This window comes from Lepus europaeus, chromosome 18, assembly GCF_033115175.1.
Source record: "Lepus europaeus isolate LE1 chromosome 18, mLepTim1.pri, whole genome shotgun sequence".
NCBI classification, from domain to species: Eukaryota; Metazoa; Chordata; class Mammalia; order Lagomorpha; family Leporidae; genus Lepus; species Lepus europaeus.
Window position 1 is genome coordinate 38,184,751 of NC_084844.1, and position 70,001 is coordinate 38,254,751.

The 70,001-nt window shown below is 50.0% G+C and overlaps 1 protein-coding gene across 2 annotated transcripts; it reads right to left on the reverse strand.

Moving 5' to 3' along the window:
* Nucleotides 1–12,654: 12,654 nt before the first annotated feature.
* Nucleotides 12,655–49,605, reverse strand: HEATR6 (HEAT repeat containing 6). 2 transcript variants are annotated; one of them, XM_062175316.1, is made up of 20 exons: nucleotides 49,396–49,605; nucleotides 48,135–48,242; nucleotides 45,549–45,689; nucleotides 44,760–44,875; nucleotides 42,795–42,909; nucleotides 40,268–40,369; nucleotides 39,266–39,403; nucleotides 34,620–34,918; nucleotides 33,366–33,543; nucleotides 27,172–27,378; nucleotides 26,142–26,241; nucleotides 23,530–23,885; nucleotides 22,629–22,751; nucleotides 22,214–22,300; nucleotides 19,575–19,709; nucleotides 18,450–18,572; nucleotides 17,647–17,771; nucleotides 16,353–16,449; nucleotides 15,333–15,537; nucleotides 12,655–13,601 (listed from the first exon to the last, which is right to left on the reverse strand). In XM_062175316.1, the coding sequence occupies exons 1-20, from the start codon at nucleotides 49,600–49,602 to the stop codon at nucleotides 13,030–13,032; spliced, it is 3,534 nt and encodes a 1,177-aa protein (XP_062031300.1). In that variant the 5' UTR covers nucleotides 49,603–49,605; the 3' UTR covers nucleotides 12,655–13,029. The 2 variants fall into 2 exon arrangements, with proteins under 2 accessions (XP_062031300.1, XP_062031299.1); XM_062175315.1 differs by lacking the exons at nucleotides 45,549–45,689; nucleotides 48,135–48,242 and having other exon boundaries at nucleotides 49,396–49,602.
* Between the last annotated feature and the right edge of the window lie 20,396 nt (nucleotides 49,606–70,001).

A 70,001-nucleotide genomic window follows, 5' to 3' on the forward strand; every position in this document is an offset into this window, starting at 1 on the left:
TCACTGTTGATCGAGCCCCTAGGTGCTGGCCCTTGTGGTGGGTACTGGGGGTATGGAGTAAATCCCTGGTGTGTACTGGGAAAGGCCGTTACTCTTGCATGAGAAGGTGTGCTGGGGGTGACATGGGGGGACAGACTGGCGGTGACGGAGCTGTCTCATGCTCAGGTGTCACTTGAGCTGCAAGGGGGCAGGACAACTAAGGAAGGCTTCCTGGAGGAGGTGGCTCCTGAGCTGTCAAGTAGGCTAGAAAACACTCTGCTCCCTCCATACACGCACACTCACATGCATGTCCACTCACATTTGCGTGCAAGCGCGTACCCTGGGGAAACGGACAGAAGACACTCCTGGGCACAGCCAGCTGCTCATGGCTGGTGATCAAGATCCAGAGAAAGCTAAAGGCTTAACTCCCACCCAGGCCTTTGCAATCTGCTTCCCAGAGTTCAGAATCGCGTCCTCAGGCGCCAGGGGGCGCCCCACGGGCACGCTCAGTGAATCTGCCCTGAGGACCACTTCCAGGGGGAACAGACACCACCCTCGCTGGTCCCGACGTTTATCACTCAGCCACGTCTGTGATGCCAGGATCAAAGGCCCGCAAGCGCCTCTCGGGAGTCCTGGGCCTGACCTGGGGAGGCAGTGGGCGCCTGGCAGGTAGGATGGGTTCACAAAGGCCCCGGAGCAAGAACCAGACAGGGTACCTGAGAGGAGGTAGTCCTGAACCTCTTCCTAAGTCTGCGCTCCTGTGATCACCCCAGTGCCAGCGGCATGAAACGCACACCTGCTCGCCACGCGGCCCATCCCGTGCCTCTAACAGTCCTCCCTTGCCTCTCCCGCGCTCCGCCCACTGAGACAGCCCTGGGTGCTAAGACATGTTCTCCGTGCACGGGACATGTGGTTGGAAGCTCACTTCACTCGTCTCCGTGTCTCTCCCAGGGCCGTTAGCATAACTGTGCTCCAATCATCCAATGAACGGAAATCGACTTTCTGGGCACTGCTCTCCTTCCACTGCCTCCGAGGCAGAAGACGCCAGAGCTGGCCAGACTTGGCCTGGGCCACGGCCTCTCCTGCTGGGCTGCCCGACATAGAGCTTGCGGGGTGGGCCTCGGAGCACAGCCTGAGCCCGCAGCAGGGGTGCCCACCTGGGGGTGCACTTGCCCCTCACCCCGGGGACCCATGGCCGAGTTTGGAGATTATTCTAGGCATCACGGCCAGGTGGAGAGGTCACTACCGGCAGATGGCCATCACACAGAGGGTGAGTCACCCTCACAAGGTGTCATCTGGGCTCCATGTCCCAGTGCTGAGGATGAGAAGCCCCGAGCTAGAGGGAGGCGCCCCGCTCTGAGTGGCTTGTCTGCTCCACCTGCCTCCACACAGCCCGCCCCTGCGCGCTGTCACCCGAGGCCTGGTGCCACCTCCCTCGAGTCTCTGTTCGAGTCCCCTCCCTGAGAGCCCAGCTCCCAATCTTCCTCGCTGCGTTTGTCCACCGCGCTGCCCACGTGGCGCCCTGACCGCTCACTGCGCTGCTTCCTCCTGCCCCCCGGTGAGAGGGCCACAGGGCAGGGATGGGCTTGTCCTGTTCACTGGCATTTTTCATTGCCAAGTACTCAAAGAATACTTACTGGATCAGTGACTAAGCCAAGAAGCTGCCCCAGTAGCTCCTCTTACCTTCATTTTCTGCCAAACTGATGAAGCCACCATTTAGCCGACTCCCAAGGGTCAGAATCCCAGCTCGATCACTCGCTCGCTCTCTCAGCTTTGCTGAGATACAACTCACATACAATTCATCCACTGAACGTCTACAGTTCAGGGGTGAGCATCTGGCATGGCAGTTAGGTCACCCTTTGGGACACTGGCATCCCAGATCAGAGTGTGCCTGGTTCGAATCTTTACTGCTCCACTTCTGCTCCCGGCTTCCTGCTAACGCACACCCTGGGAGGCAGCCAATGACAGCTCAAGGACCCGGGTCCTTGGTACCCATATGGGAGACCCGGATGGAGTTCTGGAAGCCTGGCTTTGGCCTGGCCCAGCCCTGGCTGTTGTAGGCATTTAGGGAGTGAACCAGTTGGATGGAAAATCTCTCTCCATCTGTCTCTCTGATTTTCCAATAAAATGAAAATAAATAAAAAGTAGAGTATACAATTCCATGGCTGTTGGTGTAGTCACACAATTACATAATCACCACAATTTTGGAGTATTTTCATCACCCCAAGAAAGAAACCCTCCACCCCACCCCAGCCATCTCCCCATCCCCGGCAACCTCCAGCGCACTCTGAGCCTATACTTTACCTACCCTGGCCGTTCCATGGACACGGAACTTACCGTGTTGGTGACTGACGGACTTAACGTGAGGTTTTCAAGCTCACCCATGTTGCCTGTATTAGAATTCACTTAATTTTAGAGCCAGACACCACTCCACTGACCAGACAGGCAACTTTTGGGTTGTTTCTAGCCTTCGCTGTTCTGAAAGACGCGGCTATGAGCATCCATGGGCGTGTTTCTGCGTGAACACATGTTCACCTGTCGCGGACACGTGCCTGGGCCATGTGGAACTCAGAGAGGGACCCCCAGGTTCACAGGAAGCACATTTTATGAAAGGATCATGATGGACTGCACCCGAACCAACGTGCCTTTGACTCCGATTTGTCGGCGGTAGGGGGGGGGGGGTGGCCGGGGGGGGGTCTCTGACGCACCCTGTGGCGCCGACTGCCAGGCTGCTTCCTCTCGCTGCCTCCCTGGCTCCACCTCCGGCAAGGCCCGGGCTGTGCTTCCCTTCTTGAATCCACGCAGGCCTCCAGACCCAAGGACACTGCCTCTGCAGGGCTCCCCTGCAGCGGGTCACCTCGCCCACACAGGAGTCACAGAGGAGTCCCCACCTCCAGTGCCCAGCCTGTACCCCAGCCCAGGGGAACCTGGGCAAGGGGCTGTTCTAAGCTCTCCAGGTGGCCCCACTGCACAGCAGGTGTGATGCCCCTGAGCCCCCAGCCTCTAGTTGCACCTGCGCCTGCACCTGCCACCAAGTGCTTTCTCTAAAGCGCTTCCAAGTGTGGAGCCTGCACTCTTCTCACCACTCCTCCACGGCCCTCTGGGGCCTCCACAGTAAAACCCAAGCTCCCAGGATGCACGTGGGCTTCTGGGACCTCTGTCCACTGGGGTCTTCCCCTCCCTGCCTCAAGTCGCACAGGCCAGCCACAGTGAGCCACATACCCCATCCACGCTCCTGGGTGTGCCTTCTGGTCCACACCTCCATTCCCTCTTCCTGAAGTGCCTTTTCCTAACTTTTCATCCTCCTCCAGGAAGTCTTCCCTGACTGCTCTGTGTGGGCTGGGTGGGACCCTCCTCCATAGCCCTGAGCCAGCATTCTCTTGACCCTCCTCAGCAAGCAGGCTCGCTGGCCTCTAGTCTGGGGCTCCCTGTGGCCAGGGCTGCTGTGTTATTCACCTCTGGATTCCCAGCCCATAGCTGCCGGATGCCTAGGGAAGAGGGGGAAGAATGAAGGCGTGAAGCTGTGCAGGTGCGGGGGTGAACAGATGCCCTGGCCTGCGGGGGGATGGGGAGCAGGGACCAGGCGGCGACCCATGGCCCAGCCGCACTCATCTGATCCCGGCAATCACCCCGGCCAGGCAGCAGGCCCTGCTCGCCGCCCGGGACGTGGACCTGCGAGGGCCTCAGCCTCACGCGTTTGCCTGCTGTAGCTGCGGGCCCAGGTGCCAGCAGGTGTTGGCAGTAAAGTGAGGGCAGGGTGGGCCGGTGCTTCTTAAAGCTGAAGGCAAAGTGTCCCAGCCCAGGGACAAATCAAATAAACTCCCGTTCAAAGGGCCCGAGTGGAGTGGAACGTCCCTTGTCCCTTCTCTGGCCATAAATCTCCAGGCTCGGGGAGGTAATTGCCCTTGTCTTGGAAAAGCTATAAAGAGCGCGGCCTATAAACCAGCCAGGAGGCGGGCGTGTGTGTGCCAAGGACGCCCTGTCTTGTGCCCACCCGGCCTGCTTCTCCCATCCCCCAGTGAGGGCTGAGCTGTCCCCCGCCGGGCTGCTGCAGGCCACAGGCCTCAGCTGTTCTCACGGTGCCCCGTGCAGAACCCACCCTTACCTCCTGGGCGGAGGGGAGCACTGGGAAGGGAGTGCCTGCTGCTCCTCTCTCAGCCTCTGGGCTTCTTCAGAGGTGAAGGGGCAGGGTGGGGGACCCCAGAGGCTGCTTGAGGCTCTAATGAAACAGCTCGCTCTCCCTGGCAGCGAAGCCACGGCGGGCTGTCTCATGTCCTGGCTTAGCAGGAAAACTGTTTGGGATGAGCGGCGTCAACTACGGCACAAAAATACCAAACGCGAAAGCAACCGCTGTCTCCCGGGAGCTCCTCTGGGTGCAGCTCCTGCACCCGTGGGGGCAGAGGCTTGCAGGGAGCAGCCCCTGAGCAAAGTGGCTCCAAGGCTTGAATTCAGTTCCTGCCCATCCCTGAGGCCGTGTGCGGGAGGGCGGTCCGCTTTCCCTCTGTAGGTCTCAGCTGTGGTCTGTAAAATGGGGATATGTAGTGGTCTCTCTGGCCCTGGGCCAGGTGGGAGACGGACAGGGAGCTGGGAACACAGGGAGTCCTCACCCCGGTGCGCAGTAGGACGGGGCCGACGCCCACACCGACGGCTAGCCTGTGTTCCTGTGGATCAGCGCCCTGCTCTCAGCCAGGGCCTAGCACCAACCCTCTCTGTCCCTGTTGCCCAGGTGCTCGGGGAGGCTTCCTGGTGGCGCCTGGAATGTGTGGAGGAGACCAGGCCAGGCTGGGAACACAGAGCCTGTGCCACTGAGCCAGGCCCGTGCTGGGGCGGGGTGGGGGCTGGCCCAGGGCAGAGGTGGGGAGGGGCAGCCGGGAGGGGTTGGGGGGACATGCAAAGGGGCTGGCAAGCCTTGGAGGAGCCAGGAAAGAGTCCTAAGGGGGCCAGCAGCAAGTAGGGGCTGGTGGAGAGGGTGAAGGAGGTGAGCGGGGAGACCCCACTCCTGCCAGGGGCCACAGTGCGGAGGGCCTGGGCCTGGGGCTCGGCCATCAGAGGGAACTGATGGGCCGTGGGGCCAAGGACCATCAAAGCCAGATGGAAAGGCCGTCCCGTGCGCAGCCCCTGGGGCCCAGGCTCACTCCAGGGGGGCCTAGGGACCACTGTCCATGCGAGCTGGGGGTCGGGAGGTAGAGATCCCTGCCAGGCCCTCCTCCCGGCCCACCCTCCTCCGAATCAGGGCCAGGGGCCAGGCCAAAGAAGCAAGTTCTTCAGCCTTCTAGAAAAAGAATCCTTTACAGACACTTGTTAAATGGAAGAAGCCTCTTTTCTTTCTGTTATAAGCTCTGTTTGCTTCCGGCAATATCTTTCACACGTCAGGTTCACGGAGACTTGAGCAGCCCACCCCGTGCTGTCTGCAGACAGCAACCATGAGTATAAAACCTGCTGGCCTGTGTGCACACTGCACCCGGGGCTGGCATGCAGGGGGAGGAGGGAGTCTGTGTGCACACTGCTCCCGGGGCTGGCACGCAGGGGAAGGAGCGAGTCTGTGTGCACACTGCTCCCAGGGCCAGCACATGGGGAAGGAGCGAGTCTGTGTGCACACTGCTCCCAGGGCCAGCACATGGGGAACCAGGGAGTCTGCATGCACACTGCTCCCGGGGCTGGCACTCAGGGGAAGGAGCAAGTCTGTGTGCACACTGCTCCCAGGGCCAGCACATGGGGAAGGAGCGAGTCTGTGTGCACACTGCTCCCGGGGCCAGCACATGGGGAACCAGGGAGTCTGCATGCACACTGCTCCCAGGGCCAGCACATGGGGAAGGAACGAGTCTGTGTGCACACTGCTCCCGGGGCTGGCACTCAGGGGAAGGAGCGAGTCTGTGTGCACACTGCTCCTGGGGCTGGCACTCAGGGGAAGGAGCGAGTCTGTGTGCACACTGCTCCCGGGGCCACACAGACCGAGGCTGGACCCGGGGAACCAGGGAGTCTGCGTGGACACTGCCCCCGGGGCTGGCACGCAGGGGAAGGAGCGAGTCTGTGTGCACACTGCTCCCAGAACCGGCACGCAGGGGAAGGAGTGAGGCTGCCTTTGATACCGCGATTCGGCAGTTTGTCTTTAACAACCACAAAGGGTCCTGGGACGGTGCTGGGGTCTATGTGGCTATGAGTGAGCACTTAGTCAGCAGACCAGGAAGACACCAGGAGGCCAGCAATGGCAGTGCCAAGGTGAAGGGGCCAGCGAGACACACAGAGCCCCTGGTCGCGCCAAGCCTCAGCTTTCCCAGCTGTCAAATGGGACAATCCCTATTGTGGAGCACAGAGTGCCCCCAGCTGTGGCTGCCATGATCTAGTCCGGTCTTCACCGTGATGATGGGGTGGGGAGGGAGTTAGAAGCCATGGGTTTTGCAGGCAAATCTACATGTCTCAAGCTCTGGTTCTGTCGTTTCCTAGCTGTATGATCCTGGGCAAAGCACTCCACCCCTCTGAGCCTTTCTCCACCTGTAAAATGGCAACAACAGGGACAGGCACTGCATAGCAGCGAGGTCGGTATTGGGTACCCAGTTTGAATCCCAGCTCCTCTGCTTCCAACCCAGCTTCCTGCGAACGGGCATCCTCCCAGGCAGCAGGCGGTGGCCTACGCTTGGGTCCCTGCCGCCCCCTCGGGAGACCCAGACCGAGTTCCAGCTCTCGGCCCAGGCCTGGCCCTGCCCGACCTGTTCCAGGCACTTGTGGAGTGAACCAGCAGACAAAAGCTCTGTTTCAATCTCTCTCCTTCTCTTCCTCTACCTTTCAAATAAAATGATTTTTAAAAAAAAAAAATGGGAATAAGGAGGCATTTACAGCATTGGTGAGAAGGGGAAATGAAATGACATGGGTGGGGAGCCAAGAGCTCGGCTCAGGTCCTCAGCACCTGTTGGTGCTTAGCAGGGGGCGCTGCTTGCAAGGGTCACGGCTGGGTCCAGCCTCGGTCTGTGCGGCCTCGGGGGCTGGGCTCTCCCCAGCAGCGCCCTGTTAACCACCAGCCGCTTGCCAGGGGTGGATGGGCCCGAACGACTCCCAGGAGAGCTCCAGTCCCTTCTGAGCAGCCACTCCCACTCTCTCGCGGCCTCTGTATGCCAAGCACTCTGTACGCAAGGCGCCTAACGAACAGAAACAGCACCTGTGTCCCAACCTCCCAGGGCCGCTTCCCTCACCTCGGGTTGGGACAGGAGCTGGGGCTGTGCAGGGTTGCTGTGCTCCCAGTCTCCTGGAGCTTGGCTCGGCCACAAGGGGCTCCATTCTGCCCTTCTGGGAGCGCTGGCGACGCAGCACTGGGTGGCTGACACCCGGCTGCCCCTGGGGACGGGGCTCAGGCCTCCCACTGTTGTCCAAGGCCGCTTCGAGGCCGTGGCCCCAAAAGGCAGGGGCTCATCACTCGTCGGCTGACTTTGAAAATCTCACTCAGAGGAATGAGGACTTGGTCACGGCCAGCCCCACGCTTTATCCTGCCCCAGAAAACGGGCTGAAGGCTCATGTGTGAAAGCGTTATTTCCCGCCCGGTCTGGCCACCCAGCCGTCGCTGATCCAGGGTGTATTTTCAGCGGAGACGCACGCCCTGAATCCCGAATGCTGCTTCCCACCCAGAACATCATCATAAAAGTTCTGCAGAGCAGCTCCCAATCCAGGCTCCTCCAATTTTCCTCCGCTCTCTTTCCAGCCCTGAACCTAGTAGACATGACAACCAGAACATTCTAAGCCCTGCCAGCCAGACAGCAGCCGGGAGCGTGAGCCGGGCGGGCGGCAGTGCAGCTCGGGGCTGGGCCTGGAGGCTCCGGCAGCGGCAGGACCAGCGCTTGGACCACGCCATCTCTGTGGGGGTTCTTGCAGAGGCTGACCCTGGGGAAGCAGCCGCCGAGCTGGGAGGTGACCCCAGGAAACCCTGGCAGAGGGCAGCAATGAGACAGGGAAGGGAAAGCTGACGGTGAGCGGCGCCTTTTCAAGCCAGCACCGCCGTGGGCCACGGAGCGGAGCGTGATGCTAACTGGGACCCTCGCCTTGGACTCTGCCACCGGCTCCCCTCTCCACCTCACAGCCCTCGGGCTCCTGAGATGCTCTGCACTGGTGCCTCATCTAGTCCCTCCCCCAGCTCGCTGACTGGCGTCCTGGCTCCTCCCCCTCCAGGCACTGGGACCCCACAGCTGTCCCCTCAGGCTCCTGGCCCGCAGCCATCCACCTGTTCCAGACACTGCTCCACAGTTCACTCCTGAGCCAGGCTCATCTCCCACGTGAGGGCAGTGAGGACAACACAATGCAGCAGCGGGGAGGGTTCGAGGCTAAGAGACGCAAGAAGAGCGAGCTAACTGTTCGCCGAGGAAGCAGACACAAAGGCCCAGAATCAGCCCCAGGGACTCCCAGTGAGCGGAGGACCGGGTGGCAGGGTCACAGGAGGGCTGCGTGCCTGGGGAGCTCCTGTGACCTCCATTGGGTGTCCTAGGTGACAGCTGTGGTCAGTAAGAAGACCTGGTGCCGACTGCACAAAACACTTCCCCCTCTTCAACAGGAAGTGCGTGTTTGGAAGCCAGCACGCAGCTCTTAGCAGCAGTCGGCAGGCCGTCCTTTCCAGCCCTGTCTGGTTGGTCACCTGGCTACGGAGCTTTCTGTTGCAAAGTTAAAGTTGGGGACCACGATGACAAGAGCAGTGAGAGCAGGTGGCGGGGCAGAGATGGAGCGAGGAGGCATGGGAAAGCCGGGGGTGGGGGTTGCTCACCCAGTCAGTGGTGCCAGGATGGTTGGCCAAGGCCTTCGGAAGTCAGCACGCCCCATCTCCGAGAGACCCCCAGCCACAGGGGACTGGTTAGACCACCAGAGTCCCTGGTATTAAGGGAAGGCAGCAAAATATACCCCGCTCAACAGCAGGGTGGCCTCATTCCCCAGGGCGCACGGGGCCGCGTGCACACAGCCACGCGCGGCGTGGGAAGTCTGGTGCAACACACGGAAGCCTTCATGCGGCCCTGTCAGGGCGGCGAGGCAGCCGACGCGGCCGACTTTGCTTCCACGCTGTGGGAAAACAACTGCTTATGTATACGGTTAGTCTCCAGTGGCTGTAATAGCGGCAGGATTCAGACTCTTCGGGAACACAGCCGGGCGGAGCAGCGCCGCCACGCAAGCCCAGGCGACCCTGGAAGCCCCCTGTCCCCGCCGTCCCAGCTCGGCGGGCAGCGCTCGCTCAGGATCCGCTTCCACGTCCGCGGCCTGCCCCTGGCGGCCCCTGGCGCCCTGTTGGAGCTCGCCGGCTCGCAGGAGCACAGGTGGCGGCCGGCACGCTCTGCGTGTTTCCCGCAGGTGCTGGGGTTGGGGGCCGCAGGAGCCGGCAGCTGTCGCTCACTTGCTCATCGCCGAGCCGCGGGGCCCAGAGTGTGCCGTAATGACAATCACCGGGGCAGACTTCACAACGCCCCAGAAGAGCACGGGCACAGCCCAGGCCCCCGCACTCGGAATCTGTGGGCACAGGGCAGGACCTGCTCGGCAGGACGTGTTCACGTGCCTCCCCGGGGACTTCAGCCTCAGCCCACCTGAGAGCCGACCTTTCTAACGCCAGGCACCTGCTACCCGGCCTCAGAAACGGCGCCCGAGATCCAGGACCTTGCGTTCTCTGTCTCCCTCTGCTGGCCATTCCCCCACATTGCTATACTTTACCGGTACAATTTAGTTAACCAGGAACTGCTTCTTGGGCTTTGTTTACCAAAAGAATCAGAAAGAACCAAAACAAAAGTTGGCAATTTTAAGTAATAAGAGTACCTACATATTCTGTTCTTGACTGTGATAGGGTGAGTATAAGAGTTTAAAATGCTTTAGGATAGTACAACTAGGAATTTTTGCTGTTCTTGGCAACTAAAAAGCAGCTGATAAATGTTATTACCATTATAATTAAGTCTAACCACTCAAAAATATATTTAATTCTACCTTACCTGGCACACTGTTGGCTATGGGTGGCCAATGGTGAAAAGACACGGGCAGGCTTCCAAATGTTCATGGACAATTCAACTAATTCCCTTTTTCTGGGACCTTTGTGAAGCTCTCGTACCTTCCTGGTGCCTCCCCGTGTCACCCCAATCCCAGGAAACCACCGATTTCCTGAGTCCTGCAGTGTCGACCTTCCCACGACACGTCAGTGGAATCACACGGTACGCCCCCTCTGAGAGTCATCTGTCTCACTCCACGATTTCCTTCCTTCGGCTTGTCTTCAGTTTATCGTGCTCTTATTTTTCCTAGTTGGAGGGTGAAGTTGACTTGAGATTTCCCACGTTCCTAAATAAGCATCAGCTGCTCTAAATCTCCATCTAGGCCTTGCTTTACCCGCAACTATACATTTTGGTATCTTCATTTTTGTTCAGTTTAAAATATTTTCAGCGCTGGTGCTGTGGTGTAGCAGATAAAGCTGCTGTCTGCAGCACTGGCATCCCATACGGGAGCCACTTCGAATTCCAGCCGCTCCACTTCTGATCCAGCTCCCTGCTAATGCGTCTGGGAAAGCAGTAGAAGTGGCCCAAGTGCTTGGGCCCCCACACCGATGTGGGAGACCTGGAGGAAGCTCCTGGCTTTGGCTGGCCCAGCCCTGGCTATTGTGGCCATCTGGGGAGTGAACCAGTGGATGGAAGCTCTCTCTCTCCCTCCCGAACTCTGCCTTTCAAATAAGTTAATTACAAATATCTTCAAATTTCTCATGTTTTCATTTCTTTTGAAATTTCTTTGACCCATCGATCACCGAGAAGTACGTTAATTTCCATGTATTTAGCGAATTTCCGGTTATGAGTCTCCGGTTTAACTCCACTGGGACCAGAGACCACCCTTTCTGTGGCCTCAGCTCCTCTGCATTTGCTGCAGTTGTGACCCAGCATCTACGCGTCTGTTCTCCCGATCACGGGGAGCGGACACGCGGGGCTCCAGCTCTGGCTGCTGACTCGGCCCCTCTCGGTCCGGTCCTGGCGGGCTCTGCTCCCTGTGTTTTGAAGCCCTGCTGCTGGGGACGGGTATTCACAGGCGCCCTGTGTGCTTTGCAAATCGCCTCTGTTATCACTGCGGAGGGTCCCTGTCTAGCCCTGGCAAGTTTCTTTGCCGTGAAGTCTCTTGTCTGATAGTACTACAGCCACTGCAGCTTTCCTGGCGTTAGCACCTGCAGGGTTCCACCTGCTCCGTCGTCCCAGCAGGACACCTGCTCCCCGGGAACTAGGGAAGTGGGTAGGCGCTGACAGGCTGCTTCTCCTGGTTGCGCTCAGGAAAGGTTAAGCCGACGCGCGCTGCCTCACAGCCCTGCCGGTCACCTACGCAGAGGACCCCTCCTCCGGAATGTTCCTTTCATAGCAAAAGCAAGCTCAGAACGCGGCGTTCTGAATCGGGCTCCTGAGTTAGCCTGGCTGTGGCTTCTGAGGGCCCCAGCCCAGGGCTGTGCTGCCCCCTGCTGTTCGGCCACGGTGCTTCTGTGTGTGAGAAGCAGCGGCCCATCCGGAGGAACGCCTGGAGCCATTCCTACTGCAACTTGTCCAAGTGCCCAAACCCTGGCTCCTTGCCTTTAGACGAACACCAACATTTCTTCTGGGGCCAGGAGACCCTTCTAGAAGCTGGAGGCTGAAACAGAAATGAGTGAGATCTTTTTCTAGCAAGGGCTAAGAGCGGATCATCCAGTGAAGCCAGTAGAGGCCATTTCACCAACATTAACAGAAACCTAGCAGGGAAAGCTCGAAGCACCAGAGCTCAAAGGACTGTGGCTCCTATGAAAATCCAAGTTCAGCAGCTGCAACCAAGAATGTGGTCAAGAGACGGCGGCTCTGAGATTCGAGAGGAGTCAGGGACCTACCTGTCAGGCCAGGCCAGGTCCAGCTGGCCGCCTGGGCCCTCTCCCAAGTCCCGTTCAGAATCACCTCCGAGAGCAGGTGCACAGCATGGCCTGCGTGTGTGTTTCCGTGGCGCCGCAGGCCCTCTGGAGACTGGGATTCCACTGTGGGACCCGAGGATACGGCTCCTCTGAGCACTCTTCCCCAGTCGCTGCGCAGCGACCGACAACGGAGGACGAGGAGCAACTTAGGGGCAAAGGAGAAAAGCTGGCGACACACAGTTGAACACCCTTAAATACGTGTTTTACACCAAAAATTCATCACCCCAATATTCTCTGCGTCTTCTCGTTCACTCCGCAAGTGTAAGTGTGAATATTTTAATTCCTTCTTTATATCCCTAAATTCCCAACTGAATTCAATCTCAAACAGTCAGTGATCAAGAGACAAAGGTGAATTTTAAATGTAAATGATTCAGTGAGGAATTACTTTCATAATTACCTGGTGTTGTCAAAACGTAACTTAAAAACCTCTTTCTTTGTAACCATCCAATTTAGACAAAGACTCCTTCTTTCAAGGCACAAAGTTAAAAGGTGGCAGACCAGCCATGAACCTGGTGTATGGGACCGCGCCTTGCTCAAGGGCTCTAGAAAATGTCGGTGGAAGCGGAGGCTGTGCCCAGGACTTGTGGGGGGGCGTGGCGGGGGCCTCACGCCAGCCCCTGGGGAGCGCAGGGCAGCAGCCGCTCACCAGCAAAGAGCAATGGGTCAGTATCTCAGTGGCTGGGGCAGCTGCGCCCGCGCACACGGGCTGACCATCCGCTCCACACGCAGCTTCCTGTGAGCGCAGCTGAACTCAACACACAAGATGTGGAACATTTTCGCATTAGTTTATTATAAAAGAAAAACAAGTCCTGAAGACATAAGAAACAACACTCTAATTCCTAAGTCCTCTTTTTTTTTTTTCTGAGACTAAGCAGCCCCGACAAGCTCCCAGCCTACTAGGCTCCCAGCCCATCCCGACGCCTCGGCTGCTGCCGGCCCCACACGGAGGTCCTGACGGCCCCGACTGTGGTCAATGTGTTCTCTGGAGTGGATGAGCCCTCTGCAAAAAATTTAAATAGGTTCCAGCTCCTTCTAAATAAACAGGATGGGGACTGTTTCTGCCCCTAAGATCAAATCCCACAAATCTGCACTCAAGCTTGGGTCTTCGATCACCACACTGATGTCAGGAAAACTCGGGGGGCTATTCACTGCTGTGCTGACTCGAGGAGGGCCTCGTGGCATCCGGCTGCGTCCAGATAAATGCTCAGGGTATCTTCTAAGAAGCCCGCGACCGCTCTTGTGGCTGTGTCTCCGGCCGCAGCCTGGACGCGGCCTATGTGCTGCAGGGCCGTTCTGATCATCTCGCCTCTTTCCTGCGGGCTGTGGGCCGCCCCGGGGTCCTCTCCCTGTGCACCCGATCTTAGAAACCGGAGGACGTAGGATTGGATCATATCTCCGTTCAGTTCCAGGGTGTCCCTGATGCGGGGCAGGTCCGAGGCCCTGGCCAAGCTCAAGAGGTGGATGAGCGCCTGGCAGATTTGGGTCCGTAGGCTGGCACAGTACTTGAACTCCAGGAAGTCTGTGGTGTCCTCGCTCCTCTGTAAGGCAGTGACCAGCGCGCCCCAGATGCGGGCGTACTGCTCCTCGGACCCGTAGCGCTCTCTCTTGCTCGGGGTGGAGAGGGCGGCGGCTGACCTGATGCGCACTTTGAAGTTCTTGCATGACGTCACCACTGATGTCAGCGCGTTGTAGGCTTGAGAGGTCCATGGGGCGGTGCCTAGGAACAATCCACAGTGGTGAACACAGAGGAAGGCTCAGAGAGGGGCGAGGGGGGCAGGGGAGGCCTCGCTAGCGCCCATGGCAGCCGTCTTGAGTGTAACTTCACTCACAACAATCCTGTCAGCTCAGGCCGCCGAGTGACGGCTCCTAGGTTAAGTGGCTGAGGAGCAACCTCCAAACTTGCCTCTTTCTGGAGCAGCCTACCGTGTGCTGGGGCCCTGCTACCCCACACGGGAGCTGGACACCTCCAAGAACAGGGACTCAGCGGCGGCCCCTCCCCTTTCAGATGGGCATTGCTGAGCAGTGTGCAGCCTGCACAACTGTGTGTGGCAGACCCGTGCAGGCTATCAAAATATCTGCTCAGCCAGACTCACCCCCGGACATAGCTCTGCCCACAATGGGCCTTGTACTTTACTGCAGTGAAAATGGAACTTTTCGATTCAAGAATAAGATACCCAGATTCCCATCTTTTCTCCATTCCCGCAGGCACGGGAACTCAGCCCGCTGTTTTCTTAGCCCAGCTACCAGGGCCCGCCCCGTTCCTTACTCCTCGGGATGGGCGACAGAGCGCAAGGTGGCTTCTCCAACTCTCCCAGGCTCCTTCCTGCCCGGGGGCTACTGCCAATTACCCAGGGCCGCCGCGCAAGGTCCTGGTCTCACATTCTGCTCCTTTCACCTTTGTGGTACCGAGAGCTGCCTCCTCGGAGGACAAGGAGGCCGCGATGCTACTTGGCCACCAGCTCTCAGCTGCCTGCCCTGCCCCACCCCGACACTGGGCGCTGAGCCAGAGTCTCCTAACTTCACACATGTCCAGATGGTCTGCTCCGCTCCAGATTCACAACCTTAGGCTTGCAATCTTGTCGAGACACAGACCAGGCAGGCGCTGGCACGCACGGTGGCTGGCACGGGGTGGGGGCTCTGGTCCATACCACCACACAACTGGCATGGCAGAGGCTCTCCTCACAGCAGCGGGGGCCCACTCGGCACTGCCCTCCGGCCCTCCGCCCACGCCAGGTCTGCCCTTTCTTTATTTGTGACTGTCGCACAGGTCTGCTAGAGGTACAAGATGAAAGCAGGGAGACTCCCCACTTATCATTCCACCCAGAAACGGCTAATGTCCTTTCTGCCCGTTCCCTCCCCTGCCTCAGTTTGTGTAACATAAGAACGATCTTCCCACATTATCTAAAAGCCTTTGTAATGATAGTTTTATTTACTTATTTTTAAATGTCTATGTATTTCATTTTACTGCACAGCGACAGACAGAAAGACCTTCCACCTGCTAGTTCACTGCCCCACTTCCACAGCAGCCAGGGCCGGGCCAGGATGACGCAGGAGCCTGGCGCTCAGAACTCACCCGAGGCTCTCAGGAGAGTGGCAGAGAGCGAAGCACGGGAGCTACCAGCTGCCGCCTCCCAGGATGTGCGTGAGCAGGGGTGAGACGGAGGTCAGCAGTGTGGCGAGGACTCGGACCAAACACTGCAGTGTGCGATGCAGGGGTCCCACGTGGTGGCTTAACCCCTGCGCCAGACACCCACCCCTGTAAATGTAACTTCACACGGCGACGAGATATCCCGCTAAACTTAGCGTGCGATGAGTTCTCCCACCTCCCCTAGACCTGGGTTCCCGGTCCGTTTTCTTCCCTGCCTGACACTGACACAAACATCTGTGCCAACAATGTGCATGTTGACCAAAGAGGGCTTCCACCAGGCAGGCCAGGGAGATTCCTTACCTAGCGGGAGGGCAGGGTTTTTAAATACATTCCCCAGTGCGTAACAAGCATTCCAGCGGACCTTCATGGCAGCCTCCGTCAGAACAGTAGAAATCAGGGCCTGGAGAGATTCCTCGATGATTTCAGCAAATCTGGGTTTTTCTATATGAGAGGGTTGTAGAAAATGGAGCAGGTTTCCAAGGGCCCGGACTGCGCTGCTTTTCACCTGGAAGAAACATAAACGTCTCGGAATCTACGTTCCAAAGAGATGTTCAGAAAGCATAACGTCAGCTTTAGAAAACCGTCTCAGACTTCGTAAAGCAAGAGCGCTAAGGAACCTGCAGCTGTAAACACGCAGCTCTTTGGAGCGCCGCAAGGTCTACGCCGTCAGACAGCTGGGTTCTACAGAGCTCCTCTCCAGGATGGCTTTCTTGTGTTTTGTAAGATCTGTTTGTTTATTTGGAAGGCAGAGTGACAGAGAGAGAGGAAGAGACACAGAGATCTTCCATCCACTGGCTCAGTCTGTGAATGGCTGCAACAGCCAGGGCTGGGCCAGGCACTCCACCTGCTCTCCTGCACGGGTGGCAGGGGCCTAAGTACTTAGGCCATCGTCCGCTGCTCGCCGGGTACACTAGCAAGGGAGCTGGATCAGAAGCCGAGTAACTGGGACTCGAGCTGGCACCCGGTATGAGACACGGGCATCTTGAGTGGAGGCTTAACCCGCTGTACCCAATGCCTGGCCTGGGTCATCCAAGACAGCGGCTGCTCATTATTTGGACTTGCCAATTCTACTTAAGAGACTGTTTCAGAAAAAAAACCCAAACTACTAGTAAAACAAGTATAAGTATTTCACATAACATTATATTTTCCACGAGCTAGGCGATGCTGTACGCTGAGCATCCCGTCACTCCGCTGTGAGCAGGGGCTCAAGGGGTAGACAGTCTGAAGAATCCCACAGCACGCCGTGTACGCAGCTGTTTCCCCCACGGGCTACGCACGGAGGTATCTACCGAGAACGACCGGCGTTCGTCGTGAGTCTACCTTGTCTTTGTCCTTGGATGCGTCTATGGCCGCCCGTAGCATTTTCAAGAGCAGAAGACCCGAGAACTCCTCCTGGAAACTTGGGTCTGGCGCTTCCCTGTTCCAGCCAAAGCAGGCAAGGTAAGTAAGAGGCAAAATCCACTCAAATACATAGATGTGTGAAAATACACGTGTATAATAAAACTACATTCATTTAGCATAACTATAAACACTTCAGCAGAACTTCAACAAACCTGTTCACGTTATACTGAGAACACAGAGTACGTATCTTTTGACTCAGTAGTTCCACGTCTAAGAGCACATTCAAAAAGAGTATCTCAAAGTGGGGATTTCACACACGGAAGTGCTCACTGTACAGATGACAAGCCTAACGCCTAAAGGTTCAGTGACATGGGAACGTTAAATGATAAATCCTTATTATTACACAGTCCTCATGGTGGGATTATGACAAAAGCCAGAGACTGCGTACCCACATTTCTTATTCACGTCACTTACACGGAGTCAAGTGACAACGAGGACAGCTGTGTGTGAGGATATTACCTCTGGGGAGGGGAACTGAGAGTCAGGGGAAGATCAGACAGGCCTCACACGGAGACCTCTGCACTAGCTCCATCTGTTTCTAACCCGTGGATAAAATGCTTTACAAATACGCAACCATATTTCAAAAGGAGAGCAACCATTACTAAGGTTTTAGATTTCAACTTTTGTAGTTTCTATAACATGGATCTATTCCTTATATCAGCCCTGATATAGTATTTTTCTACATATGTCTTTTTTTTTTTTTTTTTTTTTTTTGACAGGTAGAGTGGACAGTGAGAGAGAGACAGAGAGAAAGGTCTTCCTTTGCCATTGGTTCACCCTCCAATGGCCGCTGCGGCAAGCGCATTGTGGCCAGTGCACTGCACTGATCTGAAGGCAGGAGCCAGGTGCTTCTGCTGGTCTCCCATGTGGGTGCAGGGCCCAAGAACTTGGGCCATCCTCCATTGCACTCCCCGGCCATAGCAGAGAGCTGGCCTGGAAAAGGGGCAACCGAGACAGAATCCGGCGCCCCGACCGGGATTAGAACCTGGTGTGCCGGCGCCGCTAGGCGGAGGATTAGCCTGTTGAGCCACAGCGCTGGCCTCTACATATATCTCTTAACATATACTCCCACTAGATATTAACAGTAGTTTATTAATCTTATTACTTGAAGGCCTATAAACCAAAACAAAGCCACCAGACTGCCTGCATCACAGACTGCTTCTTAGGACATCAGCCCCAGAAGCCCCGAGGAGTAACAGGCTGAGTCACCTACATGTTGACAATCAGAGTGTCGGTCAGGTTGCCCAGGGACCAGGCTGCTTTGGCTCGGACATTCAGAGACTTGTCTTGAAGGGACATCAGGATTGCGTTTGCTGTGTCTGCAACAAATATGACATCCTACAAGACAGACAAAACCAAATACCACAGGTACTGTAGGAGTGCACCCTACTACTTTGAAATTCAAATTCCTTTTCAAGATACTTCTAAGCCTTGGCCACAAACTTCAATTTGGAAATAAAAATTCATTGACTCAGTCAATACACTACTCTTCTCACACATTCCAATTTGGACCCTCAATAAAATCCCAGGGGAGCTCTCCCATGATACTGGCGTGTGCCACGGACACTGCAGAAGCCTGTGGATTCCGCTCCTGGCCTGGGCCACTCAGCTATGGATTTTGTGCCGGGGTCGATTTCCACCTCAGGAAACCATGTTCTGATGGGGACATGCGTTTCCTGAACACATCCTGTTCGCTATGCACCTTTGAGAGAGAAATGTCCCAAGAGTGAGGGAGAGCCCCTCTTCCTTCTTACTACCAACCGCCAGCTCCCCCCGTCCTGCTCTCCATGGCAACGCTTCATGTCACGGGGACTCAAGCACACAGGGACGGGCGCAAGCCTGCGCTGTGCACCTGGGCAGCGAGCTGTGAGCCGACTTTAGGGGCGACGAAGACAAGCAGATTATAAAGCAGTTCATTCGCTTTCCTGTCCCCGCTCAGAGGGGCTCTACGTTCACAGAAACAGCGGTGCCACAGGCGAGAAGGGGCCCGGCAGAGGTCACGGCGCGTGGTCTGACCTGTCGGAGGCAGGGAAACAGCACGTAGACGCCCAGGGCCCGCGAGGTGGCGGCTTTCACCAAGCGGTTCCTGCTGTCATTCAGCCCGAGCAGCACGGTGACACACAGCATCTGCCTGTCGCTCTGCAACGAGAGGGTGAGCCAGGGCCGTGGGCGGAGGAAATCGCAAGCCGAGGGCTTCCACCTGTCACTGAAACCGCTGTGGCAGCCTCAACGCGGGGGCTGACGGCACCGTGGCTTTGGGCCTATCCTGGAGAAGAGCAGATCGACCCAGGCTCAGCGACTGCCTGAGCGTCCGTGCGGTGCAAGGCGCGGCGTCTCATCACATTCGGTCTCCACAACCGCGCGAAATAACTCACTCTTCTACTCCACCCAGGCTGCCCTCTTTACAGAAGCTACGTCACACAAAGAAGGGCAGATGCCAAGGCCACTGAGGACTGAAGGAAAGCAGCAACGTGAACTTGGCTGTGGACTGAGCGCTTGTGTCCTCCAAGATCCCATGATGCTGGGGGGGACAGTGAGGTCACGGGGGCAGAGCCCTCAGGAATGAATTAGTGCCTTGAGAGAAGAGGCCCCAGAGAGCTGCCCTGCCCCTTCCATAGGTGGGGACACAGCAGAAGGTGCCATCCCTGAACCAGAAAGCCCCTCGCCGCACACCCAAGTTGCTGGTGCCCTGATCCTGGACTTCCAGGCTCTAGGACAAGAAACAAAAATTCTGTTGTTCAGAAACCACCCAACCCAGACAGGCTAAGACAAACACCCCCTGCACCGCGCACCAAACCCAGGTATTGTCACACGCGTTATGTTATTCCCACCTGATGCCCACCTGACAGAGGACAGTGTGAGGTTTACAAGACAGTCAGGGAGCTAGAGGAGCTAGTCAGGAGTGAGAGCTGGGGTCTGGACCCAGGTCTTGTTCACTGTGGGTACTGCCTTCCACGCCTCTCACACACTCACGTCTCCCACCATCTTCCACGGTGCAGGCAGCGTCTGCTTACATCTGCCCCACCCCACCCCACCCCCACTCAAGCAGAAGCAGTGCCTTTCCTGAGAGATGCTGTCCCAAATGAAACAGAATCAGACTCAGGTGCACCAGTTCGGGTGGGAAAAGGCCCTCCAGGTTACCGGCAGACAACTGAAGGCCTCGGGCAAGATGGAAGACAGGGCGTCGCAGGCGCTCGCCTGGAGAGTGGGGTGCTCCGAGTTCTGCAGGGCTCTGGGTAAGGGGCCATTCAGCATCATGGTCCAGAACATCACCACCTGGAACACAGGCACAGTTACCACTGCAGCCAGCGTGCAGCCAGGCCTCCCACGAAGGACCACAGTAATGGGCTACTTCCCCTTCCAGCAGCGACTTTCTCGAAATGCTTCCCACAGTTATTCCTCCATGGTGATAAAAGGACTTCAGAAAGAACCAGCTGAATCCTCTGCCTCGATTAGGAGGCTACAGTCTAATGAAGTGACACTCAACAGTGATAACAGTGAGGATGATGACCGTGACAGTAACAGCAGTAGTGGCGAGTTTTTCAGAGAGCTTGTCGCACACCAGGCATTATTCTAGTGCTTGACAACTCACATCAACTCAGGCAGAGTCAGAGAGTTCACGTCTGCTGGTTTATTCCCAAGTGCCTGTGATGGTTGCGACTGGGTCAGGTAGCAAGTAGGAGCCAGGAACTCAATCCAATCCTCCCAAGTGGGTGGCGGGAATCCAGCTACCTTAGCCATCACCCACTACCTCCCAAGGTCTGTATTGGCAGGGGGCCGGAAGAGGGAGCCAGAGCTGGGACTTCAACCCAAGCACTCGCTATGGGACGCAGGTGTTCGAACTGGTGGCTTCACCACTAGGCCAAATGCCCACCCCATCACCAACACATGTCAGTCCCCAGCAGGGCTAAACGAAGTCTTGATCATTATTCCCATTTTCACACAAGGAAACTGAGCCATGGAGGGACAACCTGAGTAGCGCTCGCTAACCGGCCCTAGGGGTCAAGGTTGCTCAGCAACTGCTATTCAGCTGGGGCTCTTCTACCCTGGTCCCACAGGGGCGTAAGCACCATGGTCTCGGAACAGCCAGGGGCTGTGTGCCTGAGTCCAAGCAGCACAGGATCCAGAGCAGAGCCGGGGGTGGGTCCTTCAGCTGCCGCTTCCCGCCTTGTGACCTTGGTTCCTAAGCACAGTTTCCTTCTCAAGAAAAAAAGGGAAGAACCGGCCTACACTGCAGAGTCTGTGTGATAATAAGACTGTGTGACAATACGTGTGTGACGTTCCAAGCACAAGGACGGACACACGGCAGACACTCAAATTGGGCAGGAGGTTCTGTTCTAAGCACGTAGAAGAATTATCTCATTCCAAAGTCCCTAAGGCACACTCCTGAACAGTGTCCTTCCCATGCTTTTTAAAAAGTAGGGGATTTCACTTTCATTTGTGAATCTGTCTGTGGTTTTGTATCTCCAGTTTGTCTTGCAAGTACTTAGTGCTAGGTTTGCTTTGTGTGTATGGTTTTTTTGAAGGCAGAGAGACAGCGAGGCCAAGGCCAAAGCTGGGAGCCGGCAACTCAATCCAGATGTCCCACATGGCTGGCAAGAAGCAAAGTATTTGAAAGGCAGAGTTAAGAGAGAGGGAGAGGCAGTTACAGATAGAGCAATCTTCCAACCACTGCTTTACTCCCCAAATGGCCACAAAGGCCAGGGCTGGGCCAGGCTGAAGCCAGGAGCCAGGAGCTTCTTCCAGGTCTTCCATGTGGGTGCAGGGACCCAAGCCCATGGGCCATCTTCCACTGCTTTCCCAGGTGACTTAGAAGGGAGCTGGATTGAAAATGGAGCAGCCAGGACTCGAACCGGTGCCCATATGGAAGGCTGGCACTGCAGGTGGCAGCTTAATCCACTACGCCACAGCACCAGCCCCAGGGTTAGACATTTTTAATCCACTGCAAGGATGATAGAAATTATGGAGGGGGAAAAGAAAAGACGATGTGAGAGAGACAGCAGAGGGAACACATCCGCAACACTGAGTTGCCTTGGCTCCTGGCACTAAGCAGAAGCGTTTCCTGGTGGGAATGCGTGCCCCTCATTCAAGGAAGCAGCACTTGGGATCACAGGAGGCGGGAACTTCACAGGACAGGGAGCCAAGGGAATGAACAACACTGAGCCAGCATCTCTACATTCATTCAAGTTCCCAACAGCCTTGTGAGTTAAGGATTATTGTCCCTCTTTAAATTCAGGAACGTGTTCACAACCACACATCCGTTAGGGGAGGCTTCCTCCACTGGACCCCACGCCTCCTGATTCAAAATCTCCGGCTCTTCCCACCAGGTGGCCTGAGCAAACAAACCCAGTTCTGGGCTGAAGAAATACTGGATTTACCACTGCTGCGCATGATCCTACCACATACTAAAATGCGAATAAAACGTATTCATATTGGTTTCATGTCATCTTAGATTATAAGCCATTATTTTTGGCATTGGAAGAAACCATCTACTGCATTTTATCACTGAGCCTCAAAACTGCAACAGAAGCACCTGGGAAAGCAGTGGAAGATGGCAGAAGTGCCAAGTGCTTGGGGCCTGCCACCTACGTGGGAGACCTGGAGGAGGCTCCTGGCTCCTGGCTCCTGTCTGCGGCCTGGCCCATCACTGGCTGTTGGGGCCACCTGGTGAGTGAACCAGTAGATGGAAGCTCTCTCTCTGTCTCCCCACTTCTCTCCTTCAAAATAAATAAATAAATCTTCAACTAGAAAAAGAAAACTATGAACTAAACATTACTTACCAAGAAGACGGGGACCCTCTGGTCAGGTTCTGTCATAGAATCTGGCTTATACTGTTGGATTAAACCTGTACCCAGTTCTTCCAGAAGCTGCCAAAATAAAACAAGTAATTATCAAAACCGATCATTAAAACAACAGAGATTATTTCTGCTTGCAGTTCACCTCAAATCAGGAGGAAAAATACCTTCCAACTGCTTGCTTTCTTTTCTCAGAACTTTTAAAACAGAGACATTCTTTCAAGAAGTAAAATCAACAGCTACCAAATCAATTCTTTGGGTTTATATGTAAAGCTGAAACTAGAGGAATGCATGTCTTCCTTACCTGGAACCCCTTTGGCAGTCTCAGAATCCATGGCTGTGCCACAAAGCGAACGCTATAAAGTAAAGAGAAAAAGCACATGGCTCTAACAGAAATTACCTTTGCTCCGTGAAGCTGAATAGACGGATCTGCTTCTGCCATGCACTTGCAAATCACCTCTCCAAGCTCCATCAAGTAGACCTGAGCCACTGAAAAGTAGCCCCTTGCCAGATGAGCCAGCACCTGCAGAGAGAGCGGAGAACCAGCCGGAGACCCGAATGCGAGGCTGCGGTATCCAGACAAGGGTTTCACTGTCTCGGAACTCACTCACACGTAACCAGGGGCTGCACACCGCTCTGCAGGACCTGAAGAACCACAACCTCTATTGCATGTGTGTCGTGGAATTTTGGTGTTTCACGGCTGATGACTACTTTCCATTACTATGATCAGAAAATAGCTGGGTAAGGGGGGTGTTAAATTTCATAGCTGGAGAGGCTAAAAGACTGGACAGTGCGCCCAGATAGTCACTAGCACACTCCAGGACCGGGCCTTCACCTTAGGCCCTACCTGAGGAGAGAGAAAAGTAAACACTTCCCCCTAGGGTGGTTCTCTTCCTTTGAAGCAGTGATTACTTTGTTTCTTTAGGCAGATACAAGACCATGGGGAAGTTTAGAGAGAATTAATCATTTAATATTAAGTTGCAGGAATCATAGATGGTACAGTTTCTTTCAGAATTGGCATACAGTCCAATCATACACATCTGTCATGTAGTATCTGAGGTGATGAAAACAGCTTGCAACAAAGGAACAGAAAGAAATGAATCTGGCATTTTGCAATCAAGGATTCCTTCCACTCCAAGCTCCCCCACACCAAAAAAATCAATCACCCTGAAAATACAACTCCCACCACCACCACTGCCGCATGGCTTCGTTTTATACCACTGCCACATGCCTGGCCCTCAGAACTACCTCACAAGGAGGAATGATCGCTTCCATTTCAGAAAGGAAGAAGTGACCCCTACCTGTAAGGCCTCCAGTCGCATGGGGGACGGTTCATACATGCTCCCTGCGGCAGAGCCGGCACTGCTACCCATACAGGAATCCTCCCTGGGCAGTACAATGGTGGAAATGCAAAGTCGGATGAGCCAGCAGGGCTCTGAAGACCCCTGAGGGGAGCTAATCGATGCATCTTCCAGCGAGGGTCCTGTGGGGGCTTTCTTCCACCAGTCAGGAGGGCTGAAGTGAGGCGTGGCTGAATTGCTATTGCTAAGTCCAGAAGAACAGGGCTGTTGCAGAAGGAGCTGGACTTCAGGCAAAGGTGCATGAGTGGACACTATGGCTCCCAAGAGTGTGAGACTTGACACACGAACGTTCACATCTATTGAAGGAAACAGGAAAAGCCTATCACCATGGGAATGGTTACCCTAAAGATCTAACAAGAGTCCTTGTAGTCCATCAAGAACTTCAATTCGATCCTTGTTTAAGCTGAAACTAATTAACCCTCTAGACTTAATTTCCAGTTATAGGAAATACAGGGGATAGCACTGTAAATTGAAAACACAAGATATTCTTTAAAAAACTGACTTGGTTTCTTCCAAAAATCAGTAACCTAGAAAAAGTTGAGGGGACGACTGTGGACTTAAAAAGACAAATGACATAATTACTAAGAACAATGAACATTGAGCCCAGTAATTTAAAGGAAAGTGATTATATCTGTGTGTGTGTGTGGGGGGGGGGGTGTCCAGCTGTTCTAACACCATTGTTGAGAAGAATCTCTCTGCTCCTTTGTCAAGCATCAGTTGATAATTTTACTGTGGGCCTATTTCTGGGCTCTCTATTCTGTTGCACTGGTCATTGTGTCTACTCTTTTGCCAATGTCACACTTCCTAGTTTCACAGTAGATGTCAGTCTTTCAACTTTGTTCTTCTCTATCAATATGGTATTGGCCATTCTGGGCCTTTTGTCTCTCCATATCAACTTTAGAATCCGTTTGTTGTTATCTATGAAATAACTTACTGAGATTCTGATCGGGAGTGCTTTGAATCTGCAGAACAAATTAGGAAGACCTGACAATGAGTCTTCCTAGTTGTGAACATGGAATATCTCTCCACTTTTTTTATTTCATTCATCAGAGTTTTATAGCTTTCTTCATATAAATATTCAATGTAATTTGTTAGGCTTTCACCTTAGTATTTCAGGGTCTGAACAGTGTAAGTTCCTGGAGGACAAGGTCGTACACTTGAAAGAGAACTCTGACACAATGCAGTCCTCTCAAAGGATAGCTGATGCAACACAGTGAGCAGAAGACAGGCTCTGGAGCCGTGGGCTGTTTTCATCTTATTCCTGCCACTGATGTAATGAGAGACTTCGAGGCAAGTTTTATCTTTCTGGGTACCACTTTACACACTGGTGTAAGGAGCAGGTTGGACTTAGTTTACATATAATTATCTCATTTGAGCCTCATCAAAATCTTATGAAGTAGGTCCAACTCTCCCCGTCAGAAGGAAACTGGGGTTCAGAGAAGCCATGACTATGAGATGACAAAGTGGGCGTGGGCTGAGACCCCTGGATTGACTCCAGCCCCAGTGTACTTCCTGCAGCATCACGGAAGAGAATCTACACTTCATTCGTGTTCTACAGCTCTGAATGGAAACAGCTCATCAGAATACAGCCTGATCTGAAGCTTGCAAACAAAACAAACACAAACATTCTAAAGGCAAATGTTTACAGCACATACGTGGCAGTAAGTCAAGAAATAACAAGGAATAAGACCCTGTGGTTGGTGTGGACTTGAAGTTTGGGGATTTCATTTCAACTTTAGAGGAGATAATATTAAAGATTTTAGGCTTGGGGCTCATGTTGTGGTGTAGTGGGCAAAGCCGCTGCCTGTGACACTGGCATCCCATATGGGTGCCAGTTCGAGTCCCGGCTGCTCCAGTTCTGATATGGCTCCCTGCTAATGGTCTGGGAAAGGCAGTGGAAGATGGCCCAAAGGTTTGGAACCCTGCTACCCACATGGGAGATCCAGATGAAGCTCCTGGCTTTGGCCTGGATGCTGTAGGCATCTGGGCCAGGCTGAAGCCAGGAGCTTTATCCAATCTCCCACATGGGTGCAGGGGCCCAAAAACTTGGGCCATCTTCTGCCACTTTTTCCAGGCCAACAAGCAGGAAGCTAGATTGGAAGTGGAACAGCTGGGACTCAAACAGGTGCCCATATGGGATGCTGGGGCTGCAGGTGGATGCTTAACCTTCTATATATCACAGCACTGGTCCTATCTATCTTCTGTCTATGCATCCACCCATGAACCCATCTGTCTTCTACCTATGCCTAAAGGATATAAACTATTAGAACTTGAGGGAGGCTACTTATGCTTGGCTCAGTATTAATTCTACAGGGATTCTAGGGTCACTGCCCTGAAGCACTGAAGAGGAATTAACTTCACAACTAATTCTCCAGCTCACTTCCACTCACTAGGGCTTGAGGGTCTAAAGCAGAACTCAACAACAGCTGGTATCCTTGAAAATTTGAGGAGGGTAGGTAAGATCTCTTAAACCTCTCAAAACGCTCTGGGTGCTTTTAAAAACAGACATACGATGGCTATTAAGAAGTGATCAGTTTGAAACCACTACCAACCTTTGTGGCGGATGTAAGGCTTTATCTGGTTCCAGACTTTGGTCAGCAGGCTGAGTTTTAGGCGGTTATAAGGTGCGTTGGATACTAAATTTGCAAGGCACTGTAAAACACACACACACAAGCTCATCAAGAGGCCAGATTAAGCCACAGCACAGAAACAGAGCTTTATATCATATAATTAAAAAAAGAGTCATCTTTACTTTGATTTGAAAATCAATTCTTCTCTTGTCTGTTTCCTTTTAAGTAACATCTGTATTCTTATTGGACAACTTAATACAAAAGATAAAGCCCCATGCCAGCAAAGAGTATCTCATCACCCCATGCCAGCAGGAAGTAGCTCTAAAGACAGATTATCATCCCTCTACCCGTCCTGGACTTTTCGGGGCTAGTATAATCCCATATAACTCCTGCTTTATAAAAAACAAAAGGGGGGAATGTTAGTAAAATGGTGCAGTCTTATCTATGGTGCGATCTACACCCTGACACCATCCTAGGCTCTAGCCCCCACCACCATTGCTGGAAGCCAGGTGGCCACATGGCCCAACCACCGGTGTCAGCCCCACCCCCATCCTAATGGGATTCACTGTTCCTACTTCCCTGCCTGCCCCCTGGCAAAGTTTTAAGAGGACCTGTTCCTGAACATGTGGCTCTCTGGCTCTTTTTCTCCATCCTCTCCCTTTCTGTCTCCTGATCTCTGTCCCTCTGTCTCTCTGTCAATCTCTCTCTTACTCTCCTTCTCCCTCTTTTCCTTCTTCACCCTTTCCCTCTGGTCTGTCAGGTTTCCCCCAGCAAACCCTTTCCCTTAAAAAAAAAAAAAAAAAAGATAAAGGAGTGTTTTTAGTAAGTCATTCACTTGGGATACAGATAGTAGGTAAGATCTGGCAGGGAGGTACAGACTGCCAAATAGTACATTTTTAATGAAATTACGACTTCTTTACATTCTTAAGTTACTTTGGGGCCATGTACGACATTATACAAACTGGAGACAGAGGAACTCCCTCTGGAAGCCCAGGAATCCCAGCACATTTACCTTAATGATCTGAGTGAGGGTCTGAGAGGATGACTCCGCCACCAAAGCCAGGAGAAGGCACCTGTGCAGCTCTCTAATGCTGGAAGCAATCGTCACGGAGAACGGGGTAAAAGCCCTTCTGTGGTCACTGGTGTCTTCAGCAACGGAAAGAAACTGTTTTGAGCCTTCCAAGATGGCCGACAAAACTTGCAGGGCACAGGCGCGTGTCTGAAATTTCAGGATGATCCACACCGGTTAGCTAACAACCAGAAGCCGGGTTCCTTTCTTCCTATATTGATGTTCAAAGTATTTAGAATAATTTTAACTAGGAGAATAAAGGCAAAGGGATTATCTATCAGGTCCTAAAACAGTCATGAACTGGGCCATTTCACCCCAGACTTAACCAAAAACACCTTCCATCACGTGGCTGTTCAGTCTTCCTTCAGTAAGGAACATGTCTAAGCTACACCACAGCACCAAAGCCCGAAACCCCGAGTATGAAAATAATGTAAACATCAGAAGCCTGGTTTTTTTCTAAGTAAGGCCAACAGAAATGACAGAACAAGACAGATCATGGGGTAGAAAAAATACAAGCATCCAGAACCTGTTTCCTATCCATGCTCCCGGGAACGTTCTGTTTTAGATTCCACCCTGAGTCACCTGAGAGCTTAATCTTGACTTAAATGGGACACCAAGAACTTTGTGTCCCTTCAATTGGGCAGTTACCATCAGCGATCTAACTTTCAGAGACAGTTTTAGCTGCAGGAAACAACACTGTCTATAGTGAGAGTACCTCATAATCACAGAAAGAAAAGAAGAAATCAGCAATGAAAAGAAAGGCAATTTAACTGAATTGGAATATATGTAGTAAATGCAGGACTATTAATAATACTGTACCCTCAGGGCCGGTGCTGTGGCGCAGTGGGCTAACGCCCTGGCCAGAAGCGCTGGCATCCCATATGGGTGCTGGTTCAAGACCCGGCTGCTCCACTTTGATCCAGCTCTCTGCTGTGGCCTGGGAAAGCAGTAGAAGATGGCCCAAGTCCTTGGGCCCCTGCACCCATGTGGGAGACCTGGAGGAGGCTCCTGGCTCTTGGCTTCAGAATGGCACAGCCCCGGTCGTTGTAGCCAATTGGGGAGTGAGATAGCGGATGGAAGACCTCTCTCTCTCTCTGCCTCTCTTCTTTCTAACTCTAACTTTCAAATAAATAAATAAATTTTTAAAAATAATAATACTGTACCCTCTTCAGCCATTTCACTCCAAAATGCCAATGGAACGCTTCTGGGTAGATTTTTTTAAAAGCAGGAAACCAACTCCCTCATTTGAAGATCTAATCTATTTACTCAACATTAAGTGTGTCTGAGTTTGCAGTGAAAAAATTTTCCAGAAAGATTTCAACTATTTTATAACTCCAAATAATCACGTAACAAATCACTTCTTGTAGGCTTTCTCTGGAGTGGAATCATACAAACATCTGACATGTATTGCTCTGAAAACAAATTCATAGTAGAGTCGCTTGAGTCTTCAGAAGTAAGTGTAATCTGTGTGAGGAAACTGGGTGTCTATGTATGAAAGGGCAGGAAAGGGACAGCTGAGTCAAGGTCAGCTGACCTCAGAACTTGGATCTGAGACTGGCGACGTCTGCTCTGAAGGGCCGGCTGCACCTGTGCAGCAGTCTAGCCTTCGCAGCCAGTCGCTGCCACGCTGGCACAGGTGCTCCGTGAAGGAAGAAACAGCTGTTTTAAGTTCACGTCACCATGGACTATGAAACTTGAATTCTATGTAATTTTCACGTATCATGAAATATTCCTCTGATTATCAGAAACTATCCAAAAGTGTAAAAACCATTCTTAGCTCAGGGCTCATCCAAAAACAAATGGTCTGTCACCTGCTGATGAGATGGCTGGTCTGCACTCAGAAGACAGGTGTTACGTAAACCCTCATTTCTTTAGACAGCAACTAAACACTACAGTTCCAACAGCTCACAAGCCAAATGCAATTAATCACCAAGTTGTGGAAAGCAATTAACTTATGTTCGAGAAGTAAAAACTATTTTGGCTCAATTAACTCTGGCACTCTGGGGGGCTGGTGAGGCAGCCATGCCAGTCACAGATGAAAACCAAAGACGCGTCATGGAGATTGGTTATTCTTTCCATTACAGCACAGAATCCACACAGCAATCTATCAATGACACTTCTCACAGTTCTGAGTTAACTACCTTTGTACCCTGTTTCATGTATCTCTGTGATTACTCAATTGTGACTCTTGATACTGAATGTGGCTCAGGTTCCGCTTCACTTCACTTTTCTATCAAAATGTAATAGCCTGCTTACCCGTTCTGATCAGCTGTACTAGCAGAAACTACGCATGTGCAAGCAAATCATAACAGGCATAGCTCCCCAGAGACCTCATTGTGTGGGCTGAGCTTTTATTGTCTGTATACCTAACAATGATGCGGCAAAGACGTCCATCTCACAAACAGCAGTGTGCTGTTTTATTCAAATGTGGTTTCACCTCTTTAGACACGAGGGCTTGTCTGAAGCTAATAAAAGAGAAAAGTAGTTGTCACTACTTTTTTTTGCTAGTTAGGAAAAGAGCAGGAATGTTTGCTGATGCGGCTCAGCCAGACCTCACGTGTTCCCCTTTCTGTGCTGGACATCTCTGTAAGTGTGATAAAGGAGCCCGGGCCGAGAGGGGGCACCTGGCTCTTCTCTGGGCTAATTTTATTGGATCTTACAGAAGTCGTTGTCTTTCAGGGGAGGCGGAGCCTCTGGGTTTGGAGACACCCTAGCAAAGGCTGTCTGCTCTTGGGTGGCCATGGAGGAGGAGACCCAACTACCACAGTTTCTTCAGTTAAAAGTTCCAGCATTTTCATTCTCTTTTCTAGTTTCTAGATTCTGACTTGTGTCCATCTTTCACACTTATCTAAAAGACAAACAAATACTCATCATGGAATTTGAAGTATAATATATAATTCTCAAGACACTAAGTGAAAGTCTGCTCCAGAGTTCGTTCTTTAGACCAAAGTCTTGCTGACGGATCTCCTTAATATGCCTTAATAACACATGGGGAAATAATATGGAAGAAATTCTTAAATTAATCATGTTGTGTTTTCTGTTAAGTTTTTATTCGTTTATTTAATTGAATTTACTTGAGAGGCAGACAAACAGATAGAGCAATCTCCCATCCACTGGTTCACTCCTTAAACAGCTGCATCAGCAGGGGCTAGGCCAAACTGAAGCCAGGAGCCAAGAACTCAATCCAAGCCTCCCATGTGGCAAGGACTCATGTACTTGGGCCACCACCTGTCTCATCATGTTTAATGCTGGCTAACAGAAACTCCAGCCGTGGAGTTCTACGTGCATAACGAACATCTGAGACCATGACCATGTGGCCTGTAGACATGGCTGCTCATTTTCATTACTTCTGGTCAATCCGGAATGCTGTTCTAACCTAACTTCATGAACTGGAGCTTTTATTTATTTTAAAGATTTAGCAAAAGGAGCCGTCACTGTGGTGTAGCGGGTAAAGCCACCATCTGCAGTGCCAGCATCCCTTATGGGTGCTGGTTGGAGACCCAGCTGCTCCACTTGCAATCCAGCTCTCTGCTATGGCCTGGGAAAGCAGTGGAAGATGGCCCAAATCCTTGGGCCCCTGCACCCGCATGGGAGACTGGGAAGAAGCTCCTGGCTTCAGATTGGCCCAGCCCCAGCTGTTATGGCCATTTGGGGAGTGAACCAGAGATGAGGATCCCTCTGCCTCTGCCTCTCCGTAACTGCCTTTCAAATAAATAAATAAATAAACCCTTAAAAATTTATTTATTTATTTGGAAGGCAGCAAGAGGGAGAGAGAGACATCTTCCATCTGCTGGTTCACTTCCCAAATGGCTGCAACAGCCAGGTCTGGGCCAAGCTGAGGTTAGGAGCCAGCAACTTTACTTGGTCTCCCACATGGGTGGAAGGGGCACAAGTACTTGTAACGCCATCTTTCACTGCCTTCCCAGGCCCAACAGCAGGAGGCTGGATCAGAAGCAGAGCAGCTGGGACTTAAACTGGCACTCTGATATCAGATGTCAGCATTGCAAGTAGCAGCTTAAGCGAATGCGCCACAACAGCAGGTCTAAACTGGTGCTTTTAATTTTTGCACATAAATCTAGAAGTCTTTTATAAAAGTCTCTCTCAGTGACATCAATTTACTTCAATCCCCTCTTCTAGCATACGTCTTGGTGCACAATTAATTACATGATGGACGGTTTGCAGAGGCATGCTCCAAGCCTTGCTGTGAACAATTTATTCACAATATTTCCAAACTAACATCTAGTTAAAAAAAAATCTTTTGAGCATAATCATTAACAATAAACTGACTAATTTTAGTCATTTATTTTTTTATCCTATTTTCAAAGGAGGACTCATTTGTTCATTTCTCCAGGACTTTCATTACTAGACTTTTGCCCTGGATCTAGGACATTTCCAGAAGGAAGTTCTGTATGTATCCTTTCTCATCACATTTCTGGCATTAACCAAAGTTAAATAGCAAAAACATATCTAAAAGGTACCCAGGAGCCAGCACCATGACATAGCAGGTAAAGCTGCCGCCTGCATTGTCAGCATCCCATATGGGTGCCGGTCTAAGTCCTGGCTGCTCCAATTCCAATCCAACTCCCTGCACCCACAAAGGAGATCGAGAAGCTCCTGGCTCCTGGGTTCAGACTGGTCCAGCTCCAGCCAATGTGGCCATTTGGGGAGTAAACAAGTGGATGGAAGATTTCTCTCCGTCTTCTGTAAGTCTGACTCTCAAATAAATAAATAAATCTTAATAATAATAAAATAAAATAAAATTCAAGGCACCCAAATAAAAGAGGATGACAGGACCATTTTTCAAAATAAAATTTCTCATGGTACTTCAAGTCAAATTTATACATTTTAAAAATACAAAGATGTAATATCATGAAATGATTTAGTTCCTTTCCATCAGATAGGCCCTCATAACCTCCTATGTGCACGTCTGAAACCCTCGTGGCCCACATCTCCTTGGCTGGGTGGGGGGGGTCTTCAAATCCATGTCTCTGTATCTTAATACCATCTTCCTCTCTGTGCCTGGAACGGCTCCATTACTGATTTACTTACCACCACTCATTCCCTATTTCCCCCCAGGTTCTCGTTTACTGCTGATTCAGCTGATCTGTAAAATTTCTGGTTTAACTACTTAGGATATTGGGTTTTTAATACAACCCACAATACACTTTTGTGTATAATTGAGGTGATTTAGTTTTCTTTACCCTGTAAAAGCTTTTGAAGGGTCATGTAGAATTTTTTTCTGACAAAATAATTAGCTATTTGGGGAGATGAACAAAGGGTATTCCAACGTACTGTGGATTACTTACGTCCCCTACACCTTCCAATTTAAGGGAAAATCTTAAAAACAGAAAAGGAATAATACACTATTGGCCTGAAACTACTCACACCAAGTGGGAAACTGGTTACCTAGGGACACCCAGACGGCACTCAGCATGACTGTCTAATCTTCTTGATCAGAAAGGGAATAGCAGGCTCTTTTCCTTACTTGGCTAAAGACTAACTTCTGGAACGGAGTTAACAAATCAGTAGAGACAAAAATCTGACCAGCCATGGGACACCATGCTATAGCTATTTATGACTACCAGGCCATTTTCTCTTCTTTGTAAAAAAAAATCAGTTTTTCTCATAAAAACACCTAAATGTTTACTACATGTGATTTGAAAATATGGAAAAGCTCAAAGAAAAAAAGCCACTGTTGGGCTTCGACTGTATATACGATTCTAAATCCTGTGCTTTCACAAAACCTTATGAGCATTTTTCCATCTGATGCATTCTTCATAACCGTTATGTACCATGATGGTGCACTAAGTTGTGGTCACTTCTCACCGATTGTTTCTGCTACAAATGCCGGGACAACCAACGTTTCACACAAGGCAGGGAGCACCGCTGCTTCCGTGCTGCTCAAAGGGGACAACACAGCTACAGTGCAGGGCGCTCAGGCTTCACTGAACAAGCCCGGGCCAGGACCTCCTCTCCTCCAATGGGTTACTCACAGAAACCCAGCTCCTATCCTCCTGCCTGGCCAGTGGTTCTCAAATCAGGCCCTGGGTCAGCATGAGTCAGAGCTGTACTCGGGTGAGATGTCAGACTTGGGAAATCCTCTCCCTATGGCAAACTTGGGCTGTAAATGCTCTTACCTTTGGGGAGGGGTCTTTTAATGTGAGCGTCATCAGGGACACGGACTGCGGGCTTCCGAGCTCAGGTGTGTCAGGAATGAAGGCTGACCAGTAGCCGTACAGAACTTTTTTTTCTATTGATTTTACAGTAGAAAGAAAACACGCTAATGCTCCTTGGCGAACTTTGGCTTGGTAAGACCTTTCGTAAGTCAAGAGGAGGAGGAAAAGAAGGTTTTTTAAAATAGTTTTTAAAAAATGGAAACACACAGTGCTATTTATTGCGGATGATTCAAGTGAAACTAACATCCTGAATAAGCCCTAAAAATGTTAATGTGGTAGCAAAAAAACATTTTTCCCCAAAATATAATCAAAATATATTATAGCACAAAAAAAGCACAGCTACCCAGAGAATGAGAAGGCAACACTCTGATGTTAGAAAAATAGTGCTAGGGGGCTGGCGCTGTGGTGTAGAGGCTAAGCCTCCACCTACAGCACCTCCATGTGGGCGCTGGTTCTAATCCTAGCTGTTCCTCTTCCGATCCAGCTCTCTGCTATGGCCTGGGAAAGCAGTGGAAGATGGCCCAAGTGCTTGGGCCTTTGCACCCACATAGGAAACCCAGAAGAAGCTCCTGGCTTGGGATCAGCTTAGCTCTGCCCGTTGTGGCCATTTGGGGAGTGAACCAGCGGATGGAAGACTTTTCTCTCTGTCTCTCCCTCTCTCTATGACTCTGCCTCTCAAATAAATAAATAAATCTTAAAAAAAGAAAAGAAAATGAGTGCTGGATACGTAACAGTGCAAAGTCCCCACCCATCCTCCAAGCCACCAATGACCACAGGCCCATGCCAGGCTAATGTTATGATGAGGCTGTTAGACATAAGCAATGCCTGTGCCCTTGATAAATGTATGCATGGCAGCAATGGACAGTGAGAGAGAGAACTCTAACACATGAATAACAATACTGGGGCAGAGGTAAGGCAAAGTGTCTCCCAGCAAGGGTACCCAACCCTAAGGGTTAGGAAAGGTGTCCCAGTGACTGCTGAGCTGCTACTGAAAATGAGCAGTGGTTAACAAGACAAAAGGAAAAAAAAACTAGAAAAATAGGAAAAGTGAAGGAAAGAATATTCCAGGGAGAACACGTGCAAAGGCAGATCAAGAGGGCAGAGCATCTGCAGAGTAATGCCAAGGCCCACTGCAACGAGAATGCTCAAGTCAGGTCTCCAAGCAAAGCGATTCACTTACATGCAAGGTACAGGAGTATAACAAAATACTACTACCTCGTTTTACTCTGCACGCCTCCTTCTGCATCCGAATAGTCTGACTCACTGCTGCTGACCCTCTTCCAACCCGAGGAGTTGAAGGGCGAGGAGACGTGCTCCTTTCCAGCAGCCCCACCTCCACCGAGTGGCAACCTCAGGCCGCCCGGCGAGGAGGCACGTGCAGCGTTTCCTTCATGCAGGCTCATGCTGCCCACGCCAGTGACTGCGGCCGCTTCTGATTCTCCGCCAGATTCTTCCTCCTCCTCCTCGCCTTGCTGGTTCTTCCTTGGTTTTACCTTCAATTTTTTCTTTCTGTTCTGATTTTAGAAGCAAATGAAGACATACGTATGAGAGAGATTTCACAACAGCTTTTGGGGGCTGGCATTTGACCTAATGGTTAAGACACTGGTTGGGACACCCACATCCCATAGTAGATGCCTGGGCTTGAGTCCTGGCTCTGACCCCAATTCCAGCTTCCTGCTAGTGTGCCGCCTGGGAAGCAGCTGGTGAAGGCTCAAGTAGTTGGGTCCTGACACCCGTGTGGGAGACCAGACTGAATCTCCAGCTCCCGACTCCAGCCTGGCCCAACCCTGTGGACTGAACCAGCAGATGAGAGCTCTCTGTTTGTTGAATAACCATAAATAAGTAAATAAATGAAAAACAGAAAAATACTGAATCACTGGCACTTCCTCATTTGAATGCAACTAAGTCATTCCCAAAATGCAGTGTGAAGAAAGAGGAGGAAAAGAGAAGTAAAGGAATTACTTCATATCCCGTGTCAGGCACAGTGTTAGGACACCCTACTGCACAGCAGGAAATAAGGCAACGAAACACACAGGATAGATCAGAAAGGGGCCTGGGTTTAAATTCCACCTCTGTGATTCTGGGGAAGTCATACAGCCTCTCTGAGCCTGACCTTCTTCTGTAAGCATGAGACCAAGACCACCCACCTTGCTCACTGCCCGTGATAGTATTGGGCTTTCTCAATTGGGATTCCACGAGAGAAATGTAAAGCCCATAGGAAATGACTTGAGTGCCCATGTTCTCAGTCCTCCCAGGGAAGGCACCGGCCGGTCCTACTGAAGATGCATGCACAGGAGAGCTGGCAACCCATCACAAAGCACCTGTGCTGCGTGTTTAGGGCCTTGGGGCTAAGCAGAAGCAGATACTAGGCTGAAGCCGGTTTCCTTCTTTTCTCTTGCTTCCCTTTTGTGGTGTCTCTGTGTCACTGGACTATGTGCCTTCCTCCGAGTTCTCTGAGTCCCTGGCCTCGCAGAAAAACCCCCTCACTTCTACCTTGAATTATTCACGTGGATGCAGGTTCACCCTCTTCCTTGCTACCTGTGCAACAGTGATCCAGAGTGAGGCCGCCCTGAGTCTGGCTCACTCAGAAGGGAGCTGACCACCTGTCAGTCTCCCGGGGGCCACTCTGCAGCCGTAGTTTAAATGCTAAATCGCTTTCCTGCTCAGGTGGGACAGCCCAGGAAGATGCCTGAGAGGCCCCTCGGGAAGGACAGGAAAGGGGTGCCGTGACACAAGTTCCGGCCCCCAGCTCCCATGGAAGCACAACCCTAGCCTCTGCCACTCTTCTGCGCAGCAGGAGTGGACTAAGGCTTGCTGTAGCCCAGCCAGGGCTGCCCCGACCCTGACCTGGAATCCCACAGGTGAGTCCCCTAAAAAACTCATTTATTCTTATACAGAGCTTCCTTCCTCATTTTTTGGTCTCAAGATTCCTACTCAGTGGGAGGGGCTCTGCTGATACTATACTCAGATCAGATCTCTCAAGGAATCCCCATCACCCATGAGATAAAAACTCCTTAGCATACCATACAAGATCCTTCTGACCTGGTCTCCATATACACCTGCCCCACCTATCCTCACTACCACATGAAACTTAGCCCTACTAGTTAACAGCTGGGCTACATGCGTTCTCATTCTCTAGTTCAGCCAACTTTCCTCAGAATAAAACACCTCCCTCCTTCTCGGTGCTACTGCTCACTCTGGGGTCCCAGTTTAGCCTGTGACTAAAAAGCCTTCTCCCCCTCCTCCACTTGGATCGGGCACCTGAACATGGTCCCAGAGAACCCTGTGCATATTCTTTAGGTCTTTCAGGCAGTGGCTTTAAAAAAAAAAATTTTTTTTAATGCATTTATTTCAGAGGCAGCCAGCCAGCCAGAGAGATAGAGACAGCTATCAGAAAGAGCAGAGATGAGACTGGTGCTGTGGCTCAGCGGGTTAACGCCCTGGCCTGAAGCGCCGGCATCCCATATGGGCGCTGGTTCTGATCCCAGCTGTTCTACTTCCGATCCAGCTCTCTGCTATGGCCTGGGAAAGCAGTGGAGGATGGCCCAAGCCCTTGGGCCCCTGCACCCACCTGGGAGACCCAGAAGAAGCTCCTGGCTCCTGGCTTCAGATCGGGGCGGTTCCAGCCATTGCAGCCAACTGGGGAGTGAACCAGCGGATGGAAGACCTCTCTCTCTCTGCCTTTCCTTCTCACTCTGTGTAATTCTGACTTTCAAATAAATAAATAAATCTTAAAAAAAAAAAAAAAAAGAGAGAGCAGAGAGGCTGGCACCGCGGCTCAATAGGCTAATCCTCTGCCTGTGGCGCTGGCACACCGGGTTCTAGTCCTGGACGGGGCACCAGATTCTGTCCCGGTTGCTCTTCTTCCAGTCCAGCTCTCTGCTGTGGCCTGGGAGTGCAGTGGAGGATGGACCAAGTACTTGGGCCCCTGCGCCCGCACAGGAGACCGGGAGAAGCACCTGGCTCCTGGCGGTGCACCGGCCGCAGCGGCCATTGGGGGGTGAACCAACGGAAAAAGGAAGACCTTTGTCTCTCTCTCTCACTGTCCACTCTGCCTGTCCAAAAAAAAAAAAAAAGCAGAGCAAGAGTACTTGTGAAGGAGACAGTGTGTGACAGAGTAAGAAAGTGTGTTGTGCATGTGAGAGAGAGAGACAGAGAGAGAGAAGGAGAGAGAGAGAGTAAGAGAGGCAGAACGTGTGCTCCCCTTTGCTGGTTCACTCACAAAGTCCCTACAACAGCTCTATACCAGGGTTGAAGCTAGGAACTCAGTCCAGGTCTCCCATATGGGTGGCAGGGACTCAATTACTTGAGCTGTCACCGCTGCCTCCCAGGACTTGCATTAGTAGGAAGCTAAACTAGCATCTTAACTGCTAGACCAAATGCCTGCCTGCCTCTTCCCCTTCCACCCTGTGATTATTTGGGTGAAAAAATCCTAACATTGCACGCTTATGGTTTATTTATCCATCTCTGCCTTCTCCCCTAGACTTCCAGGAACAACTAGAGTCTATAATGCTGAGCACGATACTTGGATTGTAAAAGATGTTCGGTAACCACTGAATAAGTCAATCAGTGAAAGAATTTCTAATTATGAAATTTTTTTAAGCAGGTACTACATTTCTGGATGTAAAACCTGAGCCAGGGCTGGCTGCGATGCTGGCATCCCATACTGCAGGGCTGGTTCAAGTCCCGGTGGCTCTGCTTCCCAGCTGCTCTGCTTCGGATGCAGCTCCCTGTTAATGCACCTGGGAAAGCAGTAGAGGATGGCACAAGTGTTTGGGTCCTTGTTACCCATGTGGGAGACTCCAATGGAGTTCCAGGCTTCTGGCTTAGGCCTGGCCCAGTCCTGGCCACCAAAGCCATTTGGGAAGTGAATCAGCATATGGAAGATCTCTCTCTCTACCTTTCAAATAAATGAAATAAATCTTAAAAATGAAGCCTGAGCCATCTATCTGTATGCTCAATTCTCCAACTGAAGCATGAGGGAGCTAGCAGCTGCATGGAAAGCCTGGGAGATCTGGTGTATGTTCAGCTGGTGGAGATAGTGATCTGACCAGCCAGTGCGCTTCCAACAGTCCACAGAGGCAGACTACGGTCCAGGGGACGAATTTAGCTTCTGTAAATAGATTTTCTGGACCAGAGCCATGCCCATTCATTTGCACGGTGCTGACGGCTGCTTTGCACTGCAACTACAGAGCTGGTAGTTGTGAGAGACCTAAAATATCTCCTAGCTAGCCTTTTACAGATAATGTTTATTGACTTCTGGTCTTGAGCATTTGGGGGATGACGAATCTTGGCTTTGTGTATAAAATGAATGCTCATCTTCATAGCTGTTCCTGCCCAGAACTTTACAAGTAAAAGATTCCCTAACTGGTACTTTCAGCACTCTGATGAATTTAGATTAAATAAGTAGGAACCAAACTGAAACTAAATTCAAGGTGGCCTTTGGGGGCAGTAGTGATGCAAATCACAGAGAACACATGGCAGGGCCAGTGTTATGGCACAGTGGGTTAAAGGCCAGGCCTGTGGCTCCCTGCTTATGGGCCTGAGAAGGCAGTAGAAGATGGCCCAAGTGTCTGGGTCCCTGCACCCGTGTGGGAGGCCCAGCAGAAGCTCCTGGCTCCTGGCTCCGTATCGGCTCAGCTCCGGCCATTGCAGCCATTTGAGGAATGAATAAGCAGATCACTCACTCTGTCTCTACCTCTCTCTATAACTCAGTCTTTCAAATAAATAAAATAAATTTTTAACAAAAAAAAAAAAAAAAAGAAAGAAAGAAAAGAAGGAGGGAAGGAAGGAAACAAACAAACACACGGCAAGCTAGTTAGAACAATCCAAAACCACAATCTAAATAGACATAAACGTACTGCAGTTGGTCGGGAGGCACTGGATTCTGATTGCTGTGGCTGGACGGGTGGCCGTCCGTCATACTGAGGAAGTGGAGTTGGGTATAACACGGTAGGCATCTCGATGCTCAGCCCAGGCAGTCCATGGAACATGGATTTCTGACGATGATGAACAAGGAGATACAAACACAAAACACAGTAAGTCATAAAACAGAATCAGAACACAGATTAATGCTTAACAATCTATTAAGGAAATAAGAATGGTTTAAAGGTTTGTTTAGGGGTTAAAGGAGAGCTTAATTCCATCTTGCCTCCAGGTGGATATCGTTTGGCCAGATCAGACTTTTTTGTTTGGTTTTAGTTTATTCATTATTTTTATCTATAAAATTTATCTGACCATTTCTAATCCTATTATTGTATCTATCTAGGGCTTTCTTTTTTTTGGCTTTTAACAATTTGTCATTTTCACTTAGTTACCTATCTCCATTTCTGCATATCTGTTTCTCTCTCTATTTGATTTGGGAGTAGGAAAAACGGGACAAGAATGAAAATTCTGGTCTTGACTGTCACACACGGCATTGACCTGAGGACAGTACAAAGCTTCTTCCTCCTTCCTGGCCAAACTGAAAACATTTGGGTCCTCAGCGAGGTGGACCTGACTGTCCCACTGCAGGGCAGGTGCCAATGGCAGCCTGCTAACACTTCTTGATCCACCAGCCTACCACACAGAGGAGAAGAGAAAGGGAAGCTCTTCTTTAAGAACAAACAGCAGGTTCAAGATCATGTGTAAGTAGACTATCCACAGATTATTCTCATTCCTTCCTAAGATTCATGGGTACTTCTCCTGTTTTGATAATGTATTAAACTGAGGCTTCTGTGCCTAATTTTTTTTTAGTATGCTTGATTATGAACACTTTATTCTGCCCTCTTTAAGTATACATAAGCACTTTTAATGATGAAAAGCAGTCCTCATGTCTGGGGTTTAACCAGGAAGAACACGGATCATATGAGGACTTGCCTTACCTTTAGCACAGCCAGAAGAGCTCCAAGTTCATCAGTCTGTGTCAGTTTCATCTTCCCACCATTGAGAAGTGACTGTATACCTTTTAATGCATTTTGTAGCAACTAGGGAGAAAAGGCAGAAAAGTTTGGTTGTCCGGGATCACCTTTTTAGCAGCACTTAGGAAAAGCCTTCAGATGACAGAAAAAAAAACCTTGACAAAGAGATGTATGTGGGAGCAGATGATCAGTGACAGAAGCATGGCTTCCTGAGGACAGTCCTGACCAAGACCGAATGCTGGACTCAGTAACCTCATGTCTAAGACTCTATCCATAAAGAGCAAGCCACAAGAGAGGTTGTAAAATGTAGTCTTGCTTGAAATAGGGGAAAAATAGAAAAAAGTTCAATTTCCATCAGTTTTAATTGTGATAATGACAATCTAAGAAGCTAATCTTGGGGCTGGCATTGTGTGCAGTGGGTTAAGCTGCTGCCTGCAAAGCTGGCATCTCCTATCAGAGTGCCAGCTCAACTTCCGGTTGCTCTGCTTCTGTCCTAGCTCCTGCTGTTGCGCCTGGGAAGGCAACAGAAGATAGTTCGACTGCTTGGGCCCCTGTCACCACGTGGGAGACTTTGATGGAGTTCCCAGCTCCTGGCTTCAGCCTGGCCAGCCCCAGCGCTTATGGCCATTTGGGGGAGTTAACCAGTGAATGGAAGATCTCTTTTTCTGTCATTCTGCTTTTCAAATAAATAAATCTTTTTAAAAAACATGTTAACAAGTTGTCATATCTACATCAGATTTTCCCTAAAGTAATAAAATACTGCTGATATTACTAAAATCTACTTTCTTCTCTTTCACCTAAACAATACTTATTAGCCTGAAATTGTATTGCTTTTACATTCAAGAGTAAAATCTAGAATCCCAAAGTAAAAATCTAGAACCCCAAAGTAAAAACAAAACAAAGTTGCTTGTTTGGGAGTGGGCATTTGGCTTAGGGTTAAGACAGCTGCCTCCCATATTGCAGGGCCTGGGTCTGATACCCGCCTCTGGCTTCTGACTCCAGCTTCCTAAGCAGACCCTGGGAGGCAGCAGCAGTGACTCCAGCAGTTGGATTCCTGCCACCCATACTGAGATCCAGACTGAATTCCCGGCTCCCAGCTTCAGCCCAGCCCAGTTGCAGCTGAAGTGGGCATCTAAGGAGTAAACTGATGGATGGGAATATGTTCTCTCTCTCAGTCTGTGTGTGTGTGTGCTTCTCTGTGTCTCAAATAAATAATTTTTTTGTATTTTTTAAAAAAATTTATTTATTTGAAAGGCAGAGTTTTATATGTAGAGAGATCGGCCGGCGCCGTGGCTCAACAGGCTAATCCTCCGCCTTGCGGCGCCGGCACACCGGGTTCTAGTCCCGGTCGGGGCACCGATCCTGTCCCGGTTGCCCCTCTTCCAGGCCAGCTCTCTGCTGTGGCCAGGGAGTGCAGTGGAGGATGGCCCAAGTGCTTGGGCCCTGCACCCCATGGGAGACCAGGAGAAGCACCTGGCTCCTGCCATCGGAACAGCGCGGTGCGCCGGCCGCAGCGCGCTACCGCGGCGGCCATTGGAGGGTGAACCAACGGCAAAAGGAAGACCTTTCTCTCTGTCTCTCTCTCTCTCACTGTCCACTCTGCCTGTCAAAAATTAAAAAAAAAAAAAAAAAAAAATTATATGTAGAGAGATCGTCCAGACACTGGTTCACTCCCCAAATGGCCACAATGGCCGGAGCTGGGTGGGTTGGAAGCCAGGAGCCAGGAGCTTCTTCCAGGCCTCCCACATGGGTGGCAGGGCCCCAAACACTTGGGCCACCTTCTGCTGCTTTTCTAGGCACATTAGCAGGGAGCTGGATTGGAGGCAGAGCAGCTGGGATATGAACTGGAGCCTATACATGATGCTGCCACTGCAGGTGGCAGCTTTACCTGCTACACCATAATGCCCGCCCCCCAAATAAATAATTTTTTTAAAAACAAGTTTCTTGTCATTTAAACCCCAAAGAAAGCCTTTATTTCCTTCATTTTAGGTCATAAACATTCTATTTATGCTTGTATCATTAAACAAAACTAATATAGAAGCCGAATTAAACTCTTTGGTATGGGGCTGGCACTGTAGCATAGCAGGTAAAGCCACTGCCTGCAGTGCCACTATCCTATACGGGCTGGTTTGAGTCCCAGCTGCTCCACTTCCGATCCAGCTCTCTGCTATGGCCTGGGAAAGCAGTAGAAGATGACCCAAGCCCTTAGGTCACCCACATGGGAGACCTGGATGAAGCTCTAGGCTTCTGGCTTTGGACTGGCTCAGCTCCGATCATTTTGACCATTTGGGGAGTGAACCAGCAGATGGAAGACTTCTCTCTCTTTCTCTGTCTCTACCTCTCTGCAACTCTGCCTTTCAAATAAATAAATAAATCTCTAAAAAAAACCCAAAAAGATGTGGAAAAAAAAACTCTTTGGTAACAGCCTCTGTTCTCCCTTGCTTTTAGATATACTTGTGACATTCACAAGATCAGTGATAGTCCCACCTACCATGCAAAATGTTATATCATCCATAGTGGGCAACTTGGGAGATTGTAAAGTAGTCAGGAAAGCCTGGAAGCAGATATTCTGGTAGGGCTCCTCCAGGTGCGGCTGTCCTGGCATGCTGAAACACATGCAGGGAAAACAACTCAAATCGCTTTCTTTCAAATAGCACTTGCCAAAGACTAAGAATTAAAACAGCAGTAACATAAGCAGAGACGGAAGGTACCCTCAAAGGCAAGCATACTATGGAAAACTGGTTACTTAGTTATTGCTGTGGGACATGTACCAGGTTGGAGTGAACGTGAAGAAGGAAGGACAGTTTCTATACAATACAGTCACAGAAGTTTGCATGGAAGAAGTAGGGAGGAAAGAATCTTTTTTTCAATTCTAACAGGGAAACAATGCAGACAGGTTCACTCACATAGCTGAACCCGAGCACTGGACAACACTGTGCTATATAGAGACAAGTTCAAGTTTGTGCTCTGGGGCACGCATTGTGGCACAGTGGGATCAGCAGCTGCCTGCAAGGCTGACATCCCATATCAGAGTGCCAATCTGAATCCTGGCTGTTCTTCCTGTCCAGCTCCCTGCTAATGAACCTGGGAAAGCAGCAGAAGATAGCTGAAGTACTGGGCTCCTGCCACCCACATGGGAGACCCACATGGAGTTCCAGGATCTTGGCTTTGGCCTGACCTATCCTCTGGTTGTGGCCATTTGGAGAGTGAATCAGTGGATGGAAGATCTCATGTTTCCCTCTCTCTGTCACTTTGCCTTTCAAATAAATTAAGAAAATCTTTAACAACAAAAACTTTGTGCTGCTTGTTTTCTACTCCATATTGCATGAATCGAGAGCTTGTAGATGGGATTGGTTCCATTTCCTTAAAAGAAGAAACTTGAGGCCGGTGCTGTGGCGTAGTGGGTAAAGCCTCCACCTGCAGTGCTAGTATCCCATATGGGTGCCGGTTTGAGACCTGGCTAATCCACTTCCGATTTAGCTCTCTACTATGGCCTGGGAAAGCAGTAGAAGATGGTGCAAGTCCTTTGGCCCCTACACCCTCGTGGGAAGACCTGGAGGAAGCTCCTGGCTCCTGGCTTTGGATAGGCATGGCTCCGGCCATTGCGGCCAACTGGGGAGTGAACCAGCAGATGAAAGACTCTCTCTCTCTCTCTCTGCCTCCTTCTCTCTCTGTATCACTCTTTTTTTTTTTTTTTTCTTTTCTTTTTTTTGACAGGCAGAGTGGACAGTGAGAGAGAGAGACAGAGAGAAAGGTCTTCCTTTGCCACTGGTTCACCCTCCAATGGCCGCCGTGGCTGGCGCGCTGTGGCCAGCGCATCGCGCTGATCCGAAGCCAGGAGCCAGGTGCCTCTCCTGGTCTCCCATGGGGTGCAGGGCCCAAGCACTTGGGCCATCCTCCACTGCACTCCCGGGCGACAGCAGAGAGCTGGCCTGGAAGAGGGGCAACCAGGACAGAATCTGGCGCCCCAACCGGGACTAGAACCCGGTGTGCCGGCGCCGCAAGGCAGAGGATTAGCCTATTGAGCCACAGCGCCAGCCTATATCACTCTTTCAAATAAATAAATCTTTAAAAAAAAAAGAAGAAGAAGAAGAAACTGGCCTTGACAGCTAAGTCTCACCAGATATATATGGATATATCCTTCTAAAAGTTAACATGGCTATAGTTTACATCAGTAGGAAACAAAACTTTCACACATTGCCCATGTATTGCTTTTATCCTATTTTAGAGATACAATCCTAGTCGTCCATTTTCCCCTTCATTTCTTTACAACCTGTCTTCACACGCAATATTAAAATAAAAAAATATATAAGATGATCTTTTTAGCAAAGTGCATGGGAAGGGAAAAGCAGGTTATTTTTCTAAGTTGCCTCTGGCTTCAGATGGATGGGACCAGGCTCAAGAGCCTGAGAGGTCCTCTGTCGTCACCACTAGGAGACCCGACTGACCCACATACCTGAGACATAAGTTTGCCATGCAGTGCACCGCAGCCCTCCTGACTTCAAGATCAGACTGAGTCAAGTCACTCAGCTTCAGCAAGAGCCCGGTCTTGCCTAGCAAGTCTGGAAGGTACTAAAAACCAAGTAACAGTCAGTGCTGGTCTGAGGAAGTCTCTAGGAAAAAAAGTTATTCTTAAGAGAGGTTTCACGTTTTTAACGAAGGGCAGTAAAGTACCTAAAGACCAGCTGTTAGGCAAATCTTGCAGATGAGCTTGTGAAGATATGCCAGAAACAGCAGCAAGGATCAGCCCTCCCAGCCTAGCCGACAGATAATGGTAACGCCTACCCTAGTGCCAAGCACTTTACAAGTATCATCACACTTCGTCCTCAGACAACTGCTTGACACAAGAGGAAACAAGGTTCAGAGCAGCTGCATAAGGGTTGTTCAAGGTTCCACACCTTGGAAGCAGCAGGATGGAAACCTGACTACTGCCTCCAGTGCCTGTGCTCTTGGCCTTTAAAGGAGACTGGGGCAGGTATTATGGCAAAGCAATTAAGCTGCCACTTGGGATGCCTGCATCCCATATCTGAATGCTGGTTCGAGTCCTGGCTATTCCACTTCCGCTCCAGCTTCCTGCTAATGCATACTGGGAGGCAGATGCTGGCTCAACTGCACCTGAGAGATGCAAATGGAATTCCAGATTCCTGGATTTGTGTGGCCCAACCCCACCTGGTTTGAAAATATCTCTGTTGCTCCAGCTTTAAAACAGATGAAAATAAAATTTTTCAAATACAGTTTAAACCACCTTCTGACATTTGGAACCATTGCAGTAAACGAGAGCTGCAAGGGCTTGGAGAATTTCCATGTGTGTCCAGGCACTGCACTGCTGAATGGCTGAGATAGTGTACGCCAAGAGGAAATCCAGGTTCTGCTCATCAACAATGACCTACCAAGAGCGCAAAACACGGTACGTGAGCTCACCTTTGAAAAGCATTTTTTACCCTCTGACACCTACGTAGACAAATCTGAATCAAACTGAGTAAGACTGTGTTATGAGTCTTTTTTGTGTCAAAAGGATCAGCCCTAGAGGGCTTTCAAAGCCTGGTCAAGACAGAGGCCTTCTCCTGGCTCCAGGGGCCTGCTCACTTCTCCACCCCCCGCCCCCCATCACTTGAAGTAGAATGAAGCAAAGTCCTTGTAACCCTTCCTTGACCTAAACAGACGCTGCCAGTTTTCTTTTTTCTAAACATTCTCACATAAACATTTTTTTAAGGAAGCTTTTATTTAATGAATAAAATTTCATAGGTACAGCTTTAGGAATATAGTAGTTCTTCCTCCCATATCCGCCTTCCCACCCCCACTCCTGTCCCACTTCCTACTCCCTCTCCTATCCCATTCTTCATTAAGATTCGTTTTTAATTAACTTTATATACAGAAGTCAACTCTATACTAAGTAAATATTTCAACAATTTGCTGTCAGCTTTCAATACACTAAATTAAGATTCAATTCATTGAAATTTCTTAGTTCAAATTGCCTTATCATAGTAAACACTCAACAAATAGACAGTGAATAAAAAAATCTGCTAACTAGCTAGTATGTCTCTCCATGACACGGGGAATACAACCTGTGGAGACAGCACACCCTTGCCCTCACAGACTTGATAATCTTGTGGGGACAGATTAGGGCAACCCAAGTATCAATTCAGACAGCTGAGACAAACTGATCAAATGCGAAGAAAGTTGGTTATGGGCGGTAAGTGCCACAGGTGATCAGGAACTTTTCCAATTGCCAGTGTTATGAACATCTACCTAAGAATAGCAAACACTGAGCAAGCACCCCACATCAGTTTGAAAAATTCTAAACTTGAAATCAGCCTTATTTCATGCAGCACACATTGGTTACCTACCGGCATCCATACCCTCCTTCCTTGTTGGCAGAGCAGTGATTTCATTTGGGTGCCTACCTCTTCCACTTGAGACCCACAGGTAAACTCTAATTAGTCTAAAACAGTGGTTCTCAACCAGGGGAAACCTTGCTCCCCATGGAACATCTGGTATCATCTGTAGACAAGTTTGTCACAACTGGAGGGGTGCTAATGGCATCTAGTGGGTGGAGACCAAGGATGCCATAAACACCCCACAAGGCATAGCCTCACATAACAAAGAATTACCCAAGCCAAAATGTGAAGACAGTGCTGAGGCTGAGAAACCCTGCGCTCCAGCTGATTCTGGTGTGCACCAACACAAACCACTGGTTTAAGCCACTCATGGTAATACCATGCTGCTGCTCAGAGACCAGTTCAGAAAAGTATTTACACAAGTATTCAAAAAGTTCATGGTGTGCACCATGAAAAGACTCTGCATGGACTTCCATGTTTTTTTGGCACCAAGATAAACTTATCTTTGAGTTCCATTTTCCCATAAACTTTCTGAAGATCTGGTATGACTAGGGTCTCTCCTGAGAGATACCAGAGGAGTCCGCCACAGAATTTACACGCACATTTCCTCACTCTTAAACAAGCAGTTCTCTTGCTGCTGCCGATGCTCTCTCTTTTGCACGGGATGTCTCAAATGGAGGCGGCTATCTCGTGAAGGGAGGAGTTGCCAACTGAGGATAACCCACACACTGACAGAGGCAGGGACGACAGACGCCAGCAAGTCCCTTACTCTCAATGGCCCCTGAAACTGCCGCCTCTGGGAACTGTGATGTGGCACAACGTTTTTGTCTCCCTTTCTTTTTAGCATTTAACTATACTGGTTGGCTTTTTTGTTTCCTGCAGCTAAAAGCATCCTAGTTGACATAACACAAGTTGATGCGCTTTGTACCTTTAACTACATTCATGTACTCATGTGGTATCTCCAATGGGAACAGTCTTAATTTCTGATCTGTTCTGAAAAAGGCATATGATTTATTTAGGGAACTGGAAAAGGTTCTAGAGAAAGGGGACCTGAGGTACAGACTTTGATATAAATAACTGAGGTCTGTTTGGGTGTCCCCCTGCCCTATTTTCCTTAGCTTGGGGAAAGGAGAAAATATGGATGGAAAAGAGATAAGGAATCATTCCAATTTATTCTAAGATACACCTTGAAAAAATCGATCGAAGACTGAGGCAGAGGGGATTGGGGATAGGGACAAATATCATTGGTGGACTGACCCAAACAGCAGTACTTGTAACAGACAAATATCTAGAACTGTATGGAATTTTGATTTTTTTTTTTTTTTTTTGCCTGCTATATTTGTTTTAGTAACATTCTTGGTAAGGCATTTGCTTTTCCCACAGCTTCTTAAAAGACCAGCCTATCCTATCTACCACAGGTGTTGTCTTTCAAAGACACTGACTTATTCTCAGGAAGTTCCTGATCTGAATTCTGACGTCACAGACACGATTACCTGCAATCTGTTAAGTAAATGGTGGATGAGCTGAGACACTTTGCTGACAAGATGATTCTGATTCAGAGGCACAAGTCGGCAAGCTTGCACGAGAAGAGCACTGACATCCTACCAAAAAAGAAGACAAAGAAAAGGTAGGACACCTATTATCCAAGTGAGGAAGTCCCCTAAACACAGCCAAGAGGGAAAAGAAAAGTGATGCTCATACTCTTGAATGGGGAGAGATAAAAGTTTTTACTTTTATAATCAGATTTTTTTTTTTTAACCAAAGAAAAGATCATTCTGGCAGCAGGGAAAAGAATGGTTTGGAGCAGAGCTGTACTGGAGGAGGAGATTGGTTCGAGACCAGTGGAATAGTCCAGGCAAGAGTCACCTTGCCTGAGGGCCGAAGGCACTGGCCACATGACTAGAGCGGAAGTGGAGGACTAAGAAACACGTATGAGAGGGACTCTGAAGAAGATTGGATAGGACCCGGATGAAGGAAAGGAGGAAGTGTTCTACCTGAACTGGTGAACTCTGCACATTTGTGTGTGGGGAGTAGAATGGACTGGGGGTGGGAATGTGCATAGAGTTAATGCATCCATCTTTAGGACAGTCAAGTTTGAGATACCTGGAAGCAAAACAAGGCCATGCTACACCTGGCTCAAGAGTTCAGGGAATCAGTAGGTGGTATCCAAGGACAATGTATATGGAAAAGAGGGTGAAAAGAAGTTCTAAGGAGGAGTCAGTGCGGAAGAACGAAATACTGGGGCTTTGTGGCAGCCTGGGGCTCCAGTTCTTGCTCTGCTATTTGCCAGTAATGGGATGTTGCATCTTCATGAGCTTCAGTATTTTCCTTAGTGAAACACAGCAAAAAATACAAGGCAGGGGTGCACGGTCCAGCGAGTACATTGTCCATGCACCCTGTACTCAGCACCCTACCCAGGAATTTACCTACATAGAGTTCTGGATGCACAGAGGGGAAGTGGAGCCGGGGGCAGGAGAGCAGCAGGAGCGGTGACATCCCTGGTGTTACTGGATAGAGCACAAGCGGTTAAGTTGGGTTTTGAAAGATGTGATTTTGCCAAGCACCGCAGGGCGTTCCGAATGAAGGGGGCAGAGGATGCGCTGCGGTCGTAGGGAGCGAGCCAGCCTGCAACTAGTCACGGGTGGGAAGGGCCCAGAGGGGCAGACAGGGGCTACAGCTGGGTCCCCGGGCAGGTGGGGCCGGGGCGGGGGCCAGCAGGCGCGGCACCTATCCTCACCCTGGCGCACCGCCTACCTGCGGGGCCACGCCGCCGCCCTCGCTGTAGTTCTCCGAGATGAGCTGGTCGAAGAGCAGGTGGATCTCGGTGCGGGCGGAGCTGCTGTCATCCGGGCGCAGGGCGCAGAGCCTGGCGGACAAGCGGCGGAAACCATTGTCCTGCTCCGGGGGTGTCTCCTGCGGCGGCCCGCAGGGGAACGAGCCCACAACCTGCACGGCCGCCATCTTTCCTACTGCAGGGAAGTACTTCCGGGGCATTCCTCGGCGCCGCGTTCTAATTCCGGAAGTACCTTATTTGGACTAGAACGGCAACTGGAGTGGTTTCCGTGACTACGGGGACTCCTCGGGGACTGCTCGGACTAAACCCGCAGAGGCTGTCTTAGCTTGAAGAGCTCTCACCGCCCACCTCTCCTGAGCCCTGACTGGAAAGTGGGAATTGTGTTTGTTCTCTTAGAAGTTTGTTTCTGGACAGAGCTGACATGAACTGTTCAGTGCTAGAGTTTTGGATTCGGGCTAGAATTGGAGAGGGGCTGCTGTGCATGGCAGTGGCAGAGACTAAGACGTTCTTCTACTCTTGTATGACAGCCACGAATTCACCCTACATAAAGAACGCATTACCCAGTATTCCTTGTAACTGACTCTTGCTAGTGATGAAGATCTGGCCGGTGGAATGCAGGGCAGCTTTCCTGTATTTGTGACAGCTGACTGCAGGCTTTGTTCCCTTTTCCTCTCTTTTTGCACGAGAGGGCTCCTGTGTATCATAAGGCAACTCTCCACGCTAGAAAATTAAGTGTGGAGTTCAAACTGAGTCACGTAAAATACAGCCTCCTTCAGGCTGAGACTGAACATCCCAAGATTCTCTAAAAACTTAAAGAGGCTGGAAAATTAAATAGTAATCTAAAAAGTTGTGATCAGTTTGCAGGCATCAGAGAGCTGAGGGCTTAACAGTCACGTGTGGACACCCTGGGCCTTTGAATTGTGCAAATATAAAGCAAATCCACATCCCTGGCTCCTAGGAGAAACCTTAAAGTTATCAATGTATGCATTTTTATACCAGTAATCAAACACTTCTGATCAATCAACATTGATAGTATGCTTTTTAGCAGAGCTAGCTTCTCTGTGGAGAAATGTTTGCTTTTTGCTTTAATTTAGGTTCCATTATGCTTGCATATTATTGCTTGTTCTTGGGTGTGTGTGTGTCTGTGTCTGTGTGTATGAGAGAGAGAGACAGGCATTTGATCAGAGAAAAGCAGAAGTTGAACCTAGTCACTAGATGGTTTATATTGGGTTCCCTGAAAGCAGAGACCAAGACAAGGTTGCTATTGAGCAATTTATTTAGGAATACACAGGGAGGAAGGAGAATCAATGCTAATATGTGCTATTGAGTTGACCATTGTGAGCAGTGGTTGATTGTTCAGGCCTCAGGAGTTTCTGAGAAGCCTTATGGGTAAGAAGTGGCAGGAAGAAGGATATATCTGTCCACTTTGACCTCTATCCACAGTCACTGCCCTACCAGGCATTCATTCTCTAGGTTGAACACACATGAATGTCTCGTGGTTCCTACAGCAGTACCTTGTTGCACAAAGAAGCCCTGAGGCAAAAGTGAGGGGTATACACCTGTGTACAAAGGCAAGGCACGGACAAGTTGCACCTGTGCTAAGCTACTAGCTGCCCAAGATAAACTAGTTGCTGTAGCAATGGTTAAGGTCAAGAATATTTGAAGCAGTGCTTAAGATGTATCCAACACACTGTGCCAGAAAGATGTGAGACCTATCAATCACCATGGGGTGGTGGTGTGAAGAAACTATGGGAAGGATCTGGCTCTGGTACGGTTTACCACAACGTTTGTGAGATGACATGGGGATTGGAAAATATACCAATCTATCTGTTGATTTCTGACAGAATATTCCTTTGTGGGTGGCAGTGTGGTTCCTCCAAGGAAATGAATATTCCCACTAAGGTGATCACCAACATCTATCACTCTGAGAGTTCAGGAAGCCTTTGAAGGGCTTCTGCACTGGCTTGAGTTTTGTTTTTTTTTTTTAAGATTTATTTATTTACTTGAAAGTCAGAGTTACACAGGGAGAGAAGGAGAAGCAGAGGCAGAGAGAGAGGTCCTCCATCCGCTGGTTCACTCCTCAATTGGCTGCAATGACTGGAGCTGTGCCCACCTGAAGCCAGGAGCCAGGAGCTTCTTCTGGGGTCTCCCATATGGGTGCAGGGGCCCAAGGACTTGGGCCATCTCCTACTGCTATCCCAGGCCATAGCAGAGAGCTGGATCAGAAGTGGAGCAGCCGGGACATGAACCAGCACCCATATGGGATGCCGGCACTGCAGGTGGTGGCTTTATCTGCTACACCATAGCACCGGCCACTGGCTTGAGTTTTGAACACAGCACACCCAAACCACACCTCCCACCCTGTAACAGTGGAAACTCACAGCTCTCTCCTAAGAAAACCTCCTCACATATCCTCAATGTCAACATTTGTTTAGTATCCTGGGGGACTTCAAGGGGTACTCACAAATTCACAGCCATTTCCTTTTTTAAATTCTGTGTTGGATAATCTGGAACCTTATTCTGTATTTGCCTTTGGAACCCTGTCAAGACTCATTTTTATCACGTCATTAGAATCTGGATCATGCTTGGGCTGTGTTCTAGAGTCTTCCTTAGGCCCTCTCTGTGGTAATTCTCACTGTTGTCACCATTATCATCCTCCCTGAATGCTTTCTATGAGTCAGGGACTATGCCAACTCTTTCACACAAATCACACTCTTATGTTCGGAGCTCTATGAGGTTGACACTATTGTGCAGAAGAGGAAACTGAGGCACAGAATATGTAGGACATTCACTGGAGGCCACACAGCACTGTGGTAGGGTTGGGTTTGAAATTCAGAGTTCGGGGGGCCAGCATCCCATATGGGCACTGGTTCAACTCTCGGCTGCTCCACTTCCAGTCTAGCTCCCTGCTAATGTGTCCAAGTGTTTGAGCCCCTGCACCAGAAGAAGCTCTAGGCTCCTGTCTTGGTTCTGGACCAGTCCCAACTGTTGCTGCAATTTGGGGATTGAACCAGCAGATGGAAGATCTCTCTCACTCTCTCTCTCTCTCTCTCTGTGTGTGTGTGTGTGTGTGTCTCTGGCTTTCAAATAAATAAGTAAATATTTAAAAAAAAGGAAGAAATAAATTCAGAGTTGGTGTTCCTAACTACTATTCTATACTATACAAGCCTTGGAGTTTGGCACAGGAGTATGGTTTATGCCCTGACTCTCAGTTTCCCCAAATTTCAGTGTCCTTGCCTATAAAATGGCTGTTGGAAAGAGGATGCTTGTAGAGAACTGAACAGTCCTTATTGCTTAGAAGGTGTTCAGTACCTCCTCCTCTCCATCACCTCTAACAGAGTAACTCAAGTAATGGGTTTACTCTTAACCATGCCAATTTATTAAAAGAAACACCTCCTCCCCCACCCACCACATGCCCCTTGTACGCTCCATCCACAGGCCGCCATTTTCATCTGTCTTCCTGGTTAAGAAGCTCCAAGCAGTCATATTATCGAAGGTAGAAACTCCAGGAAGAGGTGAGCACTCGTTTGAGAAGACTGGCCTTTATGATAACTCTTTATCTGAGAAGTGGGCAAAAACAATTATGTGTGAGATGTGCTGTTTGAGGGACCTGAATCCACAGAAAATACAGTTAAGTCCCCATCTGGAAACCCGTAGTACCTGTAAGGACAAGCAAGGTCCTAAGAACCCCAAGGATTGTGCTTGGATTGGACAAGTATTATGCTATGGATATAGATGGTTTATTTTTAAACTATAAACAGATTCTGTTATGTTTAATACAACTGGATTTATCATCAAAACTGAACAAGGTAGCTTTTATTATTTTTTTTTCTTTTAAAGTTAATGGCTATTAAAAGAAACTATCACATGAGGCCTCTGAGATATTTTTACAAGAAAGGGGTCCTCACAGGTCAATATGGAAATGCACATCAAAGACTTAAAATTAGCACACTTTTTGGTCATCAATTATGCTTCGTAAAATTTATTCCAAGGAAATTAATAAGAGCATTTTGAATTAATACTCTGTACACCATATTAATACTACATAAAATAAGAAATATGAGTATCTTAAATATGTATTAATGGAGGTTGCTAACTGTATGAGCCTATATGAAGGAGCTTCAGAAAGTTCATGGAAAATATATACTATCTTATTATTTATTTGAAAGGCAGAGGAACAGAGAGAGAGAAAGACAGGGGGAGAGAGGCAGAGACAGACAGATAGACAGAGATCTTCCATCTGCTGGTTCACTCCCTAAATGCCTGCAACAGACAGTACTGGGTCAGACCAAAGCCAGGAACTGGATACTCCATCCAGATCTCCCACATGAGTGGCAGAGACCCAACTTCTTGAGCCATCCTGCCTCCAGTGTGCACATTAGCAGGAATCGAGAATCAGAATTGGAGACAGGACTCAAACCCAGGCACTGTGATGTGGGATGCCTGTATCCCAAAGCAGGATCTTAACCATTCTGTCAAATGACCGCCCCATGCATTATCTATATTTCTTTCTCTTTCTTTCTCTCTTTCTCTCTTTCTCTCTCTTTTTCCTTCCTTCCTTCCTTCCTACCTTCCTTCCTTCCTTCCTTCCTTCCTTTCTTTCTTAAAGCAGAAAAACAGAGAGTGAGGGACAGAGAGAAAGAGATCTCCCATCTGCTGGTTCACTCTTCAAATGGCTGCAACACTCATGGCTCGACTGGGCCAAAGCCAGGAGCCAGGAGCCAGGAGCCAGGAGCCAGGAGCCAGGAATTCTCTTCTAGTCTCCCACATGGGTGGCATTGCTTAAATATTTGAGCCATCTTCTGCTGCTTTCCCGGGTGCATTAGCAGGTAGTTGGATCAGAAGCAGATTAACCAGGACTGGAGCCAGTATTCTAATATGGGATGCCAGCATTGTAATTAGTGACTTAACTCACTGTGCCATAATGTTGGCTCCCTCATGCATTATCTTTAATTCTGCTTTCCCTTGAACTTTTTGAAGCCCCATGGAATAATGGATTTTAAGGTTATTAAAGATGGTAGGATAGAAACATGAATATTAAAATTGTTTTCTAGCTAATTTTAAGTTAAATAATCAAGAAATCAAAATAAATCCAAGATGACCTCATTTTTTGTAAATACACTTGTGTGTGTTTAAGGTATGCACCATGGTATTAAGCAGACAACATTTTGGGATGGAGGATTATGGGTATTTTTATCTTCTTTTTGTTCCAGTACATAGTCTGAGTTTTCTCCAGGGTAAAAAGGTTATTTTAAAGGTACTCTGTGATGGTTGCATCTTTTTCCTGGGGAGGATGGGTGAAGAGGGAGGGACCATGGAGAGACAGGTAGGCTTCTATTCCACCTACTTCTGGAAAAGTCATTGGGGCCAACTGTGCAGCCTGTTTGGGCTGAATGAAGTTTGAGGAAGCAGAATGATCTCACCTGCACTTAAGCTTGTAGCACACACGTGGCCACAGCCATTGCTCACACAGGACTCTCCCACGCCACAGTCCCAGTCGCCACTGCAGAACTCAGCACAGGTACCTATAGGGACAACAGCCCTTGATTAAGAAGTCAGTGGTACTTTTTCCTTCTACCTCAATACACAATATAATTTATAAATGACTACTAGCAGAAGAATACTAACATCTCACATATTTCTGTTAAAAACAATATATTCACATAATCTCCAGAAAAGGAAAAGGAAAAGATGTGGATACAGAAATTGTGTTTGTGTTTGTAGGGGGGAAGTGTAGAGATGCCCACTTAAATGTTCTCACTTCCCCATTCTGCAGGCAGTGGAGTGGAGAAAAGAGACCCCCCCACTACCACGTCCCGTCAGCAGTGTCTTGCAGGCAGCCTGTGCAGTATCACTAGCCCCATTTTGTGCATGTGGCAGATGGGGCTCAAAGAAATGACTTAGATGAATAGGTACAGAAGTGGGACTCAACTCAGGCCCACCTGGCCCCCAGTCCCAAGTTTCGTCTGCTGTCCCAAACCCTGGCATGAAAGGCACATCTGTGACCGTCAAGGAGTCACTCCTGACCAGAGCGGGAGCTCTCCAGGTTCCTAGAGTCTCAAGGTTGTCTTGAAGACCAAAGAAATGGGTCCAAAAAGCTGGTTATGAACCTCAGGAGCTCCCAGCAAAGCACATGCAGGGTGCTGGCTGAGTGTGTGCTGGGCTCTGATGGACTGCTCAGCTTTTATCAAGAATTTCTCAACTTGATTCTGTCCCTAGACCTCTCTGTGTCCCTGTGTGCTTATTGGTAAAACAAGGACCTTGGATCCAGCAGGACAAATGAGATCCATTCCCAATGTCAGTTCCAATCGATAGGGGTGGCTGTCAGAAGCTGTGTTGACAGAGCTCAGACAAACCATCCAGGTTCCAAGAGAAAAAATGCTGTGACTGAAGAACAGTGTCCGAGGAGTGTATTAAGGAGGTCTGGTGGACGTCTGCACGTACTCAGAGGCCTCAGAGGACATCAGCACGATCCGTCCATGCTTCTAGCTGCTGTTGGTGATTTGTGGCGAGAAGGCTGAAGACCTCAAGTCCCCACTAAGAGCAGTCAGATCACTCTTTAAATATATATCCACTGATTAGCTTAGTATCTACTGGTGAGAGTGATGGACACAGGACTTCTAGTCAAAGTGCTAAAAACAAAGCAGTATGCGGTAAGTGTCCTGAGAGAGGCAGCTCCACAGGCCTGAAGGAACTCAGAAGAGAAGCGACATCACCTCCAATCAGATTAATCAGTCTTGAAGTCCAGGAATCTCTTCAAGGCAATCAGTTTGATGTGGAGGAAGCAGAGTGGAGAGAAGAGAGGAGTGAGCTGAGTTCACTAATATTTGGGGAGAGGAATAAATGCAGTGAGAGAGTCCAGGAGAGAAGGAAGCTGGAGGCCTGAGGAGTAGCCGACAGAGTCAAGATGTTGCAGATGTTGAAGACTTCGGCCACGGAGGAGAGGTAAGAGATCTGTCAACAGGCCCTGGGAGAGAGGCTTCAGGGCAGGGGTGCCCACCTTCAGGACAAGGGTCCCCACCTTGCCTCCTCCCCCTGCACACACCGGTCCCCCATCCCGAGAAGAAAGGGGCTGCCTTCTGTCTGGACTCACCCAACAGCCGCAAGGGTCTCACTGCAGCCTGAAGCTCCTGCACCTCCATGCTGAGGGTGACCAGGGTCACAAGGAGAAGGAAGCCTCCCAAATTCATGTTGCTCGCAGAAGTCTTCAGTGACAATGCCGTGTGAATGAGAGCTGCCGGAATTTATACCTTTCCACCCAGTGAGCTGGAAGGCAAGGCCAAGGGTGGGATTTGGGACTGCGGAAGTCTAAGCCCCGCCCAGAAACTGACACTGCGGGGCGATGCCATGTTGCCTAAGCCAGGCTTTGGGCCAAGGGAACACCTTCCTCTGACTGGTGACTGAGACCTGTAAACCAGAAAGGCTGGGGTGGAGTGGAGTGGAGGCTAGATGCTTGCTTCTATTATGCGTTTATACTCGTGCATTTATTTTCATCACAAGCATTAACTGCTCTGGGCCAGGCTTGCACTAGGCGAGAGGATCACAGCCTAAGAGAAACTACAAGGCAGGAGCCAGGAGCCAGGTAGCAAGGGTGCAGCCTGCTCTTTTACTTCTCCCCTCCTTGCCCCAGGACCTGCACCTCAAAGGGAGGACAGGGAGAAGCAATAGGAGAGTGGCAGGGATGCTCCTGCTTGTGGTAGGGAGGCAACTTCAGTCTCCTTCTGCTTGGTCTGATCCTTCCAGTTGTTGGGCACCTAGACAGGTACATGGTCTTTGCCTCTGACACATACGTACTGCTCTTGGACTAGAGCTCCACTTTACCTTGTACAGGTTAATTGCTAAAGACCCAAACTCCCAATAAACTCTTTGGGAATGAAATGGGCGTAAGCCTGTAGTACCAGGCAGGTGGGGAGCGAGACTACATTTAATCTCAATCCTGATGGATAATTTTCTTAAACACACACTTGCCTTGTTTTGTGTGGGGGTGACATGCTCTGTTCCCTCCCTGCTGGTGGCAGGGTCCGGGCAGCATGTATAACTCTAGGATAACGAGGATGTCTGGGCTGGTTGGAGGGCTTGGGACTAGTTTGCTAGTCTGCACTTCAGAAAGTGGGGCTGACTGCACTTCAGAAAGTGGGGCACTTGGGGTAACACTAGGGGTCCTGGCTCCTAATTCTGAGGCTATGGGAAGAGACCATCCCTAGTGGGCCCAGTTTCTGAGATGCTCCTAGTGAGAGGTCCTTTGGACAAACTGGCCTCTTGCATTGCTAGGGCTCCTGTGTGGGTTAAGGGGGTTAGTTACAGGCCATTCCTAAAGCACTTTTGCCAACTGCCTTAACTTAGTCCCACATAGCCGAGTGGATATGAATTGGTGTCCAGTTTCAGGGATATAGCCCTGTTTCTTTAGAGACTCTAAACACTGAAAAATTTACAGAGATGGTCTCCATATTAAATCCAAATTCTAAAAATGCTAAAACCTGATACAAAACTATTTTTTAAAATTGCAAAAACTCCAAGGCATGTTGAAATTAAACTAATAGATGCTTGGACCTAGTCCTCATTTCTGGTTGTATTTTGGGTGCACTGTTTTGCTGGTGCCCTCAGCAGGTACTTGGTTTTCCCTTAGGCTAGTCAGGGCTGGGCAGTGGGGGTCCCAGCCTGCTTCCCTGGCTCCTGTCTTGCTCCTCACCCCCAGACCCCTATCACCTAGGTACTCTGCGCAGCTCTCTGGTAGCTCCACCTTGACAAGAACCTCATGTCTTAGGAAACACAGCTCAGGTTTTCCTTGAACTTGGAATTCCATTGCCTTTTCCTTCTCTGTCAAAATCCTTATGTCTTTAGGCTTAGCCCAAATATCACCTCTGAAACTTTGCCCAGCACCCACTCTGGGTGAGGAAGTTTCCCTTAGTGCTTATCGCGTCCTTGTTCTTATCATACTGCACTGTGATTATTATTTTACACAGCTCTATAATTAATTATTATGATATATGCCTCTCCTATGAGCACCCTGATGGCTACAATGCGATCTTGTTTACCTTCGTCTTCAGTGCTCCACAGTGGGTCTTTTTTTTCCTCTATAATTACTGAGGGAGATGGGTGAATGGGGGTTTTGACCAAATGGTGCGGATGGAGAGAAGGGTGGGGAACGTGAGCCTGGAGATGAGTCTGCACGGGACCCAGAGTGGTGTCCCTGAGTCGCCACAGTGGATGTTCTGGGAAAGCACCAAGGACGGCCAGGATGCAGCTTTGGGGCTGAGCGAACCTCCATTTGAATCCTTCCATGTGGTCACTTTCTGTGTATGTGACTACAAACAAGCAAATATTAACATCGGTGAGTAAAGAATGCATTCAACTTCCGAAAAATACTTACTATGCGCCATGCCCTGTGCTAAACATTAGGGATATTGTGTGAACAAAGCAGGCATGGGACTTGCTCTTCGGAGGGAGACAGAGGCAAACAAACATTCCACAACAACCTCGTTGATATAAGAGGCAAAGATAATTGTTCATACAGTCAAGCTTTAAGTGAACACCAAATGTCACCGAGGTCTCCCAGGATGCACAAGAGCAATTTAACAAAAATGATTGGCACCCTAGCTGTCCACAAAAGAATCAGTGACCCTCAAAGTGCTCCCCAGTGGTTGGCACGTGCCTGTCCTCCCCGGATTTAACTTGGGGTACAGCTCTTTTGTGTTGCCAGTTAAATAGACACTTAGACTGTGTTGGGACTACAGATGCTCAAGAAACTTGATCCTCTCTTGTGAAAACTAAGCAGCTCAGCAAGACCCTGGCCTGAATAAAAGCTGTCCCAGATGACGGCCAAGGTCACAGCAATTCATTAACACTACCTACTAAGTACTTGCTTTCTCCTAAGCTACGCTCCTTACAGACATTACCATGTTTAACACTCGTGACCCCAGGACTGTGATTGCCCAAAGCAGGGATTTAGTATGGGGAGGTGAGGGTGTCGTCTCTGCTTCACTTTCACACCAACTTCACCTTCCAGCCGCTGCTGAGCATCTGTCCCTGTTTCTCAAACCATCCCGTGGGAGGAATGCGACATCCGAACGCCGGGGGAGAGAGTCTGATCAGCCCAGTTTGAGTCAGGCATCTCCATGGCTGGTCACACAAAGCTGCCAAGGCTGGCATGTTGTGTTGGGGATGGGAGCCTCCAGGGAGCCACTGGAATTAGGAAGACACCTCGCATGATTCCAACACAGACAGAAATTACCATTGCCATTCTACAGACAAAGAAACTAAGCCACAGTGAAGTTTGATAATGTGGCCCCAAATCCTAGTTAAATGGCAAAATCAAAATCCAGCTCCAAGAACGAGGCTCTGAACTAGTCACTCACGCCTGCGTGCCTGACTAGTGCTCATTACGATCCAGCTGGGTCCAAGTGCTCAGATAATCCTCTGCACTGCCTCTCCAGACAGCTCAGCTCCACGTCGCGCGGCGCTACGGGTCACAGTTCCATGGGCGGCGAGCTGCTTTCAGCTAAGCCTCTTTCTTGCTCGAGAGGACTCTGCGCGCTCCCTCAGATCCGCTGTAGTTGGGGACTGTGGTTTTAAGAGAGCTGAGGGACAGCCCCTGTCTCATTCTGGCTGTTTACCCGGTCATGCCGAGGTTGTGAAGGGTATAACCCGGAGGACTGAGTGAGGACTCTGGAGGCTGGCAAACCTGGTCCGCATCTGGCCCCTCCACTGCCAGCTGTGGACCTGGGAAAATTAATCTCTGCTTCCCTCACCTCTACTTTGCTGTTGGGCAGACTAAGTGAAAGAAAATATGGGATTGGGCCGGCGCCGTGGCTTAACAGGCTAATCCTCTGCCTTGTGGCGCCGGCACACCGGGTTCTAGTCCCGGTTGGGGCGCCGGATTCTATCCCGGTTGCCTCTCTTCCAGGCCAGCTCTCTGCTATGGTCCAGGAAGGCAGTGGAGGATGGCCCAAGTCCTTGGGCCCTGCACCCGCATGGGAGACCAGGAGAAGCACCTGGTTCCTGGCTTCGGATCAGCGCGATGCGCCGGCCGCAGTGGCCATTGGAGGGTGAACCAACGGCAAAGGAAGACCTTTCTCTCTGTCTCTCTCTCTCTCACTATCCACTCTGCCTGTCCAAAAAAAAAAAAAAGAAAATATGGGATTGGTGCTGTGGCGCAGCGGGTTAAAGCCCTGGCCTGAAGCACCGGCATCCCATATGGGTGCTGGTTCAAGACCTGGCTGCTCCACTTCTGATCCAGCTCTCTGCTATGGCCTGGGAAAGCAATAGAAGATGGCCCAAGTCCTTGGGCCCCTGCACCCACGTGGGAGACCTGGAAGAAGCTCCTGGCTTCAGTTGGCGCAGCTCCGGCCATTGCGACCAATTGGGGAGTGAACCAGCGCATGGAAGACCTCTCTCTCTGCCTCTTCTCTCTCTGTGTAACTCTGACTTTCAAATAAACAAATAAATTTTTAAAAAAGAAAGAAAGAAAGGGAATGAAAGAAAGAAAGAAAAAAGAGAAAAGAAAAGACAAGACACGACACATTCATATGTTTGGCCTACAAACTGGCCTCAACACTGGCAGCTACTGTTATTAAGGGTTTCTATGAAAGGGACTGTGTTCTTTTTATTGCCTTGAACGGGGCACTTAGAGATGGCTCAGGCAAAAATGCCTCTGCTCATTAAGGAAATATTACGAGATAAACAAAAAGATGTATTTTTCCCTGTCCGTATTTTATTCTGCTATTTATTATAAACTGATTCATGAAGAGACTCCAACACCTACACTATTAAGTCAGCACAGTGACACCCATATGGAGGTCACGACACTGGGTATGTGACCAATTTCTGCTGAAGGAGTCATCGGCCAAGGGAGGACCAATACCGCTTATATAATTTCTCGGCAAGGTGGTAAAGGGCTCCTTGTCTAGCAGGGAATGTCCCCACCCGATGGCTCCTGCTCCCAGTGACAGCCTTTGCAAGGGGAGGGAGTGTTTACCAGCAATGGCCAGTGAGTTCTCTACTGTTCCCAATAGCAGCTCTACTGCTCCCTACACTCTGATACTAGAGCATGAAGCCATGGCTGAGGTCACTGGCAGGGACTGCAGGATAAGATCTGGACACCATGAGAATGACAAGCACATGTCCTCCCACCTCCACTTGTTCGTCCTGTGCCAGATCTGTAGCGTGGCAGGCTCAGAATCTGAGCGCAGGAACCAGACCACCTGGGCTGCAGTCTTGACTCCAGCCTCATAGCTGGGTGGCTGACAATGAGTGAGTTAGCCCCCGCACCATGTTGCTAAGTGAAGTCCCCTCTGATGACAATGCAGGGGCTCAGATGGGCTGAGACCCACACCCTCACTCCTGCTAAGCTGGGCTTGCGGTGGGCAACCTGGGTCAAGACACAGATTGGAAGCCAGAGCCCTGGTAGGCAGCTGACCTTTCTGGACTCTATAGACCCATGTGTAGTGCTGGTTAATGACATCTTTTTAAACAAGAGCAAAGGGAGATAGCTTCTAATAATGAAGGCAAGTGAAGAATGGTGGTCACTTGGAGAAAGGAAACTGGCATATGTTGGGCAATTCTAAACATATGCCAGATTTTACCAACACACACACACATACACACACACACATCTGATCTCTGAATCCATTGAAAATCAAGAACATTTTCAGGGGTTATCTCTATTTCACACCCAAGAAGACAGATCTACACAGCGTCTTGATTACCCAAGTCTTGGGTTGGGTGTTTCACACGGTGTTTGGGATGTCCATGTCCCATTTTAGAGAGCCTGGGTTTGAGTCAGATCCAGCTTCTTGGCTGGTGTGCATGCTGGGAGGCAGCAGGTGATGGTCCAAGTGGGTGGGTTCCTGCTGACCATAAGGGACACCTAGTTTGGGTTCTTGGCTCCTTCTTTCAGCCTAGCCCAGCCCTAATTGTTGCGGGCACTTGGGGAGTGAACTAACAGATGGGATAGCGCTCTTTTTGTCTGGCTCTCTGCCTTCCAAAGACAGGAAGCACCTCAAGTCCTTCTGATTCCAGATATGAAGCCCTCTCCTTCACCTGACCGTCACCCTGTCTGCCTTTTCCTTACACATCCCCATTCATCAGATCTCAGATCCAAAGATTAATATTACAGGGCTCAGGGCTGGGCTTGGAAGTGGCACCTGGCACCCACTTCTTTCCCACATCTCTGCAGAATGAAATGCCAACAAGCAGAGGCTCCCTTGGGTACACAAGCCTCTGACCATGTTCCAGTGTGAAGGAAATCTCGTATCTAACTCTTTAATTCCGCCTTCCGATTTGTACTGAACACTTAATCCTTCTCTTATTACAGGCTCTCAGAAATGTTGAGCCTGTCTTTGTGCATGCGTTTCCTTGTTCCTTCTGCAAAAGCTGTCCGGAAGAACACACCTTTTACAAGGAGACCTCTGTGACTGCTTCACCAGTGAGCTCCGTAAACAGTCAGCGACTCTCCGCCGTGTTGGCCGCAGTCAGGGAGGCAGGGAGAGCTGGCTGTTCACCTAAGAACGCTGCTCAGCTTCCCGTGCAGTCAACTATGGCTGCATGGCTGAGCTCTAGCTCATGGAACGTAGGTAGAAGTGGGGCACCTCACTTCCAGGCTAGCCTCCCTCCTCCCCATGCACAATCCTCCATTCTCTTCTTCCTATCACTGGCAGGAAGCTCATGAGCGAATGATCTCTGAAGGCACGTATTGAAGCTGGTGAAGACCCCAACACAGAAGGAGGTTGGTCTCTGAATGCTACATTTGGGATTTCACACCAGGGAGGAATAAACTTCCACTGAGTTAAGGTTTTATTTCTTATTACAGGTAATCAATACCATGTAAATTCTTCTTAAAATTTTAAACTTTTTTTTTATTTATTTGAAAGGTAGAGATAGACAGACAAAGAGGCTGAGATAGACCTTCCACCCACTGTTCACTCCCCAAATGCCCACAATAGGGCTGGGCCAAGCTGAAGCCAGGGGGCTGACAGGGACCCAACTCCTTGAGCCATCACTGCTGCCTCCCAGGGGGAGCGTTAGCAGGAAGCTGGAATCAGAAGCAGAGCTGGGACTTGGCCCCAGGAACTCTGAATAGGGATGTGGGCTTCCATAGCAGCATGTTCACAGCTGTGCCAAACGCCCACCCCCGTGGATTCTAATTGGCCCGTTGCTTTGGGCAAATCTGTTTGACCTTCTTCTAGCCTCCTGCCTTTCCACTGCACTCTTGAAGAGAATGACTGCTTTTGGGGATTCCTCATTTATTGAAGTCACTATGAATTTCTCATGAATCGTGGTGGTGGTGATGCAGCTGTCACGGAACATTGCATTCTAATTAATTCTAACATAACATTCAGTAGCGCCAACTCATGCTGCGAGTCCACTGAAACCGTGTGCCTGTCTACAGGCTGGTGAGGCCCAAGGCCTGTGGGGCTACAGCACCATGCATTTCATACCAAGCAGTTTTAACAGGGGACCGAGAAAGTCAAGTCCACGATGAGAAGGCAAAGGGTAGGGGGACAGATATTTCGGAGCTGGGCCAGACTTCCGGGCCACGAATGGCTGCATTGCAGTGCCACACCCACTGCTCAGAAGGCAGCTGCTCCCCTAGGCTGCATCAGGAAGACTTTGGACTCCAGGGACATCACAAGCCACTGTCAGGCGAGATGATGCTGCGCTGAGAAGTCCCCTCTGTATCTCTCAGAGTTTCAGGAGGACCTCAGACCCACAGTCTTGCTTTTAGGGTCTGGGTAATCAGCTCAGCACAGACACAGACTACCCAGGTGAACCAAGTCTTTCAAGCTCTTGGTCTCCCAGACTTTGACCATGACTCTGTAGTAAGTCACTGGCTGAGCTTCAGGGAACCCCTTCCGTGTCAGCTCCCAAGGCCCCTACACTATGAGTGCTTCCCACTGCAGGAAAGCGGTGAGTGCAGCTACTTCCAGAGCGGTTGGCAGAAATTGCGTTGCCAGATAAACACACATCCTTAATCTCTATTTTAGGGGCCATCACAGTGTAGAAAAAAAAGAGGAGAGGATCGGAGTTGCTAAGTTCTGGCATTAAATGCAAGTGCTGCTACATCCTGGGTTTGTGATCGCGACAATCTCTCCAGGTATCTTCACCAGGAATTGAGGCCCCTGGGGCAAGTGTTTGGTTCTGTGGTTAAGACACTGATGGTGATGCCTGCATCCCATAGTGGATTCCCTGGGTTCAAACCCCAGCTCTGCTTCTGATTCCAGCTTCCTGCTAATGTGCACCCGGGGAGGCAACAGATAATGGCTCAAGTACTTGGGTCCCTGCCACCCACGTGGGACACCTGGATTGAGTTCCAGGATCCTGGCTTTGGCCTGGCCCGGCTGTGAGTGTTGCAGGCAACTGAGTAATAAATTAGTAGATAGAACAGCTCTGTCTGCCTATTTGTCTGTCCCTGTTTCTCTTTTTGTGTCTCTCTGCCTTTCAAATAAAATGAAAACAAATTTGGAAACAAATGAATTGAGGCATACGATACTAAACTCATATCCTTATAATAATAAGGATAAGGAAATAATATAGGAGAAATACCTAGTACCTAATAATATATGAAACAATATATTCTTCTCCTCTACATCTGTTCCCTATCTTGACTTAGATTTTCTTTTATTGTATTTATTTGAAAATTATTTATTTGAGAGAGAGAGAGATAGGGAGAGAGATCGATCTTCCTTCTGCTGGTTCCTTCCCTAAATTCCCACAATAGCTGTGGCTATGCCAGCTGAAACCTGGGAGCCAGCAACTCAGTCTGAGTCACCCATGCGGGTGGCAGGGACCCGAGTATTTGAGCCATCACCTGCTGCCTCCAGGGTGCACAGTAGCAGAGGGCTGGAACTGGGCGCGGAGCAGGGACTGAAGCCCGGGACCTCTGATGTGGGTATCCCAAGCAGCACCTTCTGTGCTGTACCAAATGCTTGCTCCCTGGCTTAGGTTTTTAAACTTTCCAAGAGGCTATTTTACAACTTCTGTGGAGCACCAAATACCATGACTAGAACCACAATTTACTTGTCACTAGCCCACGCCTCATCCATCAGACCAGAGGCCCGGGAGAGCCCTCAGCCACTCTGCTAACCGCTGAGACCCTCTCTGTTGGTGTGACAGTTTCCCATGCACGTGCTCAGCTTGGGCGGCTCCAGGCTGCAGGAGTGGCATCGGCCAAGTCTCAGTGCATGCGGCGGGCCAGAGAAAGACCCGGCTGCAGTGCTGCAGTGAATGGAGGCACAGGCTGGAGCCAGCCACAGGGAAGGGGGGTGCACTCTCTGAGGACAGAATGGTGGTGGTGGAGTGGGGAGAGAGGAAGTGGAGGAACCAGTGCGCACGAAGAGCTGTGTCTGGAATTCCAGCTGTGCAGTGGGCGGAAGCTGGATTGAAACAAGGTATGGTTGTAGGACACCTGGCGAGATCCTACAACAAGGGAGCCAGGGAGATGTCTACGGTTCTGGAGTGGGTAATTACAGTGAAGCCTTCGATTAGGTAAGAAGGCATTATCCTGAGTGGAAAGGGAGAAGTTTGATTGAAGCGAGAGTAGGGATAGTTTTCTTTTCTTATTGTAGAGGGCAAAGCAAAGTACCTGGACACAAATATATGAGGAAAGAGGGGAGGGGATCTTGGCCTTTTGTTCGTGTTTTGTCGGTGAAGGAGGTGGTCAGACAGCCAGCGAGACCTGATGATGCAGGCCGGAGCAAGAAGGCCATGAGAAGAGGCTTGAAGAAAGAGAAGTGTGAACTGTCACCCCGGAGGATGGGAAAGTGAATGTTCCAGGGGGCTCGACACCTGCACAGGCAGTACCGAGGGCTTCTCCGGGCCAGTGGTGCCAGGCGACGGGGGAAGCACGTGGGGCAGAGCCACGTCAACCCTGCCAACCTCAGAGGCACGAGTGAACCCAGCCAAGATCAGCAGAATTGCCCAGCTGACCCCAGCCTAAATCAGCTGACCCCTTCCACACCCCCGGATCCACCAAGCTGGCTGCTGTCTTGAGCCACTGAGTTTGGGGTAGCCTGCTTTACAGCTCTATTGTGACTAGAAATACCTGGGTGATGTGACTTTAAGTAGTTCCATTTAGGGGGATAGAGGGAAGAAGAGATTGAACCCTATGACTCTGCTGTTCTCCCAGCTCCCGGGGGTTCACTGGTACAGCAGTACAGCCAATGACGGTCATTGCTTTCAGAGCCTTTATGCTTTGTTGCACAGATTCATTTCATCCAATCCTCACAACCACATGATCCCAGACAGCATCTTCAGTTTGTCACTGTTGAGGAAACCAGGGATCAAAATGATCTCAGGAATGTTTCCTAAGTGTCAAAGCAACATTTTGAAATAATGTCCTAATCTCCTGTAACACCTAGTTTCCTGTGACATCACTCCTTATTCCTCATTATTTAAAAAAAAGACAACTAGGCCGGCGCTAAGGCTCACTAGGCTAATCCTCCGCCTGCGGCGCCGGCACAGCGGGTTCTAGTCCCAGTCAGGGCACCGGATTCTGTCCCGGTTGCTCCTCTTCCAGGCCAGCTCTCTGCTGTCGCCCGGGAGTGCAGTGGAGGATGGCCCGAGTGCTTGGGCCCTGCACCCCACGGGAGACCAGGAGAAGTACCTGGCTCCTGGCTTCGGATCAGCATGGTGTGCTGGCCACAGCACACCGGTCACAGCGGCCATTGGAGGGTGAACCAACGGCAAAGGAAGACCTTTCTCTCTGTCTCTCTCTCTCACTGTCCACTCTGTTGGAAAAAAAAAAAAGCACAACCATGTGCTAAGGTCAAGGTCAAATACATCGTACACATGAGCTCATTTAGTCCTCATGGGAACCGAGGTAGGTGCATGCCATTCTGCAGAGGATGAAGCGGAGGTCGAGTAACTTGGCCTACATTGGTGCTGGGAGGCACAGGCCTAGGGTTAACCCTGCCTTAGCCACTCATTGGCTTTGTAATTATGTCAGTTCATGGGTAATTCATAGGTCACTTACACATGAGGAGGCTCCATTTCCTCATTTGGGGATGCTTAGAAGATAGCCAACATTTCTCAGAAGAACGAGCATTGAGGCATTATCCGATTAGGTTAGCAACGCAAACCCAAATCCCTATAGAATGTCCACACAAAGGTGATTTACTATCATCTACATGACAAAACTTAAGTTACAAGAAAGTGTTTACAGGATGACTTTCTTGGTGAAAATAAAATTTGTAATGCTGTCAAAAGGTTAATGTTGTCTTCTGGGCAGTTAAAATATTGCTATGTGGATGTTTATATTGATTTCTGTATAATGAGTATTTTTTGTGGAGGCAGAAAAAGGTAAATGATGAAAGGTATGTGAAGGGGTCTTCACTCATGAAGATACGGGGCATGTGGCCCTGTGACCTGTTTTCCTTCTGGACGGACTGGAGTGGAGGGAGAGGCCCTGGGAACACTGGGGGATTTCTGTCCCGTTTCTGATCCACGCCACAGTTTGGGAATGGCCAGGCAGGCCTGACTCCCCTGCTCACAGCTGGTTGGGGGAGTCAGGCACGGCTCCTGCTCTTACCTGTGCCAGGTGCATGGTAGCAGGTGTATCGGCAGATGTGCACTGTCTTGTGTCCCGCAGCCCCGAAGTGTTCTGAGCTGGTGTCCACAGGAGGCTCTCAGAGAAGATTCAGACAAAATCTAAGTCTCAGGTGTGGGAACCAGCAAGGGGGTGAGACACAGAGTGTCTGCATTTTAGCACTGAGATGAACGCCATGATTATAAATCGCCTACCTCGGCTGCTCAACAGCTCTCAGCTACAAGTTAGCCAGTGCGCTCATGGTGCACAGGGTATAACGGAGATGACATTAGTCTAAGATGTTGGTCCAGTGCATCTTCCATTCTGATTCTTCTGGATTCCTAGTTTCCCCATGGCTCCTGCTCGTGGAGTCAACAGCAGCCCTGCTTCACGAGGAGGGCACAGTAGCCTGTAATGAAGGGGCCCGGGCTCAGCTCTAAGGTTCAGACTAGACTTAGCTGAGTTAGACAATGGGCTTTGTTGAGCGACAAAGACTCTCCTAAATTTCAGAAGCACATAGAGCAAAGCTCATAGACGTGAGTCACGGTGTCGAGAGGATGCAGGATGTGATGAGAGTCTTCCTCCCATACAAGGGGGACAGCCCTTCTGGTTAACAAGGAAGAGGGGGTTTACCGGAACTGTCATGCTCATTCATTCTACAGCTTCCTGCCCTGCAATGGCAGAATGCAGTAGTTGCAACAGAAACCGCTTGGCCCGCAAACACGTGAAGGCATGCGGGCTCTGGCTAGCCACTAGGGAAATGCAAATCAAAACCACAGTGGGCGTCACTCGCACCAGTCAGAATGGCTATCATCGGAAACACAAAAAATAGCAAATGCCCAGGGAAGATGTGGGGAAAAAGGAAATCTTATGCAATGTTGGTGGGAATGCAAATTAGGTTTTTAAAAAAGATTTATTTATTTATTTATTTGAAAGGCAGAGTTACAGAGAGGCAGAGGCGGGGTGGGGGTGGGGGTCCTTCCATCTGCTGGTTCACTCCCCAATTGACCACAACATCCAGAGATGTCCCGATTTGAAGCCAGGAGCCAGGAGCTTCTTCTGGGTCTCCCACATGGGTGCAGGGATCCAAGGACTTGGGCCATCTTCTACTGCTTCCCCAGGCCACAGCAGGGAGCTGGATGGGAAGTGGAAAGGCCTTTTCCCAGGCCTGGGAAAGCAGTGCAAGATGGCCCAAGTCCTTGGGCCCCTGCACCCACCTGGTTCTGAACAGGCACCCATACGGGATGCCAGACATGGCAATGCAGGCTGTGGCTCCCAAATGGAAGGATTTTTTTTTTTTTTTAATCTTGGTTTTCCTGCAGACTCTGGCTTTTCTGTGATGCATATGAATAAATACATATTCCTTGGAAAATTTAAAATAACCTTTTCCTTGTAGGTTTTTCAGATTTGAATGTGTTTGAACAAGTAGTTCTAGGACAGCTCTTCCCATTGAGAAGGGCATTGTGGCCAAACCTCTGGACAAGGCTGTGTGGAGAAATCAGGACTTACCTACTTGAGGGACAAAGGAGCAAAGGTGGCCGCAGCCCTGGCTGGTCACCACTTTCCCTTCCCATGGCCCTGTCTTCTCTGCACCAGGGCAGGCAATGCCTGATGAAAGGAGTTGGCGTTCTTATCAATTACCTGTTATACTGACGTTTAGGCTTCATAAAAAAATGTTTCAACTAGAACACGATCCATTTCATTATATCCAGTACTTGTTGAATGATAGAAATATACTCCACATTATAGTATCTTAAATCAAGATACAACAGGGGGTCGGTGCGGTGGTGTACTAGGTTAATCCTCCGCCTGCGGCACCGGCATCCCATGTGGGTGCCGGTTCTGGTCCTGACTGCTCCTCTTCTGCTCCTCTTCACAGCTCTCTGCTGTGGCCTTGGAAAGCAGTGCAAGATGGCCCAAGTCCTTAGGCCCCTGCACCCACCTGGGAGACCAGGAAGCACCTGGCTCCTGGCTTCGGATCGGTGGCCATCTTGGGGGTGAACCAACGAACAGAAGACCTTTCTCTCTGTCTCTCCCTCTCATTGT

Bases quoted from the DNA above. Each gene is read 5' to 3' on its own strand.
- HEATR6 (XM_062175316.1), bottom strand. From the start codon at position 49,602: ATGGCGGCCGTGCAGGTTGTGGGCTCGTTCCCCTGCGGGCCGCCGCAG. The intron at 44,876-45,548 runs GTGGTTTAAACT...CTTGGTTTTTAG, and splicing joins ATGGTTCCAAATGTCAGAAG to TACCTTCCAGACTTGCTAGG. The intron at 18,573-19,574 runs GTAACCTGGAGG...CTCTCGTTGCAG, and splicing joins AGGCCTTCAGTTGTCTGCCG to AGCGACAGGCAGATGCTGTG.